Source organism: Oncorhynchus gorbuscha, linkage group LG23 (genome assembly GCF_021184085.1).
Source record: "Oncorhynchus gorbuscha isolate QuinsamMale2020 ecotype Even-year linkage group LG23, OgorEven_v1.0, whole genome shotgun sequence".
Taxonomy (NCBI): domain Eukaryota; kingdom Metazoa; phylum Chordata; class Actinopteri; order Salmoniformes; family Salmonidae; genus Oncorhynchus; species Oncorhynchus gorbuscha.
Window position 1 is genome coordinate 66,148,481 of NC_060195.1, and position 70,457 is coordinate 66,218,937.

The following is a 70,457-nucleotide window of genomic DNA, read 5'->3' on the forward strand; positions in this document are numbered from 1 at the left end:
AAAGGCCAGGGCACGTCAGTTCAACCTGAGGCTCAATTGATTTTGAGGGATATGAAAGGCATTGTCCTGCGCTGGAGGCTATAGCCTTGTATGACACGTAGAAGGACAACCCTGATATAAGCTATATCAGCTGACACGTGTTCCATCTGAATTTATACTAGGAGCTTGAACTACAACCATTCAATCCTAAAATAATTGAACCAGTGTTCCTTAGTCATGGAACCCACTGGACTGTAATAAGGCTATCACAGTGTGAGTGCAGTAACGCCTCCTCAGTATGGTCAGAGTTCACATTCCTACAAATTAGGCCAGAGTCTTTTTCTGACTGGTTACTGTAGGCTTGTCTGGCTCAGTATCAACTAATGAACCTAATGGCCTGAAGTCTGCAGACTCATTGGAAGGTGTCCTTGCCTACAATGTAGCATTAGTTCAAATGAAGGGGATCAGTGAAGGTTTTTGCTCCCCTCATTTCCTGTAGACGGGGATTAACGTTGTTTCATTGGCAAAAGGTGTCAGCACAGCGACAAGGTTATTCTGAACACCATATGAGGCATGTGCATTTGTCAGTGTTCGAGGACTCCCAGGAAACTAGCCTAAATATGCCATTTGAGAACACCTGCCGGCACATTTATAGAGCCTTCAGCTGCAACTTTTACAAGGAGAATTGGATTCCACCGAGTCCTCTGTCTCTTCTATGTGGTCTCCCCTCTCATATCCGCCATTCTCATCCTCCAGGTGACCAATGAGATCAACCCGATCCTTTCCTACTCCTACATGGCGGTGCTGGTGCCAGTCTTCCTCCTGACAGACGTCTTGCGTTACAAGCCCGTCCTGGTCCTCTCCAGCCTCAGCCACGTGGCCATCTGGCTCCTCCTCCTCCTGGGCTCCTCCCTCTTAGAGATGCAGTTCATGGAGTTCTTCTACGGCATCACCATGGCAGCACGCGTGGCTTACTCCTCCTATATCTTCTCCCTGGTCACCCCAGAGCTCTACCAACGTGTGGCCAGCTACTCGCGCTCTTGTGTCCTCATGGGGGTGTTTGCCAGCTCGGTGCTGGGCCAGGTGCTGATATCCGTGGGCAGGCTCTCCTTCGCCACGCTCAGTGTTGTCTCCTTGGCCTTGGTGTCCTTCGGCCTGGTGCTCTCCGTCTGCCTGCCCTGGCCCAAAAGGTCCTTGTTCTTCAACAGGGCCCACCACGCTGCCCAGAGGAACCTCCAGGAGCAGGCTGCCGCCCAGTCGGAGCTGGCCAGGATGAAGCAGGGCGAAGCGGGCTTGGGTTCAGGTGACACACCCTCCCTGGCCCCTCTAAGCTCTGGTTCCTCCTGGAGGGACTCTGTGTTTATTCAGATGCTGAAGGAGCTGAGGAACGTGCCGCGGAGGCCCAGCCTGAGACTGTGGAGCCAGTGGTGGGTGTTCAATTCCGCTGGCTACTACCTGGTGCTGTTGTACGTCCATGTCCTGTGGAACAAGGTGTACCCCGCCACGGAGAACAAACACGTCTACAACGGAGGGGTGGAGGCTGTCTCCACACTACTGGGTGAGGGATCCATTTCCCTAGGTTTTAGTCTGGGTACAAAGGCCCTCCAAAGCCAGGTATACAAGTGTTTTAATAACCAATATGTAGCATTCACCTGGGTCTTTACTGTCTGACAGGGTTGGAGCCTGTGTTCTCCAAGTCAATGATTCCTACAAAATATTAACACCCCTACAGCAGTTGGCAGAGGTAGTAGTGAGAGCACCATGGTAACATGCTTCAAGGTACATATTTTCTCAGTCAAATGAGTTGTCTTAGACCAGGGTTTCCCCATCTCCAGTTCTCCAGTACCCCCAACAACACACGTTGTTGTAGCCCCAGGCTAACTCGCCTGATTCAATAGTTGACAAGTAGAATCAGGTGTGCTTGCTCCGGGGCCACAACAAAATGCGCACTGTTGGGGGACTGGAGTTGGGAAACACTGTTTTGGGACTGACTCCCTCTCCAATGATTTAATTATGACTGAAATGACATGACCTTAACAGCTGACAAGGACAGGAGACATACAAAGCCCATCAATCTAGAAAGAGGAATTCCCATGAAGCAGAATGTGACTAACCAGTCACTTTCTGTTGAAAGGTGGTGGAAGATGACAATGGTTTAGATGTTGATCACACAGGGAGATGACGCCAGACATTGTGCTGTTCCCCATAGTCATTTAGTATAATTATTTTATTGATGCCTAATAATAACATAAAGGCTTACTGAACCAGCAATCCCCTCTGTTTGCCTTGATATGATAGGTGTAAACTGTACCCTGAGTCCCACGCAGCATTTATTAAATTAAGTTCCCCAAGCTCTTGCATCACCTACTTCAGTCATTAATTTAGTCAAGCCATCTTCTTGACTAACTCCACATAATTTACTCTGGGTCCCAGGTGCGATCCGCCGTTTGCAGCGGGCTGTGAAGATCCGCTGGGCGTGTGGTCTGAGCTGGTGATCTGCATCATCACGGCTCTACAGGCTGGCTGCTGCTCCTCATGGGGACCACCAGCAACATCTGGGTTGCTATGTGGCCTACCCTCTTCAAGGGTTTCTACCAGTTCTCGTGCCATTTTTATGTACGTTTTCTTTAGGTCTACTTATTTAAGTCGTTGTATACGTATAATGGAATTTGGGAGATGCTACTTTCATGTTCAGACGTGTGCAGTGCATGAATGCATTGTCAAATAGAACTGTCACGTCTTTCTTACTTTTAGGCTGTACATTTAATTTGCTGACTCATCCTGTTGTGGTGCTTGTAGTCAGATCTCTCCTCGGCCACCAAGCGAGCTGTGTGCCTCTGGTAAGCTTGGGGTCAACACTTTCCTGGCGCACTGCTTGAAGACTATCAATACTCCTCATCGTTTCTGACAAGAAGCGGGCTCCGGGACCAGACGCGGTAATTTCCCAGGTCAGGCCAATACTTCGATATAAATTGGCGCTAGATACCCTCTCGGGTAAGATGACGCTACCATAAGTGGGAACAGTACTCATATGCTTTTAATGAGCGCGTTCTTGTTTCCAATAGTTCTTGCTCATTTTTTCTACTTTCTTGCCTTGCTGACAGTTATCTACTTCTGGCTGTGCTGCCTTTCGGGTCATTCGCCACTTGCTGGTGAACCAATCGGCAGGAGGGGAGGGGACACTGTGGAAGCCACGCCACTGAGCTATGTTCCACTATCAAACCCTTTAGAGACGGAAATTCGTCCAATGGGAACAACGCGAAGGCCTGAAAGGAATAGAGGCTCCGGAATGTTGGCAGTCAGGATAACCTGGAGATTGCTTTTTAGTATTCGTATGCAGCTGGGGCGTAATGACTGAAGTCTATCGGAACAGCTAGCATGCAAGTTGTCCCTGTAGACTTCCTGTCATTGCGCAGCTAACGCTAGTTGGCATTGGCTCAAAACTACCTCTTAACTTTTCATACTGGATGGTGAGACATACAAATGGCATCCATGAGTTCATCTGACTGTGTGGAAGTTGATAAAGGGTCTCTTGCCAAAATCCTTAACTAACCCTTGAACATTGTGTCATCTTTACATCATCTAACACCTAAACCCCTACACTGACTTTGGAGGGTCTAAACGGTCTGGGAATCTCTGCTACGGTTTCCACACGACTGCACAAGGACAGATGAGACTTAGAGGTGAGTCGAGACTCCTCATGACACTTCGTTGGATGTGTTGGGGGAGTGTAGTTTACAGTATTAGTGAACAGTCACTGTTCTCAGCCCTTATTGCCTTATCTGTTATATCCAACGTGTATTCAGTTCACCAAAAGGATGTTATTATGGAATACATTTTTTTATTTTTTATAATTACAGGCAGGCCCACCTACATTACTACAAGATAATAAAAGCTCACTCGATCGAGCCTAATGGTCTTGTAAGCAGCGGTGGAAAAAGTACCAACTTGTCATACTTGATTAAAAGTAAAGATGCCTTCATAGAAATGACTCAAGTAAAAGTCTAAAAGTATTTGGTTTTAAATAAACTTAAGTATAAAAAAGTAAGAGTATAAATGATTTCAAATGACTTATTAACCAGATGGCACAATTGCATTTTTTCTTCATCAGTAGCCAGGGGGACACTCCAACACTGAGACATCATTTGTGTTTAGTGAGTCCGCCAGATCAGAGGCAGTAGGGATGACCAGGGTTGTTCTCTTGATAAGTGTGAATTGGACCACTTTTCTGTCCTGCTAAGCATTCAAAATATAGCAAGTACTTTTGGGTGTCAGGGAAAATGTATGGAGTAAAAAGTACATTATTTCCTTTAGGAATGTAATGACGTAAAAGTTGTCAAAAATATAAATGGTAAAGTACAGATACTTCTTAAGTAGTACTTAAGTATTTTTAAGTACATTACACCACTGCTTGTAAGTAGCAATACATGACCTTGTATGCGGTACAAATCACATTGTGGGAGCACCTCTAAGAGAATGAATTAGGCTGTTTGGGAAGGTTTGCATCCTAAGAAACCTGCCTCAACATTGTTTTCGAAGTACAATAGACCAGCATATAGCTACTGTAGTAGGTACATTTAAGGATTTTTCTTTTTCGGCTTTAGACCAATCCCTACTTCTCCTCGAACAGTGTTTTGTTTTTAATAGTCAGAGTTTGGGCCTAGTTGTCAGCCTTATGTTCTCAGAGAGACTATTGACATGTACTATGTAGTGGCTGCTTTGCTTTTCATCCCAGAAACATCCCAAATGGTGTTATCCACTGTTGATTATGTTCAGAGTTTTCCAAATACAGGGTAATCATATGTTCCTGATGTTAAAGCATGTTTGTTTTCGTAACTCTGACTGAGAAAATAATCATCTCAAGTAGAGGGGACCAATAGGAAGTGATCTACAGAAACAGTCTAACGAATTCTACTGGACTACTTCTTCTACTGATGGAACAGTAGCCTGTTCTATTCAGCAAATGATTCACTGTTTTTCGATCATTAGAATTCTCGACAATTGCTGCAATTGTATTGATTAGCGAAAACCATATTTTTGAATCTGTTTTAGATTAAGTAGACACGTGACAGGATGCATTTTTGGGCTGCAGAATCTTCCTGAAGATTTTTTCTTTGAAAAGTGTCAAAATATTTTCTAAATGAAGCCCTTTTGTGTGTATGTTCACTACACTCCCATTGTCTTAGGTTTAATCAGCGATTGTTTGTGAACAAAGCAGATGCCAATTGTTTTAGGGCCTTCAAACTAACCATGTCAGTGGATTGTTTTTGATTTCACCTTTATTTAACCAGGTAGGCCAGTTGAGAACAAGTTATGCTTGCTGCTAGTGAGTAATTCAATGCACCTTGTGTCAGGAAGTGTTTTAGCTACCATTTTGTGTATAGTTTTGCTTACGGAGGTTGGGGTAAGTTGAGCCATTTGTTACATTCAGCATCACTAGGAGATCTATTGTATTCTTTCTAACAAAGGTATCTACATATATTTCAGGATGTTGTGTATCCCTGAAATAATCCAAATTCATGTAAACTTTACAGTTTTGAAAACAGGTTTTCTGGGGGAAATAAGGGTCTCTTGGCACAATTTACCCTGGATTCGGGTAAATTGAGCCACGGAATAGGTCAAGTTAAGCCGCATAGAAATGTCTACTGAATGAAATATTACCAATGCCTTTTTAAAAAGAATATCTATCTTTATTTCCCCGAACACAATTGCTTTTTCTTTTTAATAATTTTAAGCACCTTTTAACACAGGCTCCTAACAAACACAGGCTCCTAACAAACACTTTGTACTTCCTATATATATATTTAACATTGGCCAGGCCCTGTTACCTCATATCCCAGCGATAATGCGTTGCATTATGCCTGGGAAGAAAACACTTCAATTGGCTCAACTTTTACCCCAAGGCAAACATTTGGATTATATTAGCACACAGATACAATAATTTCATGCTTATGTATAGAATAATCTTAATGATCTACTTTGCTTTAGATACAAGCATCATGAAACCTCTATAACAGAAAATAATTTGACTTGCTGAAAATCTTTTCTTTTTTTCCTTTTTTCATGTGGTTTCTTCCTTCAGACTCAATGAAATGATGACCTCTTCCTAGATATTTGGTCAAATTATAACATTTTGTGTATGGTTTCCTAGAAACAAGGGTGGCTCAACCTACCCCACTCTCCCCTATTTTTGTTTAAATGTTTTCATGCAGATTTGTCTTTTCTCCCCAGCAGTGCTAATAATACGTCATTGTCATCTTTTATAATAGGAAGCCCACATGAATGTGAATGTGTAAACTGAATATAGTTGTTATGAACTACTGCAAATGAGTTTTGAGGATTTAGCAATGAGCTGGCAGACCTTTATTCTGCATGTTATTTTCCAGAATTTTTCTAATGAGCTATTTTGTATTGTTTAAATGCAGGGTTTCTCAAATGTTTTTGCTTGCAGACTAACCAGTTGAGCTGTGTTTTGAGTCTCCATCCACCATAAGGGTTGAGTGGTAAAAACAAACACACACAGCATAAATACAAAATATGATCTTGGCAGCGGACACTATTTTGCCGTTTCAAAGCTAACCCTGCAATTCCACATGCTGCCATGGAGCTGAAATAAAAAAATGCAATTTTAAAAACAATTTCCTGCAATTTATGCATTTTGCCATGGAGCTGAAATTTTGTTTGCTTTTTAAGCAAATTTCATGCAATTTATGCATTTTTGACATGGTTGGTGTTTTTATGCACCAACATAACATCAGTGGAGGCCTGATTGTCTAGCTTTTATTTTGTTGATTGTAAATTCTCAGATTATAGGTTATTGAAAATGTATAGGTCCGTTTCTCTTTCTGCATACCATCCCACAGTTTGGGAACTTACTGTTTTAATGGAACAATTTATTTATCTGTGCATAAGAGTGAAATTGGGTTTTCTTAAATGTTTGTCACAGGAAATAAAATGCAAAATTAAAGTTGAAAAATGTAAATATCTTTTAGACCAATGTTTATTCTTTGGAATCTGACAACTCTGGGAACTCATATCTGGTGTACCCTTTACATTCTAAATGTGTTTATACCATACTTAAAGTACACCCATAAATGCAGATTACTCCTAACCAATTTATTTGATTGAAGTTGCCTTTTAGTTTAATTTAATTGCTGTGCATAGGAAGTGGTTTGCTGAATTCCTGTCCCCTTGAGTAATCTTAGGACCATCTTACTACAAAACTGAGAAATCATGTCAGAATATAGACTATAGTAGTTTGAGTGCCTATTAATTACATGTAGGGTGGATAAAAGATGTGTGTGAACAATACAAGCACTTAACTTGAGAACGGTATGCAACTTGAACTTTGCACTATTCTCTAATTGATTTAAAAGGTCATATCTCAAGGTAGGTTTCAGCCTATAGTGATGAGGTTGTAGAGTATACAATGATTTTTACATGGTCATATGGCCTCATAAACAAAGGTATGAGATTAATTGCACCTAATGGTCTATATGCCGTGCAGTATACGAGCCAACGAGTTCAGTATAGGATAAGATTTGTAACGTTAACTGTCAGAATTGTTCATGTTTATTATTGTCACACTGACTTCAATCAATGCTGAAAATATACACTTTGGGTGAATGACTGTGAACCTATTTTGTTGCTGTAAAAAAAACTGACTTATGTCAACATTTTATTTTTGATTTACAAATAAATCGGTATGGAAAAACAATGTAGCATTTGTTTGTTTTTTTAATAAACGTTGATGACATTGAGAGAGATGGCACAGTACATGTCACCTCAGGAAACTCCTCACCAGGGTCATACACCGGTTCATTCAGTGAGCTGCAATGCTTTGGTCTTTGGATTAAAAGCCTTATTTAATTTCCATCACAGTGCATAGACATAAACACTTAAGCACTTTTGAGGATTGTGAAACGCAAAAGGACATTGCAAAACAAAAACATTGTCATTTGATTTTTGATACAAAATGTCATGATTCTTAGCCCAGGCTCATCTCTTCCTCTGTCAATACATAGATCCATGGAGTACATGACTGAAAAGTGTGAATGTTAAAACTACTTAACAAAATGTTAAGCGCAAAATAAATACTCCTTTTGTTATCAAAACATTTGAAATATCCTGTTCCCTTTTGATGTCGGCTAGAAAAATAAAACCATCCAACATTTACGACAATGTTCTAGATAGTGCTTCAAAAACTGGGTATATGTACTGATTACAACAAAATGTAAAGTGAATCAAAAATTACAACATTGGATAATAAACATTTAATGTACAATACTGCAACAATTAGCTTGTTGGAATCATAGAGAACATAGTGTCCTGTTTAATCTGTAGGTGTGGTCTGTGGTGTGGTTTGATTCTAGGGCAAACTGTTAAAAGGCTATAGACTTTCTACAGTGCAGGTATTATGCTTTTGAGGGCAAGACCACAAAAAAATAAATGTACATTGTGATAGTCTGTTATCTAACCCCCAATGAACATGGCTTGAAGTGGACAGTGAAAGGAGAAGTGGAATGAATACAAATCCTTACTGAAAACCACAGCTTTGAGGTGTTTACAGAACAGCGATTTAGACGTATGTGCAGGGGGTCGGGGTGGGCTGTTTTAGTCAGCTGCGATCAGTGTAAAAAGGGGGGTGGCTTGGAGGGGTGGGTCCATCTCAGCCTGGTTGTCGCTGTTCTTGATCAACCCCATATTATGGACATGTGGTCCTATTTGGCCAGCTGGACTGAGTGTATTGGAGAAGGGAATGTAGCTGTTATATACAAAGCACCATTTTGTGTGTGTGTGTTTTGTGTGTGTGTGTGTGTGTGTGTGTGTGTGTGTGTGTGTGTGTGTGTGTGTGTGTGTGTGTGTGTGTATCAGTGGAGGCTCCTCAGAGGAGGAAGGGGAGGACCATCCTCAGTGAATTTCATAAAAATGTAAACACTAGAAACATTAAAGTTATACTTTTTAGATAAAACTATACTAAATCTATTCGTATGTCACCAAATAATAGATTAAAATACACTGTTTTGCAATGGTCTACAGTAACTTCAAAAGCACTGTCTGGGGTAGCACCATGGTGTAGCCGGAGGACAGCTAGCTTCCATCCTCCTCTGACTTCAATACAAAACCTAGGAGGCATGTAGGCCTCAACCTCTTCCATAGACATACATGGTAATTATGACCACTTCCGGAGGAAGTCCTCCAACCGATCAAAGCTTTTAGGATCAGAGAACAAACAGTGTGTTGTATTGGGATTGTGCCACAGAGCATTATGGGGATTCTATGTGTTGAGAAGCTTGGTGACATTGTCCGATAGAGATTAAGAGTGAACAGTGATAGTTGAGCATTTTTGGTATTTTATTCAATTCAAATTTGTTTTTTTCAAATGACAGGAGACAGAAGAGGTATGTAAATTGTTTTCTTGGTTTTAGAATTTAATTTTTGTGTCCAGCTAGCAACTGATTTAACTTTATTTTTAAAGTTAGCCTCGTTAACTTCAGTAGCTAGCTATCTACCAGCGTGAAGTGTGCAGTTTGTGGACTTTGTTGAAGAACTCGTTTCATTCTCTGGGGTACACGGGAAAGGGGAGGGTCGACCACTGCCTGAGATCAGTTTCATGAAGAAAGATGAAAAGGTGAGGGCGTTCAATACCAACTGGTATCAAAAGTAAAGCTGGTAACAGGGAGCCTTTCATCAAGCTGCCTGTATTGCTGGCCATGCCTGCTTTAGGGAAAGTCTGAGCCTTGGTCAAAAGGTGGGTACAGTGACCTGAAGAACATCGATCGTTCAGCTAAACGGCAAACAAAAGCAGGAGAATATAAATGCCGACATTCAAGCTTCTGGGAATAAGCTGCATCGACAAGAGGACATGACGAGAGGGGAAATTCCCGCCAACAAGGGCAACTACAAGGAGCTTGCAGAGGTAATTGCACGTCAGAATGCTTTACTTGTTGAACATATCGACCTTTCGACTTGTTTTTTCTAGGATGTCGAAAACAATTCAGAATGATTTGATAGCTTCATCGCATCATCCATAAACATTTCGATTAAAGAGAGAGGTTGACACAGCACATTTTTTTCACGTGCACTCAAGTAAGCTTTCCTCTTTCCACCGGTATTTATTGAGCAAAGAACACAATCACTCCGGACAAGTAAAAACTCATGACATAAATGTTGCAGCAGCCTAGGCACACCTAAACGCTAGAAATCGGACATGTTGTATGGGATGAAAACAAGACTATATTTCAGTCTGATCAACCTTTTTTTTACAACTAATTAATCACTGGCATACTTTATTGGGTCCAGAGTTTCCCTAGTTAGGTTACCATATAAGGAAAAACTCCAGGCCCCAGGAGGTAAAAATTACCCCACGCTCTGAGACCTATGGTGCCACCAGTCTGCTTGCAGTTGTCAGTTATGGTCAGGTATGTGGATGATCAGGCTTTAATCAGAACGTTTCTTGGGCTACTTTGATGTGTGAAGTGGGCGAGATGCGCCGCAGTCTGTGTTTGACTTAATGCATTTTGAGATGTCGGAGTTTAACTTCATAGAGAAACTTGTTGTCCAAACCTGTGACGGCGCAGCTGTAATGGAATGTATCTGCTATTTGTATTTCCAGGGAAGTCCCCTCCTGTTCCCTGATTAAGAGGTGATGATCACTCCACTACCATTGTCAACTATCTCCTGACATGAACTGAATCCATGTCTCATGTTCCCGCTCATCCACTGGCACATTGAATGTTTCCTCTCCAAGCTCTGTAAGTACCCCTATCAATGTTCTCTCATTACTGTATGTAGAGTCAATCACAAACACAATCACATTATTACACATCAATCATTTTACTCCTTGCTTAGACTAACTCATGCTTAGCCCTTTTGTCTAACTGTGTCGTGTGTTGTGTTATTGTTTGTCTTTTTAGGCAAATCCTGTCCTGCACTGGTCAAGCCTCTGAACACCTCAACTCATATATATGCCATTTATGCCTCATACCCTCATTCAATCACTGCTGTGGTCCCTTTCCAACACTGTAAGTAGCCCTCATTCCCATTCCCCATAATAGTGTACTATAAATGGCTTTATTAAATGCTTTAGGTTGAAATAATTAGTCATTGACGATTTTTGAAACACACTTTGTTGTCCCTGTGCGCTCCACACCTATACCCTGGGTCTACCATCCTCCTATTTATTTAAGTCACCAGCCTCCACTGGTAGGTACGTTTTGTTAGGCATCCTGGATTGGCTGATGTGTTTGTGTGTGTTTTTCATTGGGCTTATCTCTTGATCTGCCTGTAGTGTGTGCGCGTTTGGTCGGTCAGTCCTATCTCTTGATCTGGCTGTAGTGTGTGTGCGTTTGGTCGGTCAGTCCTATCTCTTGATCTGGCTGTAGTGTGTGTGTGTGTGTGCGTTTGGTCGGTCAGTCCTATCTCTTGAACTGCCTGTAGTGTGTGTGTGTGCGTTTGGTCGGTCAGTCCTATCCTATCTGGCTGTAGTGATCTGGCTGTCCTATCTCTTGATCTGCCTGTAGTGTGTGTGTGCGTTTGGTCGGTCAGTCCTATCTCTTGATCTGGCTGTAGTGTGTGTGTGCGTTTGGTCGGTCAGTCCTATCTCTTGAACTGTCCGATGTAGCTGTTCTCGATGCAGAGCACGGCGTAGGAGCTGTGACAGCTGCTGGTTCTCTGTTGGAGGAGCTGCCCCCCCTGTAGAGAGGAGGCCATGCCCGTCAGCGCACGCTCCCCTATACGCCACGTCTCACAGTAGTTATCCACCTGGCCGTGCCCCTGCTGGTGGAACCGTGCCATATCATCTTGTCTGGCCTGGGTGAGGAGAGGGAATAAGGAGAGAACGAGATGAAGGGTTGAATCATCATATTTTTGCTTCCATTCACTTTCTCAGCTGTTAACTTGACATAACTTATCAATGCCTCCCTCATGGGTGTTGTAAAAAGAGAGGTTTTGATATTTTGTGTATAGTGAGTGATATGTAGACGTGTAGTTTATCACCATGTGCCGTCTGTGAAAATGTCTTTGCCATCGAAGGAGTAGATGGGTACGTTGTCCTTCACTCTGCCCTCTGAGTCACTGAAGATGGCCTCCCAACTGTCAAACAGGACCTCGTCCTATAGAGGGGACAGACAAATGGTTAGGGACGGTTGCTGCCAATTACTTAAATGATATGGAATGATACTGGGATTCTGAATGAAGCTGAAAATGCATCTCAGTCTTAGCCGACTGTACCTTTAGGTTGACGATGGGCATGCGGTCTCTGTCTGACTTGCGGACGATGCTGTAAAGGTCCTGGAGCTTGGAGGAGAGGAAAGCCTGAAGGTTCCCTTCAGCCCGATGGCCCGAGCCTGGTTGAAACACAGGAAGTCTGCCCCTCTGATACCCCGCATGTTACCCTGGGGGCGTTCAGGGCGACCAGGTGAATCTGCAGAAGGAAAGAAGAAGAAGAGTCTTTAAAAACGTGCTTCCCATCACATCTACAATCAGAAGTATTTCAGCAGTGGCATGTTTTTAGGTTACATTTATGATATTTAAATCACTGGCTACTCACGCTTGGGCCTGACGTGTGTTGGTGGCTGGGGGTCTCAGGGGTCTGGGTCTGCGTTGTGGGGTTACAGGGTAGCGGGTGTCTGTGTAAACCGGGTTCTGTGGGACAGGGGCTGGCTGGGGCTGGACAGGGTCAGGGTTGTGCTGTCGGTCTGTATAACTGGGGTACCGTGGATCAGTGTGTGAGGGGTATCTGGGGTCTGAATGTGAGGGGTAGCGTGGATCTGGCTGGGCTGGGTAGCGTGGATCTGGCTGGGCTGGGTAGCGTGGATCTGGCTGGGCTGGGTAGCGTGGATCAGGCTGGGCTGGGTAGCGTGGATCAGGCTGGGCTGGGTAGCGTGGATCAGGCTGGGCTGGGTAGCGTGGATCAGGCTGGGCTGGATAGCGTGGATCAGGCTGGGCTGGATAGCGTGGATCCGGGTGAGTCGGGTAACGTGGGTCGGGGTGAACAGGGTGTTGTCCCTCAGGCTGTGGCTGGTGGGGGTCTAGCTGTCTGGGGGGTTGCTCTGTGGCCGTGTTAGAGGGATGGTCTGGCTGGTAGTAGACCACTGGAGGAGGGTCGACAGCTGCTACCTCATTACCCTTCAGATGGATACAGGCAGAGAATTCATGTCAATAAGATTCACTAATGTGATTAATAACTTCATTAAGTGATTCCTTCACTGTCACAATAGTTTGTCAGCATTTCTCAAGTGCACATTTCCAACGACTTACCTGGTCAGGGGTTAAAGCTATGTGTGGTCCAAGCTGAAAGGTAAAACTTCCAAGTTAATCATGTAAACATTAACAAAGGATGAAGGTGTTGTATTTTATAAATATAGTGGCTTGCATCCATTACACCATTACACTGCACCTGGATTTGCCGGAAGCCATCTCGTACTCTGATGTAAAAGTCTGTTTGGTCGACCAGATACACCAACGCCCCTCTGCCTGTCGTCTGGCCGTGGCTGTCATCGTGTCGTATGACCTCAGCACCATCACCTGTTCAAACGTGGACGACAAGGAGCTAAATGATGCCACATCCTGGAAGTGGTGTATATATCATCACAGTGAGGCCCTGTCCAGAAACAGGCCCTAACCTCCTAGACCCTACACTAGGAATGGAGGGGTTAACAGACTCACCCCAGAGGAGTGTCCATCAGTTCCAGGTGGGCCAGGAGGGCCCGGAGGTCCAGGGATGCTGATAGCTGAGATGTAATAAGATCACATTCATTGAAGCTGTTAACCAAGGAGCTACTGTACTTCATGTCACCAGAATGTTGTGTTCCTGCCTATGTACTGTATGTATGAGTGTGTGTGCGAGAGAGTACGCCTCACTCTGTGTTGGCCTGTAGGCTCCAGGCGAGGAGGATGATCCTGAAGGTCCGGGGGGCCCCGGTGGGCCTGGGTTCCCTTGCCTGCCTTCGTACTCTCTTCCTGGGTTACCTGGAGGGCCCTGGGGCCCTGAAGGACCGATGATGGACTCTCCCTTTGGCCCCTGGAGATCGATAGATCTTGCTCATTAAAACTTTCTAATTAAATTCCATTGTACATGTCTTTTGATGCAAGGCACTGATTAAACGTGGAGAATGCAGTAAAACAAAATGGCTGTTGTTCAGTGGTTATTCTTACCGGAAGTCCTGGAGGTCCAGGTTGACCACCCTGTCCACCGTAACCGCCACCATAATATCCTCCGGCTGGCTCGCCCTTCTCCCCCTTCATCCCAGAGTCTCCTCTCTCTCCCTTCATCTCCCTCTGCAGGGACACGCACACACACACACACACACACAAAACGTCATTTGACCTCACGTCAAACACATACAGACGCATGCCGGGTTGTGAGTGTAGAGCTCCTTTGTCGTTACGTCACTTACCTTAAAGGTGTAGATGTCAAAGTTGGACGTGAGACCTAGAGTGGAGACGATAGAACGCGAGTTCAATCAGCTCAATCTCGTGTGTTAGTACACCTAAGGCCAGCGGAGGTAAATAACTAGCTGGTTTTACTGTACCTGGTACCCCGGGTATTCCTGGTACTCCACGATCACCTTTGTCTCCTTTGGAGTCTGATGGGTGGAGGAAAAAGGCCAACATGTAAGCCAACACATGACATCGTTTTACATGTAATGTTCTATGTCATGGTGTGGGACTGGCCAATGAGAATGAGTTGACTTACCAGGATATAACCGTGATACATCATCCCGCTGAGTGTGAAACAGAACAAAGGAGAGAAGAGTTACACTACTGTACCTTGGAAAGAGACCCTATCAAACCTGACTGACTACAGCATATAACTCACAACACCAACGGCTGGGAAAGATACAATACTGGATCAGACATCTACTCACATTGAACCTGTCCAGAGGTACTGCTGGCCCGGGGGGTCCGGGTGGGCCAGGTGGTCCTGGAGGACCCTAAAAACATGGATCAATCTGGGTTAAACTGATGCCCTGTCTGGGTCATGACGGTCTAACCATACCACTGCTTTTATGAATGATTTGACATGCTGACCTCTGGGTTGCATCCCAACAGTCTTTCATGTATGAATCCCATCAATCACCAACCAGCGGTGTCATACTTACTCCATATCCTCCAGTCCCTCCCGCTGAATCCCCCCTCTCTCCTTTGACACCATTCAACCCAGGACGGCCCTGTAACCAACACACTGGTTCACATTCAGCAGCAGTCCATCACCATGTTAATACTGAACGGGAAATAGCACACTTGGATCCTTTCTAAGTCACACTTCAGTGCCATTTAGCAAACACTCTTATTCAAAGCCACTTTGTCATGTGTGCATATATTTGTACATATGGGTGGTCCTGGGAATCAAACTCACTGTCTTGGCATTGCAAGAGCCATACTCAACCAACTGAGCTACAGAGCACCAGCACTTGGCTAATAGATGAACAGAGATACTTACCGGTCTACCTGGCATGCCTATATCTCCCTTTAGACCAGCTGGACCATAGGGACCCTATAGAGACAGAGAAGAATATACATCTACCAGCTGGACCCTATAGATACAGAACAATATAAATCTACCAGATGGACCCTATAGAGACAGAACAATATAAATCTACCAGCTGGACCCTATAGATACAGAACAATATAAATCTACCAGCTGGACCCTATAGAGACAGAATAATATAAATCTACCAGCTGGACCCTATAGATACAGAGAACAATATAAATTTACCAGCAGGACCCTATAGATACAGAACAATATAAATCTACCAGCTGGACCCTATAGAGACAGAACAATATAAATCTACCAGCTGGACCCTATAGATACAGAACAATATAAATCTACCAGCTGGACCCTATAGAGACAGAATAATATAAATCTACCAGCTGGACCCTATAGATACAGAGAACAATATAAATTTACCAGCAGGACCCTATAGAGACAGAATAATATAAATCTACCAGCTGGACCCTATAGATACAGAGAACAATATAAATTTACCAGCAGGACCCTATAGAGACAGAACAATATAAATCTACCAGCTGGACCCTATAGAGACAGAACAATATAAATCTACCAGCTGGACCCTAGAGACAGAACAATATAAATCTACCAGCTGGACCCTATAGATACAGAGAACAATATACATTTACCAGATGGACCCTATAGAGACAGAACAATATAAATCTACCAGATGGACCCTACAGAAACAGAGAGCTATATACAGTACATCCATGGTTATCAGAAACAAAGCATGTCACTGTTAAAGGAGAGTACTTACAGGAGGTCCCTCAGGTCCCGGGAGTCCCTTCTCTCCCTGCACACACAGAGGTCAAAGGGTATCAACATTTTATGTTGCATGGCACATATAAAAGAGATGGACAAGCATAATGTAAATAATAACATACAGTATTTCTACCAACTATAAATCTCGTGTGTGGTTTTTCTCACCGGTTGAGACCCCAGCCCTCCCAGGTACAGGGGTCTTCCATCAGGCCCCATGCTAATACCAGGTTCTCCTTTCTCCCCCTGGACAGGACACAGGGTGGAGACATGTCAATACTTCATGCAATTTTCCCTGTACTGTACAGAAAACAAGATATGAATTAAGTTATTACCAGACCTTAGCTGCGTATCCTGGCTGTCCAGGCTCTCCTGTATCTCCCTTTGGTCCCATAGGCCCCTACAGAAGAAGTTGTGACCAGTATAAATAACAACCTTGTGTGTGTATATTTTTAAAAGAGAGTTCCATTAACATGTTTTAGACAGTTTTCAACATACAACTAGTAGGCCGTGCAGCATTGCTTTTTGAAATATTAGGGAGCACTATTAAGGTGTTTCAACTGAAATATATATAACATTTAAAAAATCCATTAACATGTTATAAAATCATTTTTGCCACAATCTCCACCATACATCTAGAACAACACTGTCCGTTTGGTGTGTTTCAACTGTGATACATCTTTAGAAACAGTCACGGTAAATGTCTCCTCTCCACTGTGTGTTCATTGGCAGTGTGATACTGATACATACTGGGAATCCTGCCCGGCCGGGAAGACCTGGTCCTCCCTGGAGAAAAGGAAATACGGGTTAGGGTGACTATAAAACATAAGACATTATAAAACTGCATGTAGAGTAGCATAGTGACTGTCTGCCGAGTCAAATTCTCACCTGTCCTTGATTCCCAAGAACTCCATCAAACTACAACGAGACAGAGACGGGTAGGTCAGTTGTGTCACTGAAACATCACTATGATCCAGAGCAGACAAGAGCGTACAGTACACAGCCACACTCACGCTGCCTGAGGTCTGGTAGATCTGTCCCGGTGGGCCAGGGCTCCCGGAGGTCCAGGGGGCCCCCCTTCACGTCCTGGCTCACCCTACAACACCACACACACAACAGCATGAGAGCCATGGGACACGCAATAGATGACTTACGCTACCGTTCAAAAGTTTGGGGTCACTTAGAAAAGTCTTTGTTTTTGAAAGAAAAGCAAATGTTTTGTCCATTTTAAAATAACATCAAATTGATTAGAAATACAGTGTAGACATTGTTAATGTTGTAAATGACTGTTGTAGCTGGAAACGGCGTACAGAGGCCCATTATCAGCAACCATCACTCCTGTGTTCCAATGGCATGTTGTGTTAGCTAATCCAAGTGTATCATTTTAAAAGGCGCATTGATCATTAGAAAACCCTTTTGCAATTATGTTAGCACAGCTGAAAACTGTTGTTCTGATTAAAGAAGCAAGAAAATAAAAAAAATCAACCACCAAAATATGGTAATCGGGAGTAGGTAACTCACCCTTTCTCCTCTGTCTCCCTCTCCCCTTTGTCTCCCTGTGTATACACAAGAAACAAAACAGAATAGGTTAGTGCACTTTGTGTGGGTTACTCTAAAGCCTAAGTAACGTTCTAATAGAGTCTGGGGAGATGGCTGAGGGATAAGAATCTTCTACCAATTGTCCTGGGAATCCGTCCATCCCTGGTGTTCCATCCCGTCCTCGTGCTCCCTCGCTCCCCTTCTCTCCCGAAAGCCCAGGCAACCAGATCTTCCCTGTATGATGACAGGAATACAGTAAGCATTGCTATATAACAAAGATCTGGCCTCCAATCAAACTTAGCAATATATTCAAAGGGATTTCCTGGTTCTTACTGGAAGGCCAGCGATTCCGGGCGGACCCTGAAAAACAATGGATATGTGACTATGTCTTAGTTGACGTGATCGTAAAGGCAATCCAAATGATGAGTGGATGGTAATGAATAGATCACCTGTGGTCCTGGAATCCCTATCACTCCAGCAACACCATTGACCCCGTCACTCCGGAACCCTCCCCGTCACCCTACACAGAGAGGACACAGATACGTTCAAAAAAGACAATTCCACAAAATATATGTAGTCAAATTGGTAACAATTTGAATGAAGGGAGCTGTGGGGTGGGAGGTTGCTGTAGTTGATGTAGTCTGGGTGGGTGGCAGGAGTTGTGTACAGTACTCACATAACGCACAGGGTAGGACTGTCCGGGGTCCGGGTGGTCCTGGAGTCCCAATCGGTCCCATGGGCCCAGGAAGCCCAGCCAAGCCCCCCTGCCCTGTCTGACCAGGCACTCCAGGGTCACCCTGAGAACCCTGGTGGTTAGGAGCGAAGAGGTGAGAGACAGAGAGAGATTGTAATGATGTGTGTGTAAAAATCAGCAGTCCATTTACATGTAGACATAATTAACACAGCATGCTAACAGACAAATAAAGAAGCATTCCACACAATTGGAAACACATTTAAGCTGAATTATTACTATAACAAGCAATGTAAATCAATATTGAAAATAATAATAAAAAAACAATTACAAAAAACAATGACTGCATATAGTTTAGTTCCAATATTAAACATCCAGACTGATGGTAAAATATCTTAAGCAACGACATGCTATTTAAGATGCTATGTCAGAAGGCAAACAAGCAAATGTTCCATTTGTCCTATAATGAAACACTGGGAATTAGAGTTTTTCTCAGTGAGTTGATTCCCCCATGTGATGAATGCAGCCGAAACCAAGGAACCAATAGTATGCAGATGAAAACAAGGAACAAATAGCAGGGGACCCAGTAGTACCTGTGACCCATCACCTTCACTAAAGATACTGGTCAAAAAGTTGGAGAAGGCAGACAAAGAGTTTTGCTAGAGGGAGACAAGCATAAGCATAAAATCCTCACACCCCCACCAACATAATGTTTAGACTATCGATCTCTAGGAGAAGTCCCACCACCAACATCATGTTTAGACTATCGATCTCTAGGAGTCCCACACCAACATCATGTTTATAGACTATCGATCTCTAGAAGTACCACCACCAACATCATGTTTAGACTATTGATCTCTAGGAGAAGTCCCACCACCAACATGTTTAGAGTAACATCATGTTTAGACTATCGATCTCTAGGAGAAGTCCCACACCAACATCATGTTTAGACTATCGATCTCTAGAAGTACCACCACCAACATCATGTTTAGACTATTGATCTATAGGAGAAGTCCCACCACCAACATCATGTTTAGACTATCGATCTCTAGGAGAAGTCCCACCACCAACATAATGTTTAGACTATTGATCTCTAGGAGAAGTCCCACCACCAACATCATGTTTAGACTATCGATCTCTAGGAGAAGTCCCACACCAACATCATGTTTAGACTATCGATCTCTAGGAGAAGTCCCACACCAACATCATGTTTAGACTATCGATCTCTAGAAGTCCCACACCAACATCATGTTTAGACTATCGATCTCTAAGAGAAGTCCCACACCAACATCATGTTTAGACTATCGATCTCTAGAAGTCCCACACCAATATCATGTTTAGACTATCGATCTCTAAGAGAAGTCCCACACCAACATCATGTTTAGACTATCGATCTCTAGGAGAAGTCCCACCACCAACATCATGTTTAGACTATCGATCTCTAGGAGAAGTCCCACACCAAACAAACAAGGTCAAAGTGAAAATAGCTATATATTTAAGATTTAGAGGTGGGATAGTATGGGTGTATTTGAGAGCTCACCCTCTCTCCACTGGGCCCTGGAAGACCTAGATCACCAGCTTCTCCCTGCGGATGAGAGAGATAGAGAGAAAGAGACAATCATCTCAAAAGGATCCCTATACAAAGGTCCAGTTCTGTGCTGTATACAGTGATATATAAACTCAGCAAAAAAAGAAACACCCCTTTTTCAGGACCCTGTCTTTCAAAGATAGTTTGTAAAAATCTAAATAAATCTAAATAACTTCACAGATCTTCATTGTAAAGGGTTTAAACACTGTTTCCCCATGCTTGTTCAATGAACCATAAACAATGAATGAACATGCACCTGTATAATGGTTAATACACTAACAGCTTACAGATGGTAGGCAATTAAGGTCACAGTTCTGAAAACTTAGGACACTAAAGAGGCCTTTCTATTGACTCTGAATAACACCAAAAGAAAGATGACCAGAGTTCTTGCTCATCTTGCAAATGTTGCAAATGTTGCAAATGAGAACCTGTTCTCAATTAGCCTACCTGGTTAAATAAAGGTGAAATAAAAAATAAAATAAAAAAAATCTGCGTGAACATGCCTTAGGCATGCTGCAAGTAGGCATGAGGACTGCAAATGTGGACCAGGGCAATAAATTGCAATGTCCGTACAGTGAGATGCCTAAGACAGCACTACAGGGAGACAGGACGGACAGCTGATCGTCCTCGCAGTGGCAGACCACGTATAACAACACCCTCACATGATCAGTACATCCGAACATCACACTTACGGGACAGGTACAGGATGGCAACAACAACTGCCCGAGTTACACCAGGAATGCACAATCCCTCCATCGGTGCTCAGACTGTCCACAATAGGCTGAGAGGCTAGACTGAGGGCTTGTAGGCCTGTTGTAAGGCAGGTCCTCACCAGACATCACCGGCAACAACGTTGCCTATGGGCACAAACCCACCATCGCTGGACCAGACAGGACTGGCAAAAGGTGCTCCTCACTGACGAGACGTGGTTTTGTTTCACCAGGGGTGATGGTCGGATTCGCGTTTATCGTCAAAGGAATGAACATTACACCGAGGCCTGTACTCTGGGGCGGGATAGATTTGGAGGTGGTGAGTCCGTCTTGGTCTGGGGTGGTGTGTCACAGCATCATCGGACTGAGCTTGTTGTCATTGCAGGCAATCTTAATGATGTGCATTACAGGGAAGACATCCTCCTCCCTCATCTGGTACCCTTCCTGCGGGCTTATCCTGACATGACCCTCCAGCATGACAATGCCACCAGCCATACTGCTCATTCTGTGCATGATTTCCTGCAAGACAGGAATGTCAGTGTTCTGCCATGGCCAGCGAAGAGCGCGGATCTCAATCCCATTGAGCACGTCTGGGACCTGTTGGACCGGAGGGTGAGGTGCAGTCCATGTGCTGTCCAGTTTCTGGTGCAGTCCATGAGGAGGAACTGCAATGCAGTACTTAATGCAGCTGGTGGCCACACCAGAAACTGACTTACTTTTAGGGGACACATTATTCCATTTCTGTTAGTCACATGTCTGTGGAACATGTTCAGTTTATGTCTCAGTTGTGGAATCTTGTTATGTTCATACAAATATTTACACATGTTAAGTGTGCTGAAAATAAACGCAGTTAACAGTGAGGACGTTTTTTTTTTTAGTATGATCAGTTGAGCTAAAATAAAATAAGTCTCCTCCCTGTCTCATACCTTCTCTCCGCTACTGGGTCCTGGGGTTCCAGGCCTGCCAGGTGGACCAGCGGGCCCCTGAAAAACACAGCGTGATATCAATACATAATGGTCAACAAATCAAGACATTCATTTCAATGCTGTAGTTGTGCTGTCTACAGTTAACTAGGCACAAAACATTGTCACGTCAGATATAGTAGAGAGAGGGTCCTCACTGGTAGGCCACGGGCCCCGTCCTGTCCGGGAGGTCCAGGGGGCCCGAAAGAGCCTGACCCATGGGAGCTGACACCACCGGCTGAGGGGCCAGGGGGACCTGGTGGGCCCGGGGGGCCTGGTAGACCACGGAGAGTCTAAAGAAACAGTCAACACAACAGTCTTGGGTTTCACAATATACAGTTTGGGAAAAGTCATTTTCTGGGCCAAACTCAAAATCTCTGTGGCTAAAACATACCTGTATTCTCTCCAAATCTGGGAATCCTCCGGAGCCTTCCACATCCACAAATGTCTAGGGACAAATGAAGAAACATTAAAAGTGGTATATTGGTATATTCATGTCTGATCCACATAAATTAATGGGCTGAATGGCCTGATGCTGTAGTGGTTGACTCACAGCGATCAACTGTCCCTGGGCCTGGGGGTCCAGGTGGCCCTGGAGAACCCTGGGTCCTGGGTAACCATCACCACGATCCCCCCTGGAGAGGTCACAGGGAAAACACTCAGTATTTAACCTCCGATAATATTCAAATACTCATGCTCTTCAATAAATGGCTTCTGGCCTTTACCTTTTGTCCTTTGACCCTGAGTCTCCTTGTGTTCCTGGGAACCCTCTGTCTCCGGCAGGTCCCTGAGTTGTGGTGGGACAGAGAGAGAAGACACAGCTTAGTGAGGCTGACACTGTCTGACCACTGCTACTGACCACCACCGCTTATCAATAATGACATCTGACCACCACTGTATTTCTCCTCACACAATTAACAATGAATAAAAACCCATGACATGAGATCAATGGGATAAAACATCAGAAAGTGACACTCACTAATTTGCCATCCTCTCCTGGATCCCCCTGGGGAATGAAATAGATATGGTTTGTTACAGTCAATTCAAAGAAAAACGTACAAGTACTGAGACCAAATAAAGTGAGAATGCTCTACCAGAATACAGTGCCTACGGAAAGTATTCAGACCCCTTGACTTTTCCACATTTTCTTACGTTACAGCCTTATTCTAAAACTGATTAAATAAATCAGCAATCTACACACAATACCCCATAATGACAAACCATAATGACAAAGCAAAAACAGGTTTAGAAATGTTTGCAACCCCCCCCAGAAATACCTTATTTACATAAGTATTCAAACCCTTTGCTTATGAGACTAGAAATTGAGCTCAGGTGCATCCTGTTTCCATTGATTGGGCATGATTTGAAAAGGCACACACCTGTCTATATAAAGATACTACAGTGCATGTCATAGCCAAAACCAAGCCGTGAGGTCGAAGGAATTGTCCGTGGAGCTCCGAGACAGGATTGTGTCGAGGCACAGATCTGGGGAAGGGTACCAAAACATTTCTGCAGCATTGAAGGTCTCCAAGAACACAGTGGCCTCCATCATTCTTAATTGGAAGAAGTTTGGTACCACCAAGATTCTTCCTAAAGCTGGCCACCCAGCCAAACTGAGCAATCGGGGGAGATGGGCCTTAGTTTGTGAGGTGACCAAGAACCCGATGGTCACTCAGACAGAGCTCAGACGGAGATGGGAGAACCTTCAAGAAGGACAACAATCTCTGCAGCACTCCAATAATCAGGCCTTTATGGAAGAGTGACCAGACGGAAGCCACTCCTCAGTAAAAGGCACATGACAGCCCGTTTGGAGTTTGCCAAAAGGCACCTAAAGATTCTCAGACCATGAGAAACAAGATTATCTGGTCTGATGAAACCAAGATTGAACTCTTTGGCCTGAATGCCAAGCGTTATGTCTGGAGGAAACCTGACACTAACCCTACGGTGAAGCATGGTGATGGCAGCATCATGCTTTGGGGATGTTTTTCAGCGGCAGGGACTGGGAGACTAGTCAGGATCGATGCAAAGATGAACGAGCAAAGTACAGAGAGATAGTTGATGAAAACCTGCTCCAAAGCGGACCTCAGACTGGGGCAAAGGTTCACCTTCCAACAGGACAATGACCCTAAGCACACAGCCAAGACAACGCAAGTCTCAATGTCTTTGAGTGGCCCAGCCAGAGCCCGGACTTGAACCCAATCTAACATCTCTGGAGAGATGTGAAAATAACTGTGCTGCAACGCTCCCCATCCAACCTGACAGAGCTTGCAAGGATCTGCAGATAAAAATGGGAGAAACTCCCCAAATACAGTTGTGCCATGCTTGTAGCGTCATACCCAAAACGACTCGAGGCTGTAATCGCTGCTAAAGGTGCCTCAACAATGTACTGAGTAAAGGGTCTGAATACTTATGTAAATGTAATATTTCAGTTGTTCATTTTTAATACATGTGCAAAAATGTCGAAAAACTTGTTTTTGCTATGTCACTATCGGGTATTGTTTGTAGATGGTTGAGGGGGAAAAAAACGATTTCATCCATTTTAGAATAAGGCTGTTGCGTGTGGTAAAAGTCAAGGAGTCTGAATACTTTCCGAATGCATTGTATGTCAGACGGTATGGTACAACTCACCGCTTCTCCCTCTGGTCCCTGGGGTCCTGCTGGTCCTTTGGCCCCTGGGGGCCCCATCGGTCCCATTGGCCCAGCCACTGGCTGCACCACAGAGCCGTCCCCTAGCCTCACAACCTGGGCAGCTGGCCCCCCAGGGCCAGGAGGGCCAGGGGGGACCAGGTACACCACGGTCCCCCTTGGAGCCTGGGTAACCAAACCCAGAACTGCCCTGTGGGAAGAAAACAATCAACTACCTATTTAATCTGATCACTTCAATGACTAGCGAAGATGAAGTCAAATAAAAAGAAGCTGGGAAGGACAAAGTCAAAACATACCTTCAAGCCTTTGTCTCCCTGAAAGGAAAAGGAGACAAAGACAAGTTGTAAGTAATGTTGAAACTATTACATGTGTCTCAGAGGCATGTATGTGGTCTGTCTGAATCAGATGTAATCAGCTATGGGGGTCATCAGTTATAGGGGTTGTATAACACACAGTACTGTGCCAGACAGTACCTTTTCTCCACGTTCTCCTCCGCCTGATGAAGAGCCAGAGGAAGAAGCAGAGCTGGAGAAAGACCCCGATTCCCCTTTGGCCCGACGGGACCTCTGTCCCCTGGACTGCCCTTCTCCCCTCTGTCCCCCTTCAATCCGTTAGAACCAGTAGGGCCTGACGACACACAGAGAGACACAGAGAGAGGAAGAGTTGGGTGTTAGAATAGACGTCAGAAGTAACATCGTTGTCATCATCGGCATGAATGTTGCTGTCATCGTCACTTTCACTCGCATCCTCTATCCTCAGTTAGCATCCTACTACCCTTTGTCCTCCCCTTCCGCAGAGTTTCATGCCAACCTACTCCACAGAGTTCCATGCCAACCTGCTCCACAGAGTTCCATGCCAACCTGCTCCACAGAGTTCCATGTCAATCTATTCCACAGAGTTCCATGCCAATCTATTCCACACAGTTCCATGCCAACCTACTCCACAGAGTTCCATGCAGACAGGACATGCTGAGGATGGCATGATGAGATCTCATCAACCTAGTCCAGTGCAGATTCCCTGAACTCTGACATGGAGTGGTAAGGGTATACTGTCCTGAAATCAGGGACTGGTTGTCAGGGAACTCCACTGGACCTCATTGGAGAGAGTTTATGATATAGCCTGACAGACGGACGGACAGACAGACAGACAACGTTTCCAGTGACCTACCTGGTTGACCTCCTGACCCTGGTCTGGACTCTACTGAGGTCTGATGATTCCCGTCACCTACAGTCAATAAACACACTTACCTGCATGCCTAGTTCGTACACTAGAAAACGCTAACAGTGATCAACAATCCCCTGGCGGGTAGGAGCGTTGGGCCAGTAACCGAAAGGTTGCTGGATCGAATCCCCAAGCTGACAAGTTAAAAATCTATTGTTCAGCCCCTGAGCAAGGTAGTTAACCCACTGTTCCCCAGGCACCAATGACGTGGATTTCGACTAAGGCAGCCCCCCCCCCCCCCCCCCCCTCAGAGGGGTTAAATGGGTAAGATACATTTCAGTTGAATACATTTAGTTGTACAACTGACTAGGTATCCCCCATTCCTTTTCCTTTCCAATCAGCCACTCTTGAAGGAAAATTAAAGGTAATGTCTACCTTCTCCACTAGAAGGTGCTAGTGTGCTGTATATCCCAGCATACTGTATGTAACGAGCAACAAGGTTCTCGTGTTACACTAGGTACATATTTCCCTGATAGATAGTTGCACAATTTTTACATCAATAGTTTTTGTTAGCACTGCAGTTACTCTAAATATAGCTTAGTTGGTTCACTATTATATGCGCATTTTCAATAAACCTAAGTAATATTTTAAAGGATAACTTTACAGATGATATCATCATTGTTCGACTCAGCCCACTGACCTGTCTCTGAGAGCCTGTCGCTCACTGATGATGTCAGAGGGGGCTCTGGCACCGGTCGGAGAGATGGAGGGGTGGTCTGACAGGAGGGAGGAGAGGAAGGTTAGACAGGACAGACAGACCCTGATCCAATAGTTTCACAGTAAATCCTTCCTTCTATTTCCACATCACAGAATAGATTAACAGGACAACATAGGATAAAGAAGATTCCTTTACAGTTTTGCCGGTCTCTCTTCTGTCCCCATCCCCACTGCCAAAGTCACCTGAGGCCTGAGAGAGAGAGACAGAGGAAGAGAGAGAGAGAGACAGCAGAAGAGAGAGAGAGAGACAGCAAGACAAACAGAGACAAGTCAAGGCATTTGAGAAAACGTTAGTTGACATGAATCATATCATATTCCTTCTAAACTGTGTCTGGTTCTACAGTCTAATCACTCACAGCGTCTGAGTCATCATCATCTTCACAGAGTAGCTCAGCTGCTCGAGGGTTACCCACCACGTTCAGCTCAGCGATCGCCCCCTGCACAACATGCACAGACACACACACAGTGACACAGACAAACACACTGATGGCTGTGAGAAAGGAGATACTGTATAGCCATTGGTGCAGTATGAATTTAATGATGCTAGTCAGGATCAAAGCCATTAATATACAATCAAATGTAAAGAGGATGTGTCTGACTGACCGTGGCCTTAAACTCAGAACAGACAGAGTCTTGCTGAAACAACAGACTGGGCTCTAAATCTCTCCCAGGGGCCTGGTAGAGTTAGACTATGAGAATGAAATCATGGTAGTTCTAAAATGACAGGGTTCTAAATCTCTCCCAGGGGCCTGGTAGAGTTAGACTATGAGAATGTCAGGGTTCTAAAACTCTCCCAGGGGCCTGGTAGAGTTAGACTATGAGAATGACAGGGTTCTAAATCTCACCCAGGGGCCTGATAGAGTTAGACTATGAGAATGCACGTTTCAACACACTGTCTGTTAAAAACAGCAGGTGTTAGTGAGATGAAACCTAAACCCACACGTTGTTTGGGGGTAAATCCTCACTATTCGCTCCCTCAGGAATCTCAGTCAGGTATGTGTCACTGGCAACAGGAAAGCCAGACAGCCAGTCACATCTTACTAACACAGCACTACTAACCCCTCCTCCCTCTAGTAAATCTATTTGCTGACCTGGCCTGACGTCTGGCCTTTCAACTTTGACCCCTCAGCATAGTCACTGACCCGTCTAAACACGTGATGGTCACATGGGGTTTGACACCAGAGCGAGGGTTGAGGGTGGGGGTGCAGAACAACAGAGACTTTAGAGGAAGAGTTATACATACCAATGTTTTACATGAGAGAACAATAAAGATGTTTTACATGAGAGAACAATAAAGATGTTTTACATGAGGGAACAATAAAGATGTTTTACATGAGGGAACAATAAAGTTTGAGGTAAATATGTGTGGTCAGGTCAGCATTAGAGGTGTGGTTGGCGATCCATACTGTACCTCGAACCTGTCAGGGTCCGCGCCTCCCGCCTGACCCACGAAGATGCCCGCCCCGCTGTCCAGCTCCATGTCATCCGGCGAGCGCTCCAACTTCACCGTCTTCCCAGAGGCGTCGCACCCCATGAAGAAGGTCACCTGGTCGTTGAACACGGACAGAGAGAACTTGGTCCAGGAGACTAGGTCCAGGGAGGGCACGGTGAAACTAGCGGCCAGGTACGAGGCCTCAGAGTCGGGCTCTGTGTAGTAGAACAGAATCTTCTGATTCCTGCCGTCAGCGTCCGGGGCGCTCAGCTTCACCCCCACGTACATGAACTTCTGGGAGGCGTCTGTGATGGAGAAGAGGACCCCGGGGCTGGAGGGGAGGATTTGGAAGACCAGGGAGAAGTCTCTGTAGAAGGGGTTGGGGAGGTGGGCCAGGGCCGGCTGTCCCGCAGCAGTCAGCCCGTCCTGCCCTCCGAAGTAGTAGGCGGGTTTCCCCCCCGGACCGGCCTGGGAATCATCAGGAGGCAGGTCTCCGATCAGCTGCAGTAGAGTCACACCACTCTCTACTGCAGGGGAGGAGACAGGACAGGAGGTGAGGTTACACACACGAAGCAAGCGCTTAGAGTACAGGAGTCCCATTGTCCCAGTCCAGAAACAAAGCACTAGCCCTAACTTAGGTCCCAGGGCACTGTGTAGATCTGAAAACATTGGATAAATAATAAATATGTCACCTTGCATTCTGATTTGTCCAATTCTTTCAGACTAGTCTACATGAAGTGCCCAGGGCTTCTTTCAGACTAGCCTACATGGAGTACCTAGGACTTATTTCAGACTAGTCTACATGAAGTACCTAGGACTTCTTTCAGACTAGTCTACATGTAGTGCCCAGGGCGTCTTTCAGATCTAGTCTACATGTAGTGCCCAGGGCGTCTTTCAGATCTAGTCTACATGTAGTGCCCAGGGCTTCTTTCAGACTAGTCTACATGAAGTGCCCAGGTCTTCTTTCAGACTAGTCTACATGAAGTGCCCAGGTCTTCTTTCAGATATAGTCTACATGAAGTGCCCAGGGCTTCTTTCAGATCTAGTCTACATGTAGTGCCCAGGGCTTCTTTCAGACTAGTCTACATGAAGTGCCCAGGGCTTCTTTCAGATCTAGTCTACATGAAGTGCCCAGGGCTTCTTTCAGATCTAGTCTACATGAAGTGCCCAGGGCTTCTTTCAGATCTAGTCTACATGAAGTGCCCAGGGCTTCTTTCAGACTAGTCTACATGAAGTGCCCAGGGCTTCTTTCAGATCTAGTCTACATGAAGTGCCCAGGGCTTCTTTCAGATCTAGTCTACATGTGCCCAGGGCTTCTTTCAGATCTAGTCTACATGAAGTGCCCAGGGCTTCTTTCAGATCTAGTCTACATGAAGTGCCCAGGGCTTCTTTCAGATTATGTATTTAAGTGCCCAGGGCTTCTTTTAACCTAGTCTACATTTCTTTCAGATCTAGTCTACATGAAGTGCCCAGGGCTTCTTTCAGATCTAGTCTACATGAAGTGCCCAGGGCTTCTTTCAGATCTAGTTACAGAAGTGCCCAGGGCTTCTTTCAGATCTTCTACATGAAGTGCCCAGGGCTTCTTTCAGATCTAGTCTACATGAAGTGCCCAGGGCTTAGATCTAGTCTGACTGTTGCCCAGGGCTTCTTTCAGATCTAGTCTACATGATTTGCCCAGGGCTTCTTTCAGATCTAGTCTACATGAAGTGCCCAGGGCTTCTTTCAGACTAGTCTACATGTAGTGCCCAGGGCTTCTTTCAGACTAGTCTACATGATGCCCAGGGCTTCTTTCAGACTAGTCTACATGTAGTGCCCAGGGCTTCTTTCAGATCTAGTCTACATGTAGTGCCCAGGGCTTCTTTCAGACTAGTCTACATGTAGTGCCCAGGGCTTCTTTCAGACTAGTCTACATGAAGTGCCCAGGGCTTCTTTCAGACTAGTCTACATGAAGTGCCCAGGGCTTCTTTCAGACTAGTCTACATGAAGTGCCCAGGGGCTTCTTTCAGACTAGTCTACATGAAGTGCCCAGGGCTTCTTTCAGACTAGTCTACATGTAGTGCCCAGGGCTTCTTTCAGACTAGTCTACATGTAGTGCCCAGGGCTTCTTTCAGATCTAGTCTACATGAAGTGCCCAGGGCTTCTTTCAGACTCTACATTCTTTATGTATTTATTTATTTTACCTTTATTTAACCAGGCAAGTCAGTTAAGAACAAATTCTTATTTTCAATGACGGGGAACTGGGTTAACTTTTCAGAGAACGACAGATTTGTACCTTGTCAGCTCGGGGTTTGAACTTGCATTCCGGTTAGTCCAATGCCTAACATGTAGTGCTTCTTTCAGATCAAGTCTACATGAAGTGCCCAGGGCTTCTTTCAGATCTAGTCTACATGAAGTGCCCAGGGCTTCTTTCAGACTAGTCTACATGTAGTGCCCAGGGCTTCTTTCAGATCAAGTCTACATGAAGTGCCCAGGGCTTCTTTCAGATCTAGTCTACATGTAGTGCCCAGGGCTTCTTTCAGATATAGTCTACATGAAGTGCCCAGGGCTTCTTTCAGATCTAGTCTACATGAAGTGCCCAGGGCTTCTTTCAGACTAGTCTACATGTAGTGCCCAGGGCTTCTTTCAGATCTAGTCTCATGTAGTGCCCAGGGCTTCTTTCAGATCAAGTCTACATGAAGTGCCCAGGGCTTCTTTCAGATCAAGTCTACATGAAGTGCCCAGGGCTTCTTTCAGACTAGTCTACATGTAGTGCCCAGGGCTTCTTTCAGATCTAGTCTACATGTAGTGCCCAGGGCTTCTTTCAGACTAGTCTACATGTAGTGCCCAGGGCTTCTTTCAGATCTAGTCTACATGTAGTGCCCAGGGCTTCTTTCAGATCTAGTCTACATGAAGTGCCCAGGGCTTCTTTCAGATCTAGTCTACATGTAGTGCCCAGGGCTTCTTTCAGATCTAGTCTACATGAAGTGCCCAGGGCTTCTTTCAGATCTAGTCTACATGAAGTGCCCAGGGCTTCTTTCAGATCTAGTCTACATGTAGTGCCCAGGGCTTCTTTCAGATCTAGTCTACATGTAGTGCCCAGGGCTTCTTTCAGATCTAGTCTACATGAAGACAAGATCTTTGGTAAACTACTGGTAGCTTTGCAACCCTAGTTCTACCTGGAATCAAAAAGGGTTCTACTATGGGGACAGCCGAATAATCATTTTAGCTTCTAGACAGCTCCTTTTTTTCTAAGCTTGTACCATCTTCCTTTACCATACCCCCAAACTTAACCCTCAGCTGAACAGCCAAACTGATCCTGAGTCAGTTGTTAAGGGCATAGAGTAAGCATACACAGAGTACTTTATCATTGACATGAAGTTACCGAAGGGTACAAGGGCACAGTGCAGTAGCAGTAGCAGATTAGAAAGCATTATGCCTTGATTGGTGTGCTGTGCTTCACCAAGTGACTTAGCCAGGATGAGTGCCTCAGGCCATACCCATACATGTGCAGTGGAGTAAACATGGCCACTGGGCAAAAACTGGTTGAATCAACGTTGTTTCCACATCGTTTCAACAACAATAAAACAATATGTGATGATGCTCACATTATCTTTCAAGCGCAGCAGCAAGCCTGACTGACCAAGCTAGGTAGTAGATGCAAAATAAAAGCAAAAATAAGGCTTTATGGAGAGAGTTTTGGGGTTCAGCAGGCAAAGACTGTGTCAAATGAACTTGGGCTGTTTTAGCATGGAAAAATATCTGACTGTAATCCAGTTCCCATGGACTCAAATAGCCTAGAGGGAAATGAGGAAATTACATGCGACTAACCATCACATTCACATGAAATAGCACCTCTAGGGAACTAAACACTGGACAGACAGACATCCTCTCATGGGTGAACTGTCAGAGTAGATTTATGACAGATGTTTAAAGAAAAGCCCACACTGTACAATGTGAATGTCACACGAACCAGAGATACTTGAGATTTCCTATCCCTCCAGTGATGTAAACTTAAACAGGGGAAGTGAACTCCGTAACACAAGTCATTAAGTCTCAGAGGATCTAGACTGAACCATGAGGAGTTATTCCAATAGCTAATAGTGTATCCTAAAGGGGATCTAACTTCTCAATGGCCAAAAGTGGCATTCATAAGTAAGTGCAATATCATATCATACTTAAGCAATAAGTATCGGTTAAAAATCGCATTCTAGCCAGTGTCTATTCTACAAGTTACCACGGGCTAAATCTATGAATGCCCTTTCAGGTGGTTGAGTAAGCCTACATTTTAAAATGCATCATGTCTCATATTAGTATCATACTTCCAGCTGTGACTTGTGTGAATGGTATTTATTGGACTATTGGATACTACTTGGGTGCAGCCCTTGGACAGCAACCAATTCAGAAGGACTATTGTACTACATCCTAAAAGTAATTGGAACAAGAGACTCAACACTTTTTGGACTAATCTCAAACATGTGTTTCCACACACTAACACAGCAACACCACTTACTCTGTACAGCCTGTACTCACTCCCACACCATATTGCTAAGCCAGCTAGGGTCTCACTGGACACTGCTGTTATGCTATCTACATTCTAAACCTGCAAGTCAACCGAAGCTTAGCTGAAGATCCTGTGGGATTTCAGCCAATTAGTGTGAGTCAGAGAGGGTGAGGGGGAGGCAGCTTCTCATCGGATGCACCTGTTATTGGTCCATCTGACAGGGCGCTATGGCAGTCACAGCTGTGGTCCGGTTAGCCCAACACTAACCAAACACTACCGTAGATACTAACCCAACACTACTGCAGCCACTAACCCAACACTACCGCAGACACTAACCCAACACTACCGCAGACACTAACCCAACACTACCGCAGATACTAACCCAACACTACCGCAGATACTAACCCAACACTACCGCAGACACTAACCCAGCACTACGACAGACACTAACCCGACACTACCGCAGACACTAACCCGACACTACCGCAGACACTAACCCGACACTACCGCAGACACTAACCCGACACTACCGCAGACACTAACCCAACACTACCGCAGACACTAACCCAACACTACCAGACACTACTGCAGACACTAACCCAACCCTACCCCAACACTACCGCAGACACTAACCCAACACTACCGCAGACACTAACCCAACACTACCAGACACTACTGCAGACACTAACCCAACCCTACCCCAACACTACCGCAGACACTAACCCAACACTACCGCAGACACTAACCCAACACTACCGCAGACACTAACCCAACACTACCGCAGACACTAACCCAACACTACCGCAGACACTAACCCAACACTACCGCAGACACTAACCCAACACTACCGCAGACACTAAACCAACACTACCGCAGACACTAAACCAACACTACCGCAGACACTAAACCAACACTACCGCAGACACTAACTCAACACTACCGCAGACACTAACTCAACACTACCGCAGACACTAAACCAACACTACCGCAGACACTAAACCAACACTACCGCAGACACTAACTCAACACTACCGCAGACACTAAACCAACACTACCAGACACTACTGCAGACACTAACCCAACACTACTGCAGACACTAACCCAACCCTACCCCAACATTACCGCAGACACTAACCCAACACTACCACAGACACTACCGCAGACACTAACCCAACCCTACCCCAACACTACCGCAGACACTAACCCAACACTACCGCAGACACTAACCCAACACTACCGCAGACACTAACTCAACACTACCGCAGACACTAACTCAACACTACCGCAGACACTAACTCAACACTACCGCAGACACTAACTCAACACTACCACAGACACTACCGCAGACACTAACCCAACCCTACCGCAGACACTAACCCAACCCTACCGCAGACACTAACCCAACCCTACCGCAGACACTACCCCAACACTACCGCAGACACTACCCCAACACTACCGCAGACACTACCCCAACACTACCGCAGACACTAACCCAACACTACCGCAGACACTAACCCAACACTACCGCAGACACTAACCCAACACTACCACAGACACTACTGCAGACACTAACCCAACACTACCGCAGACACTAACCCAACCCTACCCCAACACTACTGCAGACACTACTGCAGACACTAACCCAACACTACCGTAGACACTAACCCAACACTACCGTAGACACTAAACCAACACTACCGCAGACACTAAACCAACACTACCGCAGACACTAAACCAACACTACCGCAGACACTGACCCAACACTACCGCAGACACTGACCCAACACTACCGCAGACACTAACCCAACACTACCGCAGACACTAACCCAACACTACCGCAGACACTAAACCAACACTACCGCAGACACTAACCCAACACTACCACAGACACTAAACCAACATTACCGCAGACACTAACCCAACACTACCGCAGACACTAACCCAACACTACCGCAGACACTAACTCAACACTACCGCAGACACTAAACCAACACTACCGCAGACACTAAACCAACACTACCGAGACACTAAACCATCATTTACATTTACATTTAAGTCATTTAGAGACGCTCTTATCCAGAGCGACTTACAAATTGGTGCATTCACCTTATGACATCCAGTGGAACAGTCACTTTACAATAGTGCATCTAAATCTTAAAGGGGGGTGAGAGGGATTACTTATCCTATCCTAGGTATTCCTTAAAGAGGTGGGGTTTCAGGTGTCTCCGGAAGGTGGTGATTGACTCCGCTGTCCTGGCGTCGTGAGGGAGTTTGTTCCACCATTGGGGGGCCAGAGCAGCGAACAGTTTTGACTGGGCTGAGCGGGAACTGTACTTCCTCAGTGGTAAGGAGGCGAGCAGACCAGAGGTGGATGAACGCAGTGCCCTTGTTTGGGTGTAGGGCCTGATCAGAGCCTGGAGGTACTGAGGTGCCGTTCCCCTCACAGCTCCGCAGGCAAGCACCATGGTCTTGTAGCGGATGCGAGCTTCAACTGGAAGCCAGTGGAGAGAACGGAGGAGCGGGGTGACGTGAGAGAACTTGGGAAGGTTGAACACCAGACGGGCTGCGGCGTTCTGGATGAGTTGAAGGGGTTTAATGGCACAGGCATGGAGCGCAGCCAACAGCGAGTTGCAGTAATCCAGACGGGAGATGACAAGTGCCTGGATTAGGACCTGCGCCGCTTCCTGTGTGAGGCAGGGTCGTACTCTGCGGATGTTGTAGAGCATGAACCTACAGGAACGGGCCACCGCCTTGATGTTGGTTGAGAACGACAGGGTGTTGTCCAGGATCACGCCAAGGTTCTTAGCGCTCTGGGAGGAGGACACAATGGAGTTGTCAACCGTGATGGCGAGATCATGGAACGGGCAGTCCTTCCCCGGGAGGAAGAGCAGCTCCGTCTTGCCGAGGTTCAGCTTGAGGTGGTGATCCGTCATCCACACTGATATGTCTGCCAGACATGCAGAGATGCGATTCGCCACCTGGTCATCAGAAGGGGGAAAGGAGAAGATTAATTGTGTGTCGTCTGCATAGCAATGATAGGAGAGACCATGTGAGGTTATGACAGAGCCAAGTGACTTGGTGTATAGCGAGAATAGGAGAGGGCCTAGAACAGAGCCCTGGGGATACCAGTGGTGAGAGCGCGTGGTGAGGAGACAGATTCTCGCCACGCCACCTGGTAGGAGCGACCTGTCAGGTAGGATACAATCCAAGCGTGGGCCGCGCCGAGATGCCCAACTCGGAGAGGTTGGAGAGGAGGATCTGATGGTTCACAGTATCGAAGGCAGTCGATAGATCTAGAAGGATGAGAGCAGAGGAGAGAGAGTTAGCTTTAGCAGTGCGGAGCGCCTCCGTGATACAGAGGAGAGCAGTCTCAGTTGAATGACTAGTCTTGAAACCTGACTGATTTGGATCAAGAAGGTCATTCAGAGAGAGATAGCGGGAGAGCTGGCCAAGGACGGCACGTTCAAGAGTTTTGGAGAGAAAAGAAAGAAGGGATACTGGTCTGTAATTGTTGACATCGGAGGGATCGAGTGTAGGTTTTTTCAGAAGGGGTGCAACTCTCGCTCTCTTGAAGACGGAAGGGACGTAGCCAGCGGTCAGGGATGAGTTGATGAGCGAGGTGAGGTAAGGGAGAAGGTCTCCGGAAATGGTCTGGAGAAGAGAGGAGGGGATAGGGTCAAGCGGGCAGGTTGTTGGGCGGCCGGCCGTCACAAGACGCCAGATTTCATCTGGAGAGAGAGGGGAGAAAGAGGTCAGAGCACAGGGTAGGGCAGTGTGAGCAGAACCAGAGGTGTCGTTTGACTTAGCAAACGAGGATCGGATGTCATCGACCTTTTCAAAATGGTTGACGAAGTCATCTGCAGAGAGGGAGGAGGGGAAGGTGGCAAAGAGCTTCCTAGGGTTAGAGGCAGATGCTTGGAATTTAGAGTGGTAGAAAGTGGCTTTAGCAGCAGAGACGGAGGAGGAAAATGTAGAGAGGAGGGAGTGAAAGGATGCCAGGTCCGCAGGGAGGCGGTTTTCCTCCATTTCCGCTCGGCTGCCCGGAGCCCTGTTCTGTGAGCTCGCAATGAGTCATCGAGCCACGGAGCGGGAGGGGAGGGCCGAGCCGGCCTGGAGGATAGGGGACATAGAGAGTCAAAGGATGCAGAGAGGGAGGAGAGGAGGGTTGAGGAGGCAGAATCAGGAGATAGGTTGGAGAAGGTTTGAGCAGAGGGAAGAGATGATAGGATGGAAGAGGAGAGAGTAGCGGGGGAGAGAGAGCGAAGGTTGGGACGGAGCGATACCATCCGAGTAGGGGCAGTGTGGGAGGTGTTGGATGAGAGCGAGAGGGAAAAGGATGCAAGGTATTGGTCGGAGACTTGGAGCGGAGTTGCAATGAGGTTAGTGGAAGAACAGCATCTAGTAAAGATGAGGTCGAGCGTATTGCCTGCCTTGTGAGTAGGGGGGGAAGGTGAGAGGGTGAGGTCAAAAGAGGAGAGGAGTGGAAAGAAGGAGGCAGAGAGGAATGAGTCAAAGGTAGACGTGGGGAGGTTAAAGTCGCCCAGAACTGTGAGAGGTGAGTCGTCCTCAGGAAAGGAGCTTTTCAAGGCATCAAGCTCATTGATGAACTCTCCGAGGAACCTGGAGGGCGATAAATGATAAGGATGTTAAGCTTGAAAGGGCTGGTAACTGTGACAGCATGGAATTCAAAGGAGGCGATAGACAGATGGGTAAGGGAGAAAGAGAGAATGACCACTTGGGAGAGATGAGGATCCCGGTGCCACCACCCCGCTGACCAGAAGCTCTCGGGGTGTGCGAGAACACGTGGGCGGACGAAGAGAGAGCAGTAGGAGTAGCAGTGTTGTCTGTGGTGATCCATGTTTCCGTCAGTGCCAAGAAGTCGAGGGACTGGAGGGAGGCATAGGCTGAGATGAACTCTGCCTTGTTGGCCGCAGATCGGCAGTTCCAGAGGCTACCGGAGACCTGGAACTCCACGTGGGTCGTGCGCGCTGGGACCACCAGATTAGGGTGGCCGCGCCATACGGTGTGGAGCGTTTGTATGGTCTGTGCAGAGAGGAGAGAACAGGGATAGACAGACACATAGTTGACAGGCTACAGAAGAGGCTACGCTAATGCAAAGGAGATTGGAATGACAAGTGGACTACACGTCTCGAATGTTCAGAAAGTTAAGATTACGTAGCAAGAATCTTATTGACTAAAATGATTAAAATGATACAGTACTGCTGAAGTAGGCTAGCTGGCAGTGGGTGCGTTGTTGACACTACACTAATCAAGTCGTTCCGTTGAGTGTAATAGTTTTGACAGTGCTGCTATTCAGGGCTAGCTGGCTAGCTAGCAGTGTTGTTTACGTTACGTTGCGTTAAAAGAACGACAATAGCTGGCTAGCTAACCTAGAAAATCGCTCTAGACTACACAATTATCTTTGATACAAAGACGGCTATGTAGCTAGCTATGTAGCTAGCTACGATCAAACAAATCAAACCGTTGTACTGTAAAGAAATGAAATGAAAATGTGATACTACCTGTGAATGCGACCAACACTACCGCAGTCACTAAACCAACACTACCGTAGACACTAAACCAACACTACCGCAGACACTAAACCAACATTACCGCAGACACTAACCCAACACTACCGCAGACACTAACCAACACTACCGCAGACACTAACCAACACTACCATAGACACTAACCCAACACTACCGCAGACACTAACCCAACACTACCGCAGACACTAACCCAACACTACCGCAGACACTAACCCAACACTACCGCAGACACTAACCCAACACTACCGCAGACACTAACCAACACTACCGCAGACACTAACCCAACACTACCGCAGACACTAATCCAACACTACCGCAGACACTAATCCAACACTACCGCAGACACTAAACCAACCGCACACTAAACCAACACTACCGCAGACACTAAAACCCAACACTACCGCAGACACTAACCCAACACTACCGCAGACACTAACCCAACACTACCGCAGACACTAATCCAACACTAACACTAATCCGCAGACACTAATCCAACACTACCGCAGACACTAATCCAACACTACACGCCCAGACACTAATCCAACACTACCGCAGACACTAAACCAACACTACCGCCAGACACTAAACCAACAACACACTACCGCAGACACTAACCCAACACTACACTAACCCAACACTACCGCAGACACTAACCCAACACTACCGCAGACACTAACCCAACACTACCGCAGACACTAACCCAACACTACCGCAGACACTAAACCAACACTACCGCAGACACTAAACCAACACTACCGCAGACACTAACCCAACACTACCGTAGACACTAAACCAACACTACCGCAGACACTAACCCAACACTAACCCAAGTCACAAAAGAGCCTCAGGGAGTAACTGATTTCTGTCTACCAAACATAACAAAGAACGATAATGAAAAAGTTAGATAAGAGAGGCAGAACAAAAGAGGAATATGGAATGTATCCACTATAGCTGTCAGAAAGTATTGCCAGTTACATACCAGCCATGTTTACCAACATGGATGTCATAACAGAGAATCCATCGACTCACTCACTTGTACTGCACTATACAAAATCAACTGGGACTGAGTTGCACTGCATTGAATGGGGATTCCCATGCAGGCAGATGTCGTGTTGACAGGAGAACGTGGGAACACCACCACCACATCCCAGGATCACATTTCATTTCAGTCATTTAGCAGCTGAGTAACATGGGACCAGGGTGGCTGGCCAGGCAGGCAGCTTCCCTTCCCTGTTCCCAATCTGACATGATTCCATGATTCTCCACACTGGTCTGATCCTTCACGCTATCCTGGCAACGCTCAGAGACGTTCAACAGCACTGCAGTAGTAGGGAACCTTACAGCGTTCCAGGATTCCCAGTCAGATATAGATTAAGGGAATATCCTGTCAATTACGTACTGCAGATGTGTCCCACCCAATAGGGAATATATTCCCACCTCCCCCAGATTGGGAAATCCATGGCCTACAGTGTACATTTTAAATTTGCAAAAAAATCTAAAAACCTATTTTTGCTTTGTCATTATGGGGTATTGTGTGTAGATTGATGAGGAAAATAAACAATTTAATCAATTTTAGAATAAGACTGCAAATTGGAAAAAGTGAAGGGGTCTGAATACTGAATGCACTTTATGTCTGTCAGATAGTCACCTGATCCCTGTATGTCACCTGCTATATCATGAACTTCCATATTTGGAATAACAATGTGTATAACAATGTGTGGTGGGTGGTTTCTGTGAGGCACAAAATGGCTGCCATGTTGTATCACCCAGGTAGGTGCTAGTGGATGAGGGTGAGTTACGGTATGAAGTACTTTAGGACATGATGGAAACGAATACAATCTAGAAAAAACATTAGAAATCTTGTAGCTACAAAAACCCTGCTTGCCAAAGAATACATACACCAACCTGCAGTCATTCATATCCATAACAATACAATACACTGAGAATGAATCAATCTTCCTTAGTGAATAAAGGAAACAGTTACATTTATATCAGTGTTGAAATTTGATATATTTAGCTGTATATACAGTGCATTCAGAAAGTATTCAGACTTTTCAACATTTTGTTACATTACAGCCTTATTCTAAAATGGATTTAAAAAAATGTTTCCCTCATCAATCTACACACAATACCCCATAATGACTTAATGACAAAAAAAGGTTTAGATATTTTTGCAAATGTATTCAAAATAAACAAAATAGGACGTTTACATAAGTATTCATACCCTTTACTCAATTACAGCCTCAAGTCTTCTTGGGTATGACGTTACAAGTTTGGCACACCTGTATTTGGGGAGTTTCTCCCATTTTCCTCTTCAGATCCCCTCAAGCTCTGTCAGGTTGGATGGGGAGCATCGCTGCACCGCTATTTTCAGGTCTCTCCAGAGATGTTCGATCGGGTTCAAGTCCAGACTCTGGCTGGGCCACTCAAGGACATTCTGAGACTCTTCCCGAAAACACTTCTGCGTTGTCTTGGCTGTGTGCTTAGGATCGTTGTGCTTCTGGAAGGTGAACCTTTGTCCCAGTCTGAGGTCCTGAGAACTCTGTACTTTGCTCTGTTCATCTTTCCCTCAATCCTGACTAGTCTCCCAGTCCCTGGCACTGAAAAACATCCACACAGCATGATGCTGCTACCCCCATGCTTCACCGTAGGAATGGTGCCAGGTTTCCTCCAGACATGATGCTTGGCATTTAGGCCAAAGAGTTTAATATTGGTTTCATCAGACCAGAGAATCTTGTTTGGGTTTGGGTTCTTTGTCACCTCCCTGACCAACGCCCTTCTCCCCCGATTGCTCAGAATGATGGAGGCCACTGTGTTCTTGGGGACCTTCATTGTTGCAGAAATGTTTTGGTAACCTACCTCAGATCTGTGCCTCGACACAATCCTGTCTCGGACCTCTACGGACAACTCCTTTGAACTCATGGCTTGGTTTTGGCTCTGACATGCACTGTCAACTGTGGGACCTTATATAGGCAGGTGTGTGCCTTTCCAAATCATGTAAAATCAATTTAATTTACCACAGGTGTACTCCAATCAAGTTGCAGAAACATCTCAAGGATGATCAATGGAAACAGGATGCACCTGAACTCAATTACGAATCTCATAGCAAAGGGTCTAAATACTTATGTAAATGACGTGTTTTTGTTGAGTTTTTTTGCACAAAAAAAACGTTTTTTGCATTGTGATTATGGGGTAATATGTATAGATTGATGAGGGGGAAAAAATTATGTAATCCATTTCAGAATAAGTCTGTAATGTGACAAAATATGGAAAAAGTCAAGGGGCCTGTATACTTTCCGTATGTACAGTATAACGTTATTTTATCCCCTCGCCTCTCTATCCTATCTTCATCTTCTCCTCTTCACTTCTGTTATCCTAGCAAAGAGCTCCCTCTTATAACAAGCCAAGAGGGCATACATAAAATGTCCCGCAACCCAAACATGGACTAAACTACAGTCCATCTAGTTACCTCACGTCTGAGTTTCACTCTGTTTTAAATAAACTTAGGTATGTCACAGTGAACAATAAAAACGTTAACAGAATGCTACCTCCTTGTAAAAGGCTTCATTGCCTCTAGACCGCGCTAAAGAAATGCTGCTGTTCTCTTCGTCTGAAAACTGTAATAAGTAATTGCTTGGGAAAATGAGAAGGCCTAACTAACTGTGTGCAAAGAGCAACAGAAAACTATTTTCCTAATTCAATGATGCATCAGAGAGACCCAGGGGCCGTACACCAAACAACTGTTTGTTTAAACCTCCAGGTTCCAAGATGACAGTGCCAAAAACGACTGTACGGACATAAGAATGTACTTTAATTACAATAATGTAAGTAGCAGGTGGCCTCCTGAGAGGCGCAGTGGTCTAAGGCACTGCATCGCAGCTGTGTCACTAGAGATCCTGGTTAGAGTCCAGGCTCTGTCGCAGCCGGCCGAGACCAGGAGACCCATGGGCCGGTGCACAATTGGCCCAGTGTCATTCGGGTTAGGGAAGGGTTTGGCCGGCAGGTATGTCCTTGCCCCATCGCGCACTAGCGACTCCTGTGGCGGGTCGGGCACAGTGCACACTGACACGGTCGCCAGGTGCACGGTGTTTCCTCCGACACATTGGTGCGGCTGGCTTCCGGGTTGAGCAGGCATTGTGTCAAGAAGCAACCCTTGGTACGGTTGTGTTTCAGAGGACGCACGGCTCGTGACCGTCGCCTCTCGCAAATCCGTACGGGAGTTGCAGCGATGAGACAAGACTGTAACTACCAATTGGATACCACAAAATTGAGGAGAAAAGGGGGCAAAAAATAAAAAAAAAATAAATGTACGTAGCCAAAAGTGAAACCATCATCATTGTTTATTGGTGCTAACTTGCAATGCTTGTTAGAGGTGGTGACGAGCCCATCAAAGACCACAGGCCAGAAAAAGACAGATGTCAGCTGGTGTTTGAGATATAGAGTATCTAACTCCACTTTCCATCCTCTCCAAGGACCCCCCTGTTAGAAAGTCTGAATGGTCCAACCTCTCCAGCTGTGACACATCCCAGAGGACCAGACCAACTGGACCTGGAGAGCTACAGAAAGGGGGAGCAGTGCCAGAACTGAAAGCCCATCAGTTAACACTTCAGAGTGAGGCAACACAGCTGTGACATCTGTGGCATTTCCACTGTTCCCAGGTCAGCCCAAACCCCGGCTATGGTCAGTTAAAAATGATTGATAATGGAACATGAAACAAGAAAGCAGAGCACTCCACAAAGATGACATCACTAAATCCAACCTTGTACATTGGCTCAATTTGCTGAAAATCAGCCCCATTCTGCTATTCAAGCTAATGGTTGGATTGGTCATACATAACATAACATAACATTTGGCGCCACAGCAGCTAGGTTCTCTGGCAAGGGCCCATCTTTCAGAGATTTTGCCCATACTTGGAATCCTCTGGGAATTCAACTGTCTGCAGTGATTTGAGTTGGTATACTGTAGAGCAAGGGTTTTGCTACCTACATACCTATAACATCCATTTAAATAACAGATATTACAAAAATCAAGACTTGTTTATTACGAAACATGATCCACTGCATGATAACATCAATGCGGGCAACACGCATGCTATACCACCCACTTGTTTCCCAGTGAACCAATGTGAACCTTCACATGTAATGAACTGGTAAATCCCGACACAAATGACTCACTCTTTCTCTGTTTTTTTCTTTACTCTTCTTCACACGGATGACTGGACGTTTCATTGACTCATTTCGACCCGTTACATCCAACTGTCACTGACACACTGTGTAAAAATGTGGGTGCGACCCATGACCCCTCGTGGAGATTCCGTGCCCCGGTCTGGTCCGAATCAGACAGTTCCTTGTTGGAAGGGGGCACGCAAGGACACCCTCACCATTTCTCCCAAACCAGAGGACAGAATCGCAACTCTCTTCCCCAGAGCAGATCATTGTCCATGAATCTACCACCCCCAGCCACGCACCCCATACTGTCCATAACAGCACCAGTGTGGATGAGATGAAACCATTGTTCAGACTGCAGTAGTCTGCTCTGCTGAGAAGGCATCATTCACTCCTCCTAGAAACATTCTACACTCCAAACCTCATGCTCACTGATTTCAGACATTGATTGAGTCCCAGAAATACTAGAATACAGTATGGAGGCTGTGTAATATAAAGATGTCAATGAAAGGAAGGTGGCGAATCTCGAATCTCGATAAGGGTCGGATTGATTGTCGCCCACCAAGCCAAATTCCATTGGTACAGATAGTGGCGTGAAAATGCTTTGTAGATTGACAGAGACAAGATGGTTGACCCTCTTCAGCCAGATAGTTGAGTCAAATCTTAAGATGGCTGTTTGTAATAGTTTGTTTCCATCCTTCTACCTATAGGTCCATCATCAGCCTACCCATCAACCCATGCATCCCTTCATCCATCTCCACCTCTCATGCTGATAGGACAAACTTAGTGAACTCAGTAAAACAGGATACTGGAATAGAAAAAGGCACAACAGTGGTAGAGAGGTCTAAGGGACAGTCCCCATAAAGCAGACTAACGTCAACTCCACAACAAAACAGGGACTTTCCATTTAAACTCCCATCTCAAATGACAAGTGAACTCAAGTAAACAAAGGAAAGGGTGCACTGTGTGTGTGTGTGTGTGTGTGTGTGTGTGTGTGTGTGTGTGTGTGTGTGTGTGTGTGTGTGTGTGTGTGTGTGTGTGTGTGTGTGTGTGTGTGTGTGTGTGTGTGTGTGTGTGTGTGTGTGTGTGTGTGTGTGTGTGTGTACAAGTCTAGGAATGCATCCCAGAAGAGAACGACATGCTGACAAGCACGTGCTGTTCCACTGCTTTGCTTGGCAAACAGAAGCACCAAATGAACATGTTCTGAAGTAATTTATCTTGTCGGGCAAAAACAAGACAATCTACGATGAAATGAATACAGCCAATATAAGGAAACAGTCTTTCTATCATGTCTCATATTGACCTATTCTGTCATGTATTACAACTAAAGGAAAACAGTGACATACAGTGGGGCAAAAAAGTATTTAGTCAGCCACCAATGGTGCAAGTTCTCCGACTTAAAAAGATGAGAGAGGCCTGTAATTTTCAACATAGGTACACTTCAATTATGACAGACAAAATGAGAAAATATTTTTAATGAATTTATTTGCAAATGATGGTGAAAAATAGTATATAACTTGCACAATTGGTGGCTGACTAAATACTTTTTTGCCCACTATATATATATATATATATATATATATATATACTAGTACACTGCTATGCATTTCTTTTAAATGAGCCTTCCAAAAATAGTGGCTTTACAGCCTAACCCCTATTTTATAGGACTATGGTTTACGATAACTTTTCAACTTTATCTAAACACCTACCCTACTTGGTAAAAGCAAAGTTAACACGGACAATGAAAAACATTTTCAATAACATACTAAGAAACCTGAGCACTTACAAATCCCCATGGGAAAACAGCTGTGTGATAAATATGGCTTGATGCGTTTTATGTCCTGTGACTCTGAACTCAGACAATCAATACTCCCATGCATACTCAGCAGGGAATGATTTATTGAGCTGCCATAGCCTGCCGAGCTAAAGCCCAGGTAGAGCTTAGAAGTCTTCCTGTCCCTTTGTGGGGCCGAACCCTGGAGAACAGATTCTAAACAGTGTGCATATTCCACTTCTCCATATGCTACTTTACTGCATCACATGAATCACAAGTCCAACCTACAGTACGAGCATATCTGAATACTCATAAATGCTGTAGGAAGAATGCAGGAAATGTATTTTCCACTGTCTGAAAACAACATGCTGTGGCATGATTTTGTCTGATGCTTCGTGTATATTTCATGGATTGTCTCCACTCTACGCAGACAAAACATTATTATTAACGTTAACATTCATACACAACATGCAAATGCTCCCAGGTTGGTGGTCTATAGTGCCGGTCAGTCATGCTTGTGTTCATGTCATACTTCTGAGCACGTGCAGTGGAGTAAGATTGACCCCAAAACAAGGTACAATCATCAGCAGTCCCTGACTGAAAGTCCACACAAGCATTTTGAAGGATAACGCGTGTCTATGCTGCTTCACAAAGGTGTGTTAAACACACACGTGCACATGCCCGCCCACACACACACACACACACACACACACACACACACACACACACACACACACACACACACACACACACACACACACACACACACACACACACACACACACACACACACACACACACACACACACACACACACACAGCTGACCAGACAACCGGATTCAAAATGTATCTCCAAACAGGATACATTCTAACCCGCGGTTTTACCTTTCCGATGACTAACTGACACGCATGGCGGACACCGCAACCCCGCCTCCTGATCCCTGTCGGGCAGCAAATTACACTCTACAGGAAGGCGCCCATCATCCAGGGCTGGCCAGCAGCTGTCTTGCAGGACTTGGCAGAAGCTGCAGCAGGGCAGAAGGGGAACCTTGTCGAGCACCTGGCCAGGCAGCGGGCACCTGGGCACGAGGAGGAGGCAGAGGAACCATTCGGCTCCATGGTGGCACCCCGCCTTGGCCAGCCACGCCCACTCTCTCAGGGCCACGCCAACCTCCTCCACAGAGGTGTGATTCAGGAAGTTGGGCAGCGAGAAATGCTTCGACCCCCTTGATATGCAGATCGGCCAATCAGAGGACACGAGGTGGCAGGTTCCATTGTGGTCATGAGAAGTGATGTCAGAGAGGTTGGTCTTTGGTTCGCCCTGTTTCACCCCCTCAACCCCTGTGAGGTCATCCTCCACCACCCCTGTTAGGTTAGTGGGGAGAACCAAGCTTTCCCTTTCTCCAAGCCCTGACCCCGAACCCGAGCCGGTCCCTGAGCCTACACCAGACTCAGCCTCGATCCAAACCCAGACCCTACACCAGACGCTGAACCAGACCCTGATGCTGAACCCATCTCAGACCCAGACCCAGATCCTTCCTTAGACCCAGACCCAGATCTTTCCTTAGACCCAGACCCAGATCTTTCCTTAGACCCAGACCCATATCCTTCCCCAGACCCAGATCCTTCCTTAGACCCAGATCCTTCCTTAGACCCAGATCCTTCCTTAGACCCAGACCCATATCCTTCCCCAGACCCAGACCCATATCCTTCCCCAGACCCAGATCCTTCCCCAGACTCAGATCCTTCCTTAGACCCAGATCCTTCCTTAGACCCAGATCCTTCCTTAGACCCAGACCCATATCCTTCCCCAGACCTAGACCCATATCCTTCCCCAGACCCAGATCCTTCCCCAGACCCATATCCTTTCTTAGACCCAGACCCTTCCCCAGACCCAGATCCTTCCTTAGACCCAGACCCAGATCCTTCCCCAGACCCAGATCCTTCCCCAGACCCAGATCCTTCCTTAGACCCAGACCCAGATCCTTCTCCAGACCCATATCCTTCCTTAGACCCAGACCCATATCCTTCCCCAGACCCAGATCCTTCCTTAGACCCAGATCCTTCCTTAGACCCAGACCCTTCCCCAGACCCAGATCCTTCCTTAGACCCAGACCCAGATCCTTCCCCAGACCCAGATCCTTCCCCAGACCCAGATCCTTCCTTAGACCCAGACCCAGATCCTTCTCCAGACCCAGATCCTTCCTTAGACCCAGACCCAGATCCTTCCCCAGACCCAGATCCTTCCTTAGACCCAGACCCAGATCCTTCCCCAGACCCAGATCCTTCCTTAGACCCAGACCCAGATCCTTCCCCAGACCCAGACTCCTCCTTATTAACCATCTGTGTGGTAGGGCTCGCCACTCCTCTGTCAGTCCAAGTGGTTGGGGTCGCGTCCCACGTCTGCACAAACTTACGGATCCCATCAGCCACGTTGATGATTTCTGCCCCAACCCCTGCCAGGTTCTCCTCACCTCTCTTGGGCTGTTCTCCTGCCTTGCCCAGTGGCGGAGCCTTCGTTGGGGCTTGGGTAGTAGGATCAGGGTCCTTGTTCCAGAACCAAGCATCCAGACGACCTGCGCTGAGAGCCAGTAGGAGGCCCAACCACAACGTCATCTTAGACATCCCTCTCCTTCAACCCACCGTCACCCAGAACCTCCTAGTCTGAGAGTATAGATTCCACAACAAACACTGGATCACACAAGCACGGAGTTCTGTCTGTGTTCTTACTGTTCCTCCACCTACTAGCCGGCTAGTCAACAGTCACTCAAGCCCCCTCTGTCCATAAGGCACACTGTTAGCATGCACACACACACTGACCCTCCCTCTAGCACTGCTCACTGTTTAACGCCATGCGCCAGTCCACTGCAGAATCACACACACACACACACACACACACACACACACACACACACACACACACACACACACACACACACACACACACAAAATCCACATGAGGAGGCGGGGTTACTGTGCTGGAGAGGGGCTTCATTGGTAAATATGAATTTCTCCCTCACATTCTGGCCCCTCCCTCCTGTTGCTAGGTTGATGAGTGTGTCCCCCTCATACACACAGTCCTCAATGAAGAGAACATGCACACTGACACACACACACACACACACACACACACACACACACACACACACACACACACACACACACACACACACACACACACACACACACACACACACACACACACACACACACACACACACACACACACACACACACACACACACACACACACAGAGAGAGACAGAGAGAGAGGGAGGGAGACCCATTCACTGGGTTCATATAGCCACCACTACCATTACAAATGTGAATAGGTTGGTGAACTCCATCATCTACTCACAGCTCTTGTAAAAATATATGACATATATGGCCATACCTTTGAGGTCATTCATTATTTTACAGCTGTGTGAATGAGTGAGTGACCAAATGAGACAGAGCGAAGGATGAAGAAAATGAGGGAGAACAGCTGAGAGCGGAGAGGTTCAGGAGGAGCGTATCTGATACATGTTTTAAGCTCTCGGCCCCAGGGGCCTAACGGCCAGCCCATTGCCTCATCTGAGAAAAACTTCCAGTAATTTCCCCGCTCCATGGTTCCCACAGCCTGGCTCAGTCCTGGGTGCCCCTGATGCCCAGTTACCCCGTCACCCCTGTCCCTGTCCGCCTTCACTATCCAGCTGTTGCACATTCCTCCTGACACAGACAGACCTCCCACAACCCTGCTACCCCTCCTAAACCTCTAATGCACCCCTAATGCACCCTAACCAGACTAGAGAAGCACTGGTATCTCATTCTGCTGGAAAGGTTACACACACACACACACACACACACACACACACACACACACACACACACACACACACACACACACACACACACACACACACACACACACACACACACACACACACACACACACACACACACACACACACACACACACACACACACACACACACACACACACACACACACACGGTTACTGTAGGTTGTTATGGTTCAGTTGGACTGGTTTGAACTGGTGTGATGATGACTGTAGGTTGTTATGGTTCAGTTGGTTCAGTTGGACTGGTGTGAAATGGTAATAAAATGGATGTTCTTCTGGCTTGCCAGTGTGGCATGGGCCTCTCTCCACCAGTCTTGGGTTTTCACACTGTTTATTTCCAATGGAGTCAAAAATAAGTTGATTTATTGGCTCAAAAGCAAGACCAGAGAAGTTTCTCAATCTGATTGGCATAATACAATTGTTCTGTTCTATTCCACTTACCAGTAAACCACATTCAAATTGTAAAATAGCGTTTACAAAATCCAGCTTAATTCATAGCTAAGATGGACAACAAAGTTGTCTCTCTCTCTCCACCCTCCCTCCGCCTCCTCTCCATACCTCCCTCCCTCCCTCCTCTCCCTCCCTCCCTCCTCTCCCAACCTCCCTCCCTCCCTCCCTCCTCTCCATACCTTCGCTCTCTCCCTCCCTCTGTGAGTTGACATGGTGCCCAGGTAACCCTCTCCTCTCAGGGTAAATCACCCATGGAACGGAGGAGTGAATACCATCCTTATGAAGTCACAGCAGCTAAAATGACTGGATGCTACCCAACAACCTGCTCACAACAACCTACTTATTTTGCCAATTGGACTGGGCACCTTTACTACACGGAACCCTGCTAATCCATCACGGAACCCTACTAATCCATCACGGAACCCTACTAATCCATCACGGAACCCTACTAATCCATCACGGAACCCTACTAATCCATCACGGAACCCTACTAATCCATCACGGCTGGTCTGCCGATGGAACCGCATGAGGAGGCTACAAAAGACTTCTTCCGTAGCGAAGCACCTCTTAGGCCCTTCTGTTAGCTTGCTGTCCCCGGCCCGCTAGCTGTCTGAATCTCCGTGTCTCCAGACAGCTTAACTATCTCACTGGACCCCTAAGACCACTAGGCTATGCATGCCTTTCACCTCATTTTAATATGCCTTGTCCATTGCTGTTCTGGTTAGTGATTATTGTCTTATTTCACTGTAGAGCCTCTAGCTCTGCTCAATATTCCTTAGCTAACCCTTCAGTTCCACCTCCCACACATGCGGTGACATCACCTGGTTTAAAAGACAATGTTTCTAGAGACAATATCTCTCATCGTCACTCTATGCCTATGCTTACCTCCACTGTATTCACATCCTACCATACCTTTGTCTGTACATTATGCCTTGAATCTATTCTATCACGCCCAGAAACCTGCTCCTTTTACGCTCTATTCCGAACGTACTAGACAACTAGCCTTTAGCCATACCTTTATCCTACTCCTCCTCTGGTGATGAATAGGTTAATCCAGGCCCTGCAGCCCCTAGCTCCACTCCCATTACCCAGGTGCTCTCATTTGTTGACTTCTGTAACCGTTTATTTTAATTTTACTAGGCAAGTCAGTTAATAAAGAACAAATTATTATTTTCAATGACGGCCTAGGAACAGTGGGTTAACTGCCTGTTCAGGGGCAGAAAGACAGATTTGTACTTTGTCAGCTCAGGGATATGAACTTGCAACCTTTCGCCCCAAGTCTGTTGTATTCACTGCCTTAGCACACTCTGCCAACCCGGATGTCCTAGTCGTGTCTGAATCCTGGCTTGGGAAGACCACCAAAACCCCTGAAATTTCCATCCCTAACTATAACATTTTCGGACAAGATAGAACTGCCAAAGGGGGCGGAGTGACAATCTACTGAAGAGATAGCCTGCAGAGTTCCGTCATACTATCCAGGTCTGTGCCCCAAAAATTTGAGCTTCTACTTCTAAAAATCCACCTTTCCAGAAACAAGTCTCTCACTGTTGCCGCTTGCTATAGACCACCCTCTGTCCACAGCTGTGCCCTGGACACCATATGTGAATTGATTGCCCCCCATCTATCTTCAGAGCTTGTGCTGCTTGTGACCTAAACTGGGACATGCTTAACACTCCTCATCCAACTAACCCATTCCCATATTGTATTTATTTATTTTGCTCCTTTGCACCCCAGTATCTCTACTTGCACATTCATCTTCTGCACATCTATCACTCCCGTGTTGAATTACTATATCATAATTACCTCGTCACTATGGCCTATTTTATTGCCTTACCTCCCTTATCTTACCTCATTTGCACACACTGTAAATACATACACACTTTTTTTCCTACTGTATTATCGACTGTATGTTTGTTTATTCCATGTGTAACTCTGTGTTGTTCGATGTGTCGAACTGCTTTGCTTCCCCTTGGCCAGGTCGCAATTGTAAATGAGAACCTGTTCTCAACTAGCCTACCTGGTTAAATGAAGGTGAAATAAAAACAATTTAAAAAACAGTCCAAACATCTCCCATGACATTCAGCTTTATTATGTATCTAGAGCACAGATAGAAGGGTAAACTACATAAAAACATTGCTGCACTCTTAGAATTGTTTTTTGCTCTCTAGAACTTAAAAGGGTTATTCAGCTGGAGCCCTTGGAATAACCCTTTTTAGTTCCAGGCAGAACCCTTTTGGGTTCCATGTAGGACCCTTTCCACAGAGGGTTCTACATGGAACACAAAAGGGTTCTAAGTGGAACTAAAAAGGTTTTTCCTTAGAACCAAAAAGGGTTTTCCTACGAGGACAGCCGAAGAACCCTTTTGGAACCTTTTTTATTCTAAGGGTGTAGCACTGGACAACAGAAACTATTCTTGTTTGGTTGTGCTTTGCTGCTTGTTCATTGGTACCTGCAAGTACTCTATACCCAGTCTACAGTAGACTAAAACCCCACCCTTTACATAGAGAGCAGAGAGACACGTGCTCCTAATGAAGATCTATAGTATATGTATCAATATGACTTTATGAGCATTCCACAACCTCCCACAGACATTCTCCATACCCTCCCTTCAGTTCCCTCCCTGTCTGTGCTATTCTCTGACCTGATGGTTCAAACCCATTTCATCTACGTTAGTCAACCAAGCATGCTGACCTGGGGTATCAGAAGGGTAAATAAACAAACTGGAGGATCATGGTTCAGTGACTACGAGTAGTGAGAGGAGATGCTTAGAAGCAGCTGGTAGACCACTACACCGTTTGACGGGTTAGGCACACATGCATATGTAACTCACACACACACACACACACACACACACACACACACACACACACACACACACACACACACACACACACACACACACACACACACACACACACACACACACACACACACACACACACACACACACACACACACACACACACACACACACACACACACACACACAGTATTCTTATAGTGAAATGTGTGAATGGATAAGAGTATTCCTATAGTCACGTGTGAATGCATATGCGTAGATGGAGGGAAATGGTCCAGTCAGGACTATGTGAGTGTTTGTACTGTGTGAATAGTGAAACTGGCCAAAACACAACAAAGGGAGAGAAACATGATCCATAACCACAGGGCCAACCAGGTGGTCCTGTCAAAGACACTGTGGGTTGGTAACAGGGACAGCTGGGACCACTGAGACCAGGATGGACAGACTGATGGTCATCCTCATCAGACAGGAAGACTGGCACTGCCTAGCTAGGGGGTCTACATGGTTAAAGAACTGGCACTGCCTAGCTAGGAGGTCTACATGGTTAAAGAACTGACACTGCCTAGCTAGGAGGTCTACATGGTTAAATAACTGGCACTGCCTAGCTAGGGGGTCTACATGGTTAAAGAACTGACACTGCCTAGCTAGGGAGTCTACATGGTTAAAGAACTGACACTGCCTAGCTAAGAGGTCTACATGGTTAAAGAACTGACACTGCCTAGCTAGGGGGTCTACATGGTTAAAGAACTGGCACTGCCTAGCTAGGAGGTCTACATGGTTAAAGAACTGACACTGCCTAGCTAGGGGGTCTACATGTTTAAAGAACTGGCACTGCCTAGCTAGGAGGTCTACATGGTTAAAGAACTGACACTGCCTAGCTAGGGGGTCTACATGTTTAAAGAACTGGCACTGCCTAGCTAGGAGGTCTACATGGTTAAAGAACTGACACTGCCTATCTAGGGGGTCTACATGGTTAAATAACTGACACTGCCTAGCTAGGGGGTCTACATGGCTAAAGAACTGACACTGCCTAGCTAGGGGGTCTACATGGTTAAAGAACTGGCACTGCCTAGCTAGGAGGTCTACATGGTTAAAGAACTGACACTGCCTAGCTAGGGGGTCTACATGGTTAAATAAGTGTCACAGCCTAGCTAGGATGTCTACAAGGTTAAAGAACTGACAATGCCTAGCTAGGAGGTCTACATGGTTAAAGAACTGGCACTGCCTAGCTAGGGGGTCTACATGTTTAAAGAACTGACACTGCCTAGCTAGGGGGTCTACATGGTTAAAGAACTGACACTGCCTAGCTAGGGGGTCTACATGTTTAAAGAACTGACACTGCCTAGCTAGGGGGTCTACATGTTTAAAGAACTGACACTGCCTAGCTAGGGGGTCTACATGTTTAAAGAACTGACACTGCCTAGCTAGGAGGTCTACATGTTTAAAGAACTGACACTGCCTAGCTAGGGGGTCTACATGTTTAAAGAACTGACACTGCCTAGCTAGGAGGTCTACATGGTTAAATAACTGGCACTGCCTAGCTAGGAGGTCTACATGGTTAAATAACTGACACTGCCTAGCTATGTGTCTACATGGTTAAAGAAGTGTCACTGCCTAGCTAGGGGGTCTACATGGTTAAAGAACGGTTACTGCCTAGCTAGGGGGTCTACATGGTTAAAGAACGGTTACTACCTAGCTAGGGGGTCTACATGGTTAAAGAACTGACACTGCCTAGCTAGGAGGTCTACATGGGGAAAGAACTGACACTGCCTAGCTTGGGGTCTACGTGGTTAAAGAAGTGTCACTGCCTAGCTTGGAGGTCTACATGTTTAAAGAACTGACACTGCCTAGCTTGGGGTCTACATGGTTAAAGAACTGACACTGCCTTGTTTGGAGGTCTACATGGTTAAAGAACTGACACTGCCTAGCTAGGGGGTCTACATGGTTAAAGAACGGTCACTGCCTAGCTAGGAGGTCTACATGGTTAAATAACTGACACTGCCTAGCTAGGAGGTCTACATGGTTAAAGAAGTGACACTGCCTAGCTAGGGGTCTACATGGTTAAAGAACTGACACTGCCTAGCTAGGAGGTCTACATGGTTAAAGAAGTGACACTGCCTAGCTAGGAGGTCTACATGGTTAAAGAACTGACACTGCCTAGCTAGGAGGTCTACATGGTTAAAGAACTGTCACTGCCTAGCTAGGAGGTCTACATGGTTAAAGAACTGGCACTGCCTAGCTTGGGGTCTACATGGTTAAAGAACTGTCACTGCCTAGCTAGGAGGTCTACATGGTTAAAGAAGTGTCACTGCCTAGCTAGGAGGTCTACATGGTTAAAGAACTGGCACTGCCTAGCTTGGGGTCTACATGGTTAAAGAACTGTCACTGCCTAGCTAGGTGTCTACATGGTTGAAGAAGTGACACTGTCTAGCTAGGGGTCTACATGGTTAAAGAAGTGACACTGTCTAGCTAGGGGTCTACATGGTTAAAGAAGTGACACTGCCTAGCTTGGGGTCTACATGGTTAAAGAGCTGACACTGCCTAGCTTGGGGTCTACATGGTTAAAGAACTGACACTGCCTAGCTAGGGGTCTACATGGTTAAATAACTGGCACTGCCTAGCTAGGAGGTCTACATGGTTAAATAACTGACACTGCCTAGCTATGTGTCTACATGGTTAAAGAAGTGTCACTGCCTAGCTAGGGGGTCTACATGGTTAAAGAACGGTTACTGCCTAGCTAGGGGGTCTACATGGTTAAAGAACTGACACTGCCTAGCTAGGAGGTCTACATGTTTAAAGAACTGACACTGCCTAGCTAGGGGGTCTACATGGTTAAAGAACTGACACTCCCTAGCTAGGGGGTCTACATGGTTAAAGAAGTGTCACTGCATCGCTAGGGGTCTACATGGTTAAAGAAGTGACACTGCCTAGCTAGGGGTCTACATGGTTAAAGAAGTGACACTGCCTAGCTTGGGGTCTACATGGTTAAAGAGCTGACACTGCCTAGCTTGGGGTCTACATGGTTAAAGAACTGACACTGCCTAGCTAGGGGTCTACATGGTTAAAGAACTGACACTGCCTAGCTAGGAGGTCTACATGGTTAAAGAACTGACACTGCCTAGCTAGGGGTCTACATGGTTAAATAACTGACACTGCCTAGCTTGGGGTCTACATGGTTAAAGAAGTGTCACTGCCTAGCTTGGAGGTCTACATGTTTAAAGAACTGACACTGCCTAGCTAGGTGTCTACATGGTTAAAGAACTGACACTGCCTAGCTAGGAGGTCTACATGGTTAAAGAACTGACACTGCCTAGCTTGGGGTCTACATGGTTAAAGAAGTGTCACTGCCTAACTTGGAGGTCTACATGTTTAAAGAACGGTCACTGCCTAGCTAGGGAGTCTACATGGTTAAAGAACTGACACTGCCTAGCTTGGGGGTCTACATGGTTAAAGAACGGTCACTGCCTAGCTAGGGGGTCTACATGGTTAAAGAACTGACACTGCCTAGCTAGGAGGTCTACATGGTTAAAGAACTGGCACTGCCTAGCTAGGGGGTCTACATGGTTAAAGAACTGACACTGTCTAGCTAGGGGTCTACATGGTTAAAGAAGTGTCACTGCCTTGCTAGGGGGTCTACATGGGCAAAGAACTGACACTGCCTAGCTAGGAGGTCTACATGGTTAAAGAACTGACACTGCCTAGCTTGGGGTCTACATGGTTAAAGAACTGCCACTGCCTAGCTAGGGATCTACATGGTTAAATAAGTGTCACAGCCTAGCTAGGAGGTCTACATGTTTAAAGAACAGACACTGCCTAGCTAGGGGTCTACATGGTTAAAGAACTGGCACTGCCTAGCTAGGGGGTCTACATGGTTAAAGAACTGGAACTGCCTAGCTAGGGGGTCTACATGGTTAAAGAACTGACACTGCCTAGCTAGGGGGTCTACATGGTTAAAGAACTGACACTGCCTAGCTAGGGGGTCTACATGGTTAAAGAACTGACACGGCCTAGCTAGGGGTCTACATGGTTAAAGAACTGACACTGCCTAGCTAGGGGTCTACATGGTTAAAGAAGTGACACTGCCTAGCTAGGGGTCTACATGGTTAAAGAAGTGACACTGCCTAGCTTGGGGTCTACATGGTTAAAGAGCTGACACTGCCTAGCTTGGGGTCTACATGGTTAAAGAACTGACACTGCCTAGCTAGGGGTCTACATGGTTAAAGAACTGACACTGCCTAGCTAGGAGGTCTACATGGTTAAAGAACTGACACTGCCTAGCTAGGGGTCTACATGGTTAAATAACTGACACTGCCTAGCTTGGGGTCTACATGGTTAAAGAAGTGTCACTGCCTAGCTTGGAGGTCTACATGTTTAAAGAACTGACACTGCCTAGCTAGGTGTCTACATGGTTAAAGAACTGACACTTCCTAGCTAGGAGGTCTACATGGTTAAAGAACTGACACTGCCTAGCTTGGGGTCTACATGGTTAAAGAAGTGTCACTGCCTAACTTGGAGGTCTACATGTTTAAAGAACGGTCACTGCCTAGCTAGGGGGTCTACATGGTTAAAGAACTGACACTGCCTAGCTTGGGGGTCTACATGGTTAAAGAACGGTCACTGCCTAGCTAGGGGGTCTACATGGTTAAAGAACTGACACTGCCTAGCTAGGAGGTCTACATGGTTAAAGAACTGGCACTGCCTAGCTAGGGGGTCTACATGGTTAAAGAACTGACACTGTCTAGCTAGGGGTCTACATGGTTAAAGAAGTGTCACTGCCTTGCTAGGGGGTCTACATGGGCAAAGAACTGACACTGCCTAGCTAGGAGGTCTACATGGTTAAAGAACTGACACTGCCTAGCTTGGGGTCTACATGGTTAAAGAACTGCCACTGCCTAGCTAGGGATCTACATGGTTAAATAAGTGTCACAGCCTAGCTAGGAGGTCTACATGTTTAAAGAACGGACACTGCCTAGCTAGGGGTCTACATGGTTAAAGAACTGGCACTGCCTAGCTAGGGGGTCTACATGGTTAAAGAACTGGAACTGCCTAGCTAGGGGGTCTACATGGTTAAAGAACTGACACTGCCTAGCTAGGGGTCTACATGGTTAAAGAACTGACACTGCCTAGCTAGGGGGTCTACATGGTTAAAGAACTGACACGGCCTAGCTAGGGGTCTACATGGTTAAAGAACTGACACTGCCTAGCTAGGGGTCTACATGGTTAAAGAACTGACACGGCCTAGCTAGGAGGTCTACATGGTTAAAGAACGGTCACTGCCTAGCTAGGGGGTCTACATGGTTAAAGAACTGACACGGCCTAGCTAGGGGTATACATGGTTACAGAACTGACACTGCCTAGCTAGGGGGTCTACATGGTTAAAGAACTGACACGGCCTAGCTAGGGGTTTACATGGTTAAAGAACTGACACTGCTTAGCTAGGGGGTCTACATGGTTAAAGAACTGACACTGCCTAGCTAGGGGTCTACATGGTTAAAGAACTGACACTGCCTAGCTAGGGGGTCTACATGGTTAAAGAACTGACACTGCCTAGCTAGGGGGTCTACATGGTTAAAGAACTGACACTGCCTAGCTAGGGGTCTACATGGTTAAAGAACTGACACGGCCTAGCTAGGGGGTCTACATGGTTAAAGAACTGACACGGCCTAGCTAGGGGTCTACACGGTTAAAGAACTGACACGGCCTAGCTAGGGGTCTACATGGTTAAAGAACTGACACTGCCTAGCTAGGGGTCTACATGGTTAAAGAACTGACACGGCCTAGCTAGGGGTCTACATGGTTAAAGAACTGACACTGCCTAGCTTGGGGTCTACATGGTTAAAGAACTGCCACTGCCTAGCTAGGGATCTACATGGTTAAATAAGTGTCACAGCCTAGCTAGGAGGTCTACATGTTTAAAGAACGGACACTGCCTAGCTAGGGGTCTACATGGTTAAAGAACTGGCACTGCCTAGCTAGGGGGTCTACATGGTTAAAGAACTGGAACTGCCTAGCTAGGGGGTCTACATGGTTAAAGAACTGACACTGCCTAGCTAGGGGGTCTACATGGTTAAAGAACTGACACTGCCTAGCTAGGGGGTCTACATGGTTAAAGAACTGACACGGCCTAGCTAGGGGTCTACATGGTTAAAGAACTGACACTGCCTAGCTAGGGTCTACATGGTTAAAGAAGTGACACTGCCTAGCTAGGGTCTACATGGTTAAAGAAGTGACACTGCCTAGCTTGGGGTCTACATGGTTAAAGAGCTGACACTGCCTAGCTTGGGGTCTACATGGTTAAAGAACTGACACTGCCTAGCTAGGGGTCTACATGGTTAAAGAACTGACACTGCCTAGCTAGGAGGTCTACATGGTTAAAGAACTGACACTGCCTAGCTAGGGGTCTACATGGTTAAATAACTGACACTGCCTAGCTTGGGGTCTACATGGTTAAAGAAGTGTCACTGCCTAGCTTGGAGGTCTACATGTTTAAAGAACTGACACTGCCTAGCTAGGTGTCTACATGGTTAAAGAACTGACACTTCCTAGCTAGGAGGTCTACATGGTTAAAGAACTGACACTGCCTAGCTTGGGGTCTACATGGTTAAAGAAGTGTCACTGCCTAACTTGGAGGTCTACATGTTTAAAGAACGGTCACTGCCTAGCTAGGGGGTCTACATGGTTAAAGAACTGACACTGCCTAGCTTGGGGGTCTACATGGTTAAAGAACGGTCACTGCCTAGCTAGGGGGTCTACATGGTTAAAGAACTGACACTGCCTAGCTAGGAGGTCTACATGGTTAAAGAACTGGCACTGCCTAGCTAGGGGGTCTACATGGTTAAAGAACTGACACTGTCTAGCTAGGGGTCTACATGGTTAAAGAAGTGTCACTGCCTTGCTAGGGGGTCTACATGGGCAAAGAACTGACACTGCCTAGCTAGGAGGTCTACATGGTTAAAGAACTGACACTGCCTAGCTTGGGGTCTACATGGTTAAAGAACTGCCACTGCCTAGCTAGGGATCTACATGGTTAAATAAGTGTCACAGCCTAGCTAGGAGGTCTACATGTTTAAAGAACGGACACTGCCTAGCTAGGGTCTACATGGTTAAAGAACTTGCACTGCCTAGCTAGGGGGTCTACATGGTTAAAGAACTGGAACTGCCTAGCTAGGGGTCTACATGGTTAAAGAATTTACCCGACACGGCCTAGCTAGGAGGTCTACATGGTTAAAGAACGGTCACTGCCTAGCTAGGGGGTCTACATGGTTAAAGAACTGACACGTGCCTAGCTAGGGGTTTACATGGTTAAAGAACTGACACTGCTTAGCTAGGGGTCTACATGGTTAAAGAACTGACACTCTAGCTAGGGGGCTCATGGTTAAAGAACTGACACTGCCTAGCTAGGGGTCTACATGGTTAAAGAACTGACACTGCCTAGCTAGGGGTCTACATGGTTAAAGAACTGACACTGCCTAGCTAGGGGTCTACATGGTTAAAGAACTGACACGGCCTAGCTAGGGGGTCTACATGGTTAAAGAACTGACACGGCCTAGCTAGGGGTCTACATGGTTAAAGAACTGACACGGCCTAGCTAGGGGTCTACATGGTTAAAGAACTGACACTGCCTAGCTAGGGGGTCTACATGGTTAAAGAACTGACACGGCCTAGCTAGGGGTCTACATGGTTAAAGAACTGACACGGCCTAGCTAGGGGTCTACATGGTTAAAGAACTGACACTGCCTAGCTAGGGGTCTACATGGTTAAAGAACTGACACTGCCTAGCTAGGGGGTCTACATGGTTAAAGAATTGTCACTGTTGTGTTATATTAACCCAACATGGGTGGACTAACTGTCATAAAATGGTTGGGATATTGTAATGAGTTCTTATCACTGTTTTTATCACACATTTTCTGCTGGTGACAGATCTGAACTATTTGTGTGTAATTGAGGCAAACTATCCAAGTGAAGTATTATGAAGAGTATCCAGCTTATCACAAAAATATCTAAGACTAATTTCCTAATCTAAGACCTTCCTTAACATGGGAAAACCATGGATTGCCAATGTACTTTTTTTCTGGATAAAAAAGGGACTTGGAAAGAACATTTTAGAGGCCTCCCATCTTGGCAGGCGAGAGGACATTTTGCTGTTTTCAAAGTCATTTCCTGCAAATCTACACATTTTGTCATGGAGCTGAAATAAAAAAAAATGCTGTTTAAAAGCTCCTTTCCTTCACACACATGCGCAAGCACGCAGGCACACACACATCCTCTAGTCCTTGGCAAACAGTACTAGAGGACTGTAGAGATCTTCCAAATAATTAGTTAAGGGTTATGGAAGGGGATTTACAGTGAGAGCATGCCAGGACCCCACATTGTTAAATAGCCCCACCACAGCTGTATGGACCCAACCAGGGGCAGACTGAAACAATCATTCTGGCCGGGAATTTGACTCCATCCCAGGCCACCCTGTTCATGCAAACCACCAGACTGCTAATTTTGTAGGCTAACCCTATTTGTTGATGCAACAGGTACCAAACTAGTTATACATTTGGCCACTATGTTCATCTGGGAAGAAAGTTATCCACTTTACAAAATACAAACATTTGGGACTGACCAACAAGTAGTCTATCTGAACACTGAGTTTTCGAGGTATGCTATGGCTATGGGTGCACCCTCAAACGCACTAGGAATACACCAATCATAGCACATACAAATGTATAAGGTATGCTCCCGATTACAGTCCTACTGATAATCTCATAAATAAAGCACATATTCATCTAAAATCATAGCCTACATGTTTAGGTTTGTGCCTTTAAGTTGTACCTGAAGGTTCCTGCTCTGAGTCTCACTCTGAACTGACCACCATCTTCAGTTCTGGCCAGTCCGCCATTGGACCCAACACAACACTCTCTAACACCCCGGCCATCCACAGCCTCTCACAGACAGCTCAGCACTCCCAGGCCATCCAGAGCCTCACACAGACAGCTCAGCACTCCCAGGCCACCCAGAGCCTCACACAGACAGCTCAGCACTCCCAGGCCATCCAGAGCCTCACAGACAGCTCAGCACGCCCCAGCCATCCAGAGCCTCACGCAGACAGCTCAGCACTCCCAGGCCATCCAGAGCTCACAGACAGCTCAGCACGCCCAGCCATCCAGAGCCTCACACAGACAGCTCAGCACTCCCAGGCCATCCAGAGCCTCTCACAGACAGCTCAGCACTCTCAGGCCATGTAGAGCCTCACACAGACAGCTCAGCACTCTCAGGCCATGTAGAGCCTCACACAAACAGCTCAGCACTCCCAGGCCATCCAGAGCCTCACACAGACAGCTCAGCACGCCCCAGCCATCCAGAGCCTCACACAGACAGCTCAGCACGCCCCAGCCATCCAGAGCCTCACACAGACAGCTCAGCACTCCTAGGCCATCCAGAGCCTCACACAGACAGCTCAGCACGCCCCAGCCATCCAGAGCCTCATACAGACAGCTCAGCACTCCCAGGCCATGTAGAGCCTCTCACAGACAGCTCAGCACTCTCAGGCCATGTAGAGCCTCACACAGACAGCTCAGCACTCTCAGGCCATGTAGAGCCTCACACAAACAGCTCAGCACTCCCAGGCCATCCAGAGCCTCACACAGACAGCCAGCACGCCCCAGCCATCCAGAGCCTCACACAGACAGCTCAGCACGCCCCAGCCATCCAGAGCCTCACACAGACAGCTCAGCACTCCCAGGCCATCCAGAGCCTCACACAGACAGCTCAGCACGCCCCAGCCATCCAGAGCCTCACACAGACAGCTCAGCACTCCCAGGCCATCCAGAGCCTCACACAGACAGTTCAGCATGCCCCAGCCATCCAGATCCTCACACAGACAGCTCAGCACTCCCAGGCCATCCAGAGCCTCACACAGACAGCTCAACACTCCCAGGCCATCCAGAGCCTCACACAGACAGTTCAGCACGCCCCAGCCATCCAGAGCCTCACACAGACAGCTCAGCATGCTACATTGTTCTGTATTTATATTTCACCCTTACTCTAACAGAGAACACAGTATCATTTACAACAGCACCTCACAAGATGAGATTGGCAAAGGGACAATAAATAGTAGATTAATTGATTGATTTGTAGCCCATGAATTGTCCATGTACATCAGTGGAGGCTGCTGAGGGAGGACGGCTCATAATAATGGCTGGAGTGAAGTGAATGGAATGTTATCCAAAATGTGTTTGATAACATTCCATTCACTCCATTTCAGCCATTACTATGAGCTGTCCTCCCTCAGCAGCCTCCACTGATGTACTTGTGGGTTATAGCTATGAGAAGTTGATTTACTGTAAAGAGCTTACAATAAACACAGCCACCAGTAGAGGGGAGCATTGAATAGGGGACCATTGCATTGAGGCACCATCATTATGGAGAGGGGTATTGGAATCTGAGTGCAAGTAAATTAACAAAATGCATGAAATGCTGCCATCTACTGTCGAATGGACTACACACACTACACTGAGATGAGCAAAAAGGCTAATTAAGAAGGTTCACATTTTGCATTAGCTGTGACTAGTGTGTGTGTTATTTCACTCATGAGTTCAACAAATACTCACTTACAGTTGAAGTCGAAGTTTACATACAATTAGGTTGGAGTCATCAAAACTTGTTTTTTAACCACTCCACAAATTTCTTGTTAACAAACTATAGTTTTGGCAAGTCGGTTAGGACATCTACTTTGTGCATGACACAAGTAATTTTTCCAACAGTTGTTCACAGACAGATTATTTCACTTATAATTCACTGTATCACAATTCCAGTGGGTCAGAAGTTTACATATACTAAGTTGACTGTGCCTTTAAACAGCTTGGAAAATTCCAGAAAATTATATCATGGCTTTAGAAGCCTCTGATAGGCTAATTGACATCAATTGAGTCAATTGGAGGTGTACCTGTGGATGTATTCAAGGCCTACCTTCAAACTAAGTGCCTCTTTGCCATCATGGTAAAATCAAAAGAAATCAGCCAAGACCTAAGAAAAAATTGTAGTCTGGTTCATCCTGGGAGCAATTTCCAAAGGCCTGAAGGTACCACGTTCATCTATACAAACAATAGTAGGCAAGTATAAACACCATGGGACCACTCAGCCGTCATACCGCTCAGGAAGGAGACGCATTCTGTCTCCTAGAGATGAGCGTACTTTGGTGCGAAAAGTGCAAATCTATCCCAGAATAACAGTAAAGGACCTTGTGAAGATGCTGGAGGCAACAGGTACAAAACTATCTATATCCACAGTAAAACAAGTCCTATATCGACATAACCTGAAAGGCCACTCAGCAAGGAAGAAGCCACTGCTCCAAAATAGTTTCCAACTTCACATGGGGACAAAGATCATACTTTTGGAAATTTCCTCTGGTCTGATGAAACAAAAATAGATCTGTTTGGCCATAATGACCATCATTATGTTTGGAGGAAAAGGAGGCTTGCAAGCCGAAGAACACCCTCCCAACCGTGAAGCACGGGGGTGGCAGCATCATGTTGTGGGGGTGCTTTACTGCAGGAGAGACTGGTGCACATCACAAAATAGATGGCATCATGAGGAAAGAAAATGATGTGGATATATTGAAGCAACATCTCAAGACATCAGTCAGGAAGTTAAAGCTTGGTCGCAAATGGGTCTTCCAAATGGACAATGACCCCATGCATACTTCCAAAGTTGTGGCAAAATGGCTTAAGGACAACAAAGTCAAGGTATTGGAGTGGCCATCACAAAGCCCTGACCTCAATCCTAGAGAAAATTTGTGAGCAGAACTGAAAAAGCGTGTGCAAGCAAGGAGGCCTACAAACCTGACTCAGTTATACCAGCTCTGAGAAATGGGCCAAAATTCACGTAACTTATTGTGGAAGCTTGTGGAACCCGAGAAATTTGACCCAAGTTAAACAATTTAAAGGCAATGCTACCAAATACTAATTGAGTGCATGTAAATTTCTGACCCACTGGGAATATGATGAAAGGCATAAAAGCTGAAATAAATAATTCTCTCTACTATTATTCTGACGTTTCACATCCTTAAAATAAAGTGGTGATCCTAACTGACCTAAGACAGGGAATTTGTACTAGGATTAAATGTCAGGAATTGTGAAATGTGAAATGTTAAATTGTTTAATGTGTTTGGCTAAGGTGTACAGTTCAACGGTATATCTGTCCAGTCCTTTCAGATATGTGAAGACTGAAGGGATGGGGTCTAGACAGTAGGGACTGAAATGGAACTGGGCCATGGTCTACTTGCAGAGTGCCCTGATGGACATGCTAAAGTGATGAAGAGAAAAATAGAGGACCTTCTTCAGGCATTATATTGGCAGTAATGTGACAGAAACCGTCTGTGTGACACTGCCCCCCTCGAACACAATGCCCTCCCCTCTGAACACAACCGTCTGTGTGACACTGCCCCCCTCGAACACAATGCCCTCCCCTCTGAACACAACCGTCTGTGTGACACTGCCCCCCTCGAACACAATGCTCTCTCGAACACAACCGTGGTTGTGTTTGGAGGAGGGGAGCTAGGTTGAACCCACTGTGGGATATCGAAATGGGATTTTTTCAGAGAGCGAAGCAGGGTATATTCAGAGGAGAGGGTGTAAAACTGAAAAACACGGTCTTTTTTCTCAAGTATCAATGCCGGATTCATTAGAGAAGACAGGAGATGGGAGGAGAGGAAAGCAATACAATACGATGCTTGTTGTGAAGTATCTTTTAACTGGAGTACTTGGGGACCTTGGTTTCAGGCAACAGCAGAAAGGAATCTGTCGAGATCTGTAAACATATTGTATGATAAAAAACAACCGTCTATAGATATTCCATATTTAGCTTGTCTACTGTCATCGACCACAAATATACTGACTTTCCCCAACTCAGTAGAAGAGACACAAGAAAAAAAGTTGAGTAGTCCCATTATTTTGATATTCTGCTCAGGATAATGGGGGACTACTGTGCCTATAGATTTTGGCACAAACGACCTGGCTCAAAAACATGGTAGTGGAATCATGACTTCAATAACTGTTAGAACAGTGGTCAGAAGAACACAACAAAAAGCACAGGCCTATCCCTTGTCAGCTTAAGATGTTGAAAAACATGTACGGATCTGATTATGTAAAGTGATCTATAACAGAGCTTTGGTCCGCGATACTTTATGCTAGAGACAAGTTGTAAAATACCCGGGAAAGACGTGACTCCAATGCATATGGGGATATCATTGTTTCCAATGCATATGGGGATATCATTGTTTCCCATGCATATGGGGATATCATTGTTTCCAATGCATATGGGGATATCATTGTTTCCAATGCATATGGGGATATCATTGTTTCCAATGCATATAGTGGTATCATTGTTTCCAATGCATATGGAGATATCATTGTTTCCACGTATATGGGGATATCATTGTTTCCAATGATATGGGGATATCATTGTTTCCAAATGCATATGGGGATATCATTGTTTCCAATGCATATGGGGATATCAATTGTTTCCAATGCATATGGGGATATCATTGTTTCCAATGCATATGGGGATATCATTGTTTCCAATGCATATGGGGATATCATTGTTTCCAATGCATATGGGGATATCATTGTTTCCAATGTGCCATGGGGATATCAATTGTTTCCAATGCATATGGGGATATCATTGTTTCCAATGCATATGGGGATATCATTGTTTCCAATGCATATGGGGATATCAATTGTTTCAATGCATATGGGGATATCATTGTTTCCAATGCATATGGGGATATCATTGTTTCGTATCTTTGACATTCACAACCTTCTATAGCCAGGAGACAAAAAATGTACTTTGCTTGAGAAGTAATCTAATTCTGTCACTTTCAATTGACTAAGCTGTTCACTTTCTGTACAATAGAAGATGTTTAAACCCAGACAGCTATGGAAGAAGAGTAGCCAGCAGGTAAAGCTTACATTTTTCTCTGTCAGAGGTGGAAAGGTAGGCCTAACTTTTTAAAGTACCATGCTCAGATTCCTAATGATGTCTCAGATTTAATTACAGGGACAGTTTCGTTGATTTGGTATTGGAGAAATGTGATAAGATGAACACAAAAGTCTATCTCTCTGTCCATTCCGAATCTGTAATTTCAGTAATGTGTGTGGTATTTTTTTTTTTAATTCTGCTAATATGTAAAATGACATAGAATTGCATGAAATGTTTATAAAAGGCATTTTTTTTCTCAGACCTGCAAATACTATGATAGATTCATGCAATGCTTTTACAATAAAGAAGATCTTTACACCTCTACTCTAACTCTTGTCCATGGTGGTCTGTGAACCCATAACCTTCTGGCCCTGTTCCCTATAAGAAAAAATCCTGCTTTGCCTTATAGGACTAATGCTTATCTAATGCATATCTAAGGCTCTGGTATGTCCAAGAAGTGACAGTAAACGGTAGGCACGTTCTCTGCTATCCACTTGATGTTTTCATTATTATTTGGGGTATAGGGGAGGGGGTCACTTGTTTTGTTTTTAGGTCAAATATATTTTTCTGAAGAGAAGGCATTTCTATTCATTTCTATTTCAGAAGTCAGATTGAAATAACGTTCACTGCCTAAGCAGGAAGAAGGATATTGTGTGTTGGTTGCATCATTACAAGCTTTCAGGTCTCCTTTCTGCTGTCTGTAATTTCCCACTCTTTTAATTAGTCTACAATCAGGTTGTTTCAAGGAAACACTGGGAAAATGGTGTTAGTTTAAGACTAAAACACTGTTTCTGTCTACAATTAGGAGTGCATTTTGTAAACACACACAGCCAAAGAGCAAGTGGCGCTTTAGAAATGACTATGTACAGTATCTAGGACGAGAGTATGTTGAATGGTGTAACTTTTATAATACCAGGGCCACACCTGTAGCTGACAAACAGGAAGTACAGCAGGCCAACGTGGAATAGGAGATAAAACTATTATTCTCTCTGAGGGTCGCTGCGATTCTTATATTTCCGTTCACCTACTGAAATATGAAATATGAGACCAAAACAAAGCATCTAAGGCCTCTTTTTATTCCCACTTTTATACATACGTATTGAGTTCAACTTCATAATACCTCTCTCCTCCATTGCCCTATAGGCCAGTGTTTCCCAACTCCAGTCCTCCAGTACCCCCAACAACATACATTTTTGTTGTAGCCCCCAGACAAGCAGACCTGATTCATCTCATTGAGGGCCTGATGATTAGTTGACTAGTTGAATCAGGGGTGCTTGTCTGGGGCTGGCAACACAAATGTGTGCTGTGTGGTACTGAAGGCTGTAGATGGGAAACCCTGCTATAGGCTACTGTTCATCTGGCAGAGACTGCTGTCTTTAGTGTGAGACTTAGGGGATGTGAAATCAAAGTCAAGTGGAAAGACCAAGACCCACGGGCCATAGAGCTGCAGCTCAATACTGCGATCACATTCCTCCGGAGATGGGCCTTTTCCCTTGCAGCATGTGTCACAACACATCAATTCACACTAAGTTCCCAGTAACAGGCTTAGACTTAGCCTGGTTCTGTCTTGCAAACAACGACCATTGGTGTTGGCAAATGGCAAGACAGCACAAACAGATCTGGAGACCAGGTTAAAGAAATGACAGTAGGATTTGGCAAGACAGCACAAACAGATCTTGGACCAGGGTAAAGACTTCAGGATCAGGGAGAGAAACGATGAGATGACAGAGACAGACAGAGAGGTGACAGGCGGGCCAGGCATACTGTGATGCTGGTCACCAGGGGTCAGACACATTTTGGAATAACTGTACTCTGACACAGCTAACATGACACAGTTAATCAGTGATGGTTTGAGGTGGATTGGACTGGATGACGAGAAGCTTACAAGCAAACAAGGGGCCAATGGTTCAAACCAACCCTGTAGTTTCGATCTAAGAAAAGATCTTGGTTCAATACATCGTATATACCATCCAGGGGAGAATGACTGCCCTCTCTCATTGAAGCCATGGAAGTTCAAGGCCGACCGCGTGAACTGCAGACATTGTAAGCAGAAACAGGATAACCAATTATAGTGAATGGAAAAATGGCGATCTTTGTGGTCAATCTTTGTGTAAATAAAACTTGTTTTAAGACAACCATACCACATACCAATTTTTCTCTCCAAACGCTATGCTTTGTGTTAGCAATTACACATTATTCTTAGGTGTGGGGGGGCTAGTTACACCCTAGTACCCTAATAATTGCTTTGTGCACCAGGTGTATGTCATAAAAACAATTATTTTAAAATCGCACACGGAAGAAGTTATACTGGATAGTTTAGTTGTTAATGGCAGCCTGCAGTACTTGGCAGCCTTTCACATTGAGTTACTCAATGAGAGGCAGCACTGAGCTAGCCTGCAACGTCACTTCCTGAGTAGCTCAAACTGCACGTTATGCTCTATGAGAAGCCATTTTAACTGACTTAATTTGGCTTTTAATGCGCTATTGAGTCTTCACATAGGAATTAATGGTGTCACATGTTCAATGTCTTTGTCCATTCATACATAGTCATTGATACCATCTGTTTTTAAACTGCATAGAAATAATATTACATTGTTTTAAACTCATTTGCAGTTTCTCACCCCCCAAAAAACACAACTCAAATGATTAATCCCTAGGGAGTAAATCTCAGCCCCACCCTCTACCCTTTAGGCTCATGGCGACAAATAGCCGTGTGAATCTAGCACTTGTATCTTAAATGGACAATGACCCCACAGTCGGCTAGGATCCAGTTAGTTGTTCAGGTTGGAGTTGAATTGGGCTCCATGCCATCTGGCCACTATGTGGGAAGTGAATGAGAGCGTTCCTCTTCCATTCCCCATTCCACCAGGCCTGATGAGACGTAGAATACCCACAACATAATAGATCCTCCAGTGGAAAAGTTAGACACTCGGCTGTCTTATCTGAGTTCCTTTCCCACTATGCTGAATACAGACATCTCAGACAATTGTCTTGTTCTGTGTTGATCAAACGCTTTAGAAACCGGCTTTCCATGACCAGTGAGTCACTCACTCAACACATGGAGGTTTCTCTGATACAGTGACTGACTAGCAAAGAAGATAATTCAGGGTAAATGCCTTCTATGTTTTGAGAGGCTGCTTGGCACAGCGAGATATGTGCAGTGTTGTGTGAACTACCTATTAACCATGAAATAGTCTGTTGACCATTCAAGGAAGTATACATACAAGTGAATCCTGATGTTTATTATTAAGCCCCCTACTGCCTTCAGAACAGACCCAATTCGACGGAGCATGAACAATACAAGGTGTCGACGGAGCATGGACTATACAAGGTGTCGATGGAGCATGAACTATACAAGGTGTCGACGGAGCATGAACAATACAAGGTGTCGACGGAGCATGAACAATAGAAGGTGTAGACGGAGCATGAACAATACAAGGTGTCGACGGAGCATGGACTATACAAGGTGTCGACGGAGCATGAACAATACAAGGTGTCGACGGAGCATGAACAATACAAGGTGTCGAAGGAGCATGAACTATACAAGGTGTCGACGGAGCATGGACTATACAAGGTGTCGACATAGCATGAATTATACAAGGTGTCGAAGGAGCATGAATTATACAAGGTGTCGACGGAGCATGGACTATACAAGGTGTCGACGGAGCATGAACAATACAAGGTGTCGACGGAGCATGGACTATACAAGGTGTCGACGGAGCATGGACTATACAAGGTGTCGACGGAGCATGAACAATACAAGGTGTCGACGGAGCATGAACAATACAAGGTGTCGACGGAGCATGAACAATACAAGGTGTAGACGGAGCATGAACAATACAAGTTGCGCCAGAGAGTGTGGCTTTCCACTGCAACCTTCCTTACGACAGCTTCTCGTAAGTTGACTCCGCGGTTCATTGGTCCGTTCCGTGTCTCCCAGGTCGTCAATCCCAGTCGCTGTGCGATTGCTTCTTCCGCGACATCTTCGTCGCGTCCATCCTGTCTTCCATGTCTCCTGTGTCAAGCCCTTTCTTCGCACCCTCGTCGTCTTCCTCTCCCCTCCCGTCCTGTCGAGCGCACCTATTTACAAGGTACATAAGATCATGGACATGCTCTCGGGACGGGGTCACCAATACTTAGTGGATTGGGAGGGTTACGGTCCTGAGGAGAGGAGTTGGGTTCCGCCTCGGGACGTGCTGGACCGTTCACTCATTGATGATTTCTCCGTTGCCGCTGGATTCCTCTCGAGTGCGCCAGGAGGCGCCGTGAGTGGGGGGTACTGTCATGTTTTGTCATTTATTATCTTGTCTTGTCCCTGTGCTTCCCATTCTATTCGTTTCCTCTGCTGGTCTTATTAGGTTCTTTCCTCTTTTCTATCCCTCTCTCTCCTCCTCTCTCTCTCTCTCGCCTTCCTCTCTACTGCCCGCTCCTGCTCCCAGTTGTTCCTGGCTTCTCCAATCAATCATTTAGTCTTCCACACCTGTTCCTGATCCTTGCCTCTGATTAGAGTCCCTATTTCTTCCTTTGTGTTCCGCTTTGTCCTGTCGGTTCCTTGTTTAGGAATTCACCGTGCTGTGATTGTGTATCGCCCTGTCGGTCGTGTTTTCCTCAGATGCTGCGTGGTGAGCAGGTGTCTGGAGTCTGTCTGGGTTCGAGTGCTCTCGAGGCAACCTGC

At 45.8% G+C, this 70,457-nt stretch overlaps 1 protein-coding gene and 1 pseudogene across 1 annotated transcript in view; one reads left to right on the forward strand and one right to left on the reverse strand.

Moving 5' to 3' along the window:
* LOC124010725 (reduced folate transporter-like) overlaps positions 1-1,855 on the forward strand; it is a 7,790-nt gene extending 5,935 nt beyond the window's left edge. The window contains exons 3-4 of the mRNA XM_046323370.1: positions 736-1,537; positions 1,654-1,855. Of these exons, the coding sequence (XP_046179326.1) occupies positions 736-1,537; positions 1,654-1,700 (849 nt within the window). The 3' untranslated portion in view covers positions 1,701-1,855. The remainder of the gene's footprint in view (positions 1-735; positions 1,538-1,653) is intronic.
* A 9,646-nt stretch (positions 1,856-11,501) lies between these two features.
* LOC124010726 lies at positions 11,502-47,542 on the reverse strand (annotated as a pseudogene).
* Positions 47,543-70,457: the final 22,915 nt, after the last annotated feature.